At 41.5% G+C, this 72,089-nt stretch overlaps 1 protein-coding gene across 1 annotated transcript; it reads right to left on the bottom strand.

Annotated features, from left to right (window-relative positions):
- Positions 1-14,285: 14,285 nt before the first annotated feature.
- LOC117508903 (alpha-2-macroglobulin-like) lies at positions 14,286-69,729 on the bottom strand. The gene is made up of 35 exons (XM_034168745.1): positions 69,647-69,729; positions 69,255-69,441; positions 68,265-68,424; positions 67,879-67,931; positions 67,404-67,424; positions 66,379-66,544; positions 66,208-66,292; positions 66,068-66,093; positions 64,355-64,417; positions 60,530-60,639; positions 60,269-60,436; positions 58,739-58,972; positions 57,521-57,584; positions 57,202-57,347; positions 56,751-56,900; positions 55,558-55,701; positions 55,347-55,431; positions 53,473-53,635; positions 52,495-52,720; positions 51,820-51,946; positions 51,578-51,699; positions 51,387-51,438; positions 49,721-49,804; positions 45,505-45,681; positions 43,553-43,628; positions 41,438-41,594; positions 40,878-40,952; positions 36,096-36,258; positions 35,818-36,002; positions 20,201-20,413; positions 19,723-19,841; positions 14,899-14,989; positions 14,751-14,849; positions 14,561-14,666; positions 14,286-14,365 (listed from the first exon to the last, which is right to left on the bottom strand). The coding sequence occupies exons 1-35, from the start codon at positions 69,724-69,726 to the stop codon at positions 14,286-14,288; spliced, it is 4,257 nt and encodes a 1,418-aa protein (XP_034024636.1). The 5' UTR covers positions 69,727-69,729.
- Positions 69,730-72,089: the final 2,360 nt, after the last annotated feature.

Below are 72,089 nucleotides of genomic sequence, written 5' to 3'. Positions count from 1 at the left end.
TTTCAAGCTGAAAACCTCCACATTTCAGGCTCTATTGATCCAGGACGTCGTGAGAGAACAGAGAAGTTTCAGAAGAAGTCGGTTTCAGCATTTTATCTGGATATTCCACTGTTAAAGGAGATTTTTTTAATGAAAGACGTGCGGACGGGTCCGCGCGTCGGGACGCAGCCGGCGCGGTGCGGCGGCACAGGAAAAACACCTCCGTGTTGATAACCATTTGTAAAATCCAGGCGGCTTTTGATGGCTTTCAGTGGAGTGAGTATATGAGAAATTGTTTAACAGCTGGACATGTTCCAACTTGTCCTTAAGGCTTCCAACGGAGGTGTTTTTCCTGTGGCGGAGCATCGCAGCGGCTGCGAGCTGACGCTGCAATCCGTCGGCATGTCTTTCATTAAAAAAAATCTTTAACAGTGGAATATCCGGATAAAATGCTGAAACCGACTTCTTCTGAAACTTCTCTGTTCTCTCACGACGTCCTGGATCAATAGAGCCTGAAATGTGGAGGTTTTCAGCTTGAAACAGGCTGACGACGCTGCCTGAGAGCGCTGCACGATGTCTCGCTCCGTGGGAAGTCCTTTAAGCGACAGTATCACCTCAAAATCTCTCATCAGCTGTTAAAATTTTCACCGAAAACCAGCTTAATTTTTCGAACCGTGTCCACTTCGATGTGTCTCACAGGTTTAGAAAAAATTTTGATCAAACAAAGCACCAGTCTCTCAGCAACTTCTCAGACAAAGGAATTCCGACGAGGGGCTGGACGACTCCTCCCACAAGGAGTGCTCACAGGCGAATGACGTCACCGACAGGCGTGGAAAAACTCACGCATGCGCACGAGGATTCAAGCATGTCTGACGTAAAAACATATGAATGAAATCCATATAGTTTTTGAAAAAAATAAAAAGGACCTATACTTTATTGACAGACCTCGTATACGAGGTCTATTAGAAAAGAAACTGACAGTTATATAAAAAAAACTATATGGATTTGAATCACGTGCGATTACACCAGACATGCTTGAACCCTCATGCGCATGCGTGAGTTTTTTTCATTGTGTCGGTGACGTCATTCGCCTGTGGGCAGGCTTTGAGTGAGCACTGGTCCAGCCCTCGGCTGAAATCAATCAATCAATTTTTTTTTTTTTATATAGCGCCAAATCACAACAAACAGTTGCCCCAAGGCGCTTTATATTGTAAGGCAAGGCCATACAACAATTATGTAAAACCCCAACGGTCAAAACGACCCCCTGTGAGCAAGCACTTGGCTACAGTGGGAAGGAAAAACTCCCTTTTAACAGGAAGAAACCTCCAGCAGAACCAGGCTCAGGGAGGGGCAGTCTTCTGCTGGGACTGGTTGGGGCTGAGGGAAAAAAAGGGAAAAAGACATGCTATGGAGGGGAGCAGAGATCGATCACTAATGATTAAATGCAGAGTGGTGCATACAGAGCAAAAAGAGAAACAGTGCATTATGGGAACCCCCCAGCAGTCTACGTCTATAGCAGCATAACTAAGGGATGGTTCAGGGTCACCTGATCCAGCCCTAACTATAAGCTTTAGCAAAAAGGAAAGTTTTAAGCCTAATCTTAAAAGTAGAGAGGGTGTCTGTCTCCCTGATCTGAATTGGGAGCTGGTTCCACAGGAGAGGAGCCTGAAAGCTGAAGGCTCTGCCTCCCATTCTACTTTTACAAACCCTAGGAACTACAAGTAAGCCTGCAGTCTGAGAGCGAAGCGCTCTAATGGGGTGATATGGTACTACGAGGTCCCTAAGATAAGATGGGACCTGATTATTCAAAACCTTATAAGTAAGAAGAAGAATTTTAAATTCTATTCTAGAATTAACAGGAAGCCAATGAAGAGAGGCCAATATGGGTGAGATATGCTCTCTCCTGCTAGTCCCCGTCAGTACTCTAGCTGCAGCATTTTGAATTAACTGAAGGCATTTTAGGGAACTTTTAGGACAACCTGATAATAATGAATTACAATAGTCCAGCCTAGAGGAAATGAATGCATGAATTAGTTTTTCAGCATCACTCTGAGACAAGACCTTTCTGATTTTAGAGATATTGCGTAAATGCAAAAAAGCAGTCCTACATATTTGTTTAATATGCGCTTTGAATGACATATCCTGATCAAAAATGACTCCAAGATTTCTCACAGTATTACTAGAGGTCAGGGTAATGCCATCCAGAGTAAGGATCTGGTTAGACACCATGTTTCTAAGATTTGTGGGGCCAAGTACAATAACTTCAGTTTTATCTGAGTTTAAAAGCAGGAAATTAGAGGTCATCCATGTCTTTATGTCTTTGTCTGAGACGCTGCTGGAGACGGCGCGCGTTGCTTTATCAAAATTTTTTCAGGACCTGTGAGGGATAGCCGAGTGGACACTATTCCAGAAATTCTGCTGGTTTTCGGTTTAAAGTTTAACAGTGATGAGAGGTTGTGGAGTTTCTTTCGCTTTAATACCATAAATTAAAAGATTGCCTGAGGAAATTTCTTGGAGGTTTTTTTTTTTTTTTGTAAGTTTCTTGAAAAAAAGGACCTGAGAGACCACACTTATGTCCTAGACAGATACAACATGAAGGAAAAACACCGATAAAAGAACACACTACTTAAAGAGATTAAGCTGCATGATTTTAATAAATTTATATAAAAACACCTTTACCTTATGTGCTATGCAGTGGCAGCTGGTGAAAAAAGTCTTGGTGGCGCTGCTGTGCCAATAGATTTCCTTGCCTTGTCCAGTACAGGCATTCAATTGAACAGTCGGGAAAATTACTACAATTCCACAATAATGTCATGTCCTTCTCGAAATCAGCAGTTTCACAGGTAAAGTTAACCATTTACAGCTATATTAGGCCTCATTTATACTTTGGAAAGGAACAGTATTAAACACAGTACAACACTCAAGTTCTTAAGCAAAGAACATTTCACCATTTGACACCAATTACACACATAGTACACCAAACTGTACTGCACTGCCATTACCTTCAGTCAAACAGATCCTGGGCTTCACAATAACACCGACCTTAACAGAATAGAAAATATCACCAAATTTAGACTCTTTCAAAATATGGAAAAAATCTTCAATTGACAAAAGAACATTATGTACATATGGCAATGTTCACACCACCTTCCAAAAAAGAGGGATTGAAAGAGAGAGAGAGGTAGTGTGTGTGTGTGTGTGTGTGTGTGTGTGTGTGTGTGTGTGTGTGTGTGTGTGTGTGTGTGTGTGTGTGTGTGTGTGTGTGTGTGTGTGTGTGTGTGTGTGAGTGAGAGAAAATTCAGGTAATATTTTGCCTGAACATTACTGAGTGGAATGGAAGCAAAATAAAGAAGTTAGAATAACTTAAATAATTCGGCTAACTGATAACGCCAAAACCTTTAAATTAAATAAGTTAAAATTAATTAACAGTGCAGAGGACAAACCAATGTTGGAAACCATTCGGAAGATTCATACGGCTTTTGGTGGCTTTTCAGTTGAGTGAGTATCCGAGAAATTGTGTAACAGCTGGGCATGTCACAACATGTCCTGTGAGACTTCCAACACGGAGGTGTTTGTTGTGCGCCATGAGCGGCTCCGTCCCGACGCGCGAATTCCTCAGCACATCTTTCATTACAAAATCTCCTGTAACAGTGGAATGTGCCGCAAAAGTGCTGATGTCCACATTTTCTGCGATTTCTCTGGTAGTCACACGACGTCCCGGATCAACACAGTCTTCACTTTGGAAATGATCTGGTCGTTTCAGCCTGTTGGTGGCCGCTCGGAGCGCGGCGTGCCCTCTGCCGGTGTGGGCCGTCTTGAATCTGGTTGTAATGGTCCTTAATCTGTGTGACGCCGATAGAATCTTCACCGAAAGCCATCTGAATTTTCCGAATGGTTTCCACCTGGCTGTCTCACACAGTTTCTGAAAAAGTTTTCACGGAGCAAAGCAGCAGTCACTCAGCCATTTCCCTGACAATGAAAATCTGACGAGGGGGCTGGACCAGTGCTCACTCAAAGCCTGCTCACAGGCGAATGATGCAACCGACAGGCGTGGAAAAAACTCACGTATGCGCACGAAGGTTCAAGCTTGTCTAATGCAATCACACGTGATTTAAATCCATATGGTTTTTGAAAAAAATAATAAAATATAATATAATACATATTATAATATAATAATAATAATACTTTTCTCACAGACCTCGTGTGTGTGTGTGTGTGTGTCTGTATATATGAGGTCTGTGAGAAGAGTAACGGACCTTATTTTTTTCAAAAACTATATGGATTTGAATCACGTGTGATTACATCAGACATGCTTCAACCCTCGTGGGCATGCGAGAGTTTTTTCACGCCTGTCGGTTACGTCATTCGCCTGTGGGCAGTCTTTGAGTGAGGAGTGGCCCACCCTCTCGTCGATTTTTTTTTTTTTTTTTCTTTTTTTTTCATTGTTTAGGAATGGCTCAGAGACTGCTGCTTTGTTTGATAAAAATTTTTTCAAAACCTGTAAGGCACAACTGAGTGGACACCATTTGATAAATTCAGCTGGTTTTCAGTGAAAATTTTAACGGCTGATGAGAGATTTTGGAGTTTCACTGTCGCCGTAAGGACGGCTCATGGCGCCTGACGGCGATCTGCCCTCCGAGGCGGCGTCGTCTCGCTGTTTCAAGCTGAAAACTTCCTAATTTCAGGCTCTGTGGACCCAAGACGTCGTGAGATAACAGAGAACTTTCAGAAGAATTCGGTATCAGGAGTTTATGCGGACATTCCACTGTTAAAGGAGATTTTGTAATGAAAGAACGTGCGGGCAGATTCGCATGTCGGGCCACATGAAAAACACCTCCGTTCTGTTGGAAACCTTACGGACAAGTTGGAACATGCCCAGCTGTTAAACAATTTCTCAGATACTCACTTGTTGAAAGCCATCAAAGGCCGCCTGAATTTTACAAATGGTTTTCAACATGGAGGTGTTTTTCATGTCGCGGCGCAGACGGATTTGCCACATCGTCACGGATCTGACTCGGCAAATTCGTCCGCGCGTCGGGACGCAGCCGATGCGGTGCGGCGGCACAGGAAAAACACCTCCGTGTTGATAACCATTTGTAAAATCCAGGCGGCTTTTGATGGCTTTCAGTGGAGTGAGTATATGAGAAATTGTTTAACAGCAGGACATGTTCCAACTTGTCCTTAAGGCTTTCAACAGAGGTGTTTTTCCTGTGGCGGACCCGTCCGCACGTCTTTCATTAAAAAAATCTCCTTTAACAGTGGAATATCCGGATAAAATGCTGAAACCGACTTCTTCTGAAACTTCTCTGTTCTCTCACGACGTCCTGGATCAATAGAGCCTGAAATGTGGAGGTTTTCAGCTTGAACAGGCTGACGACGGCAGCTGAGAGCGCTGAGCGACGTCTCGCACCGTGGGAAGTCCTTAAAGCGACAGAATCACCTCAAAATCTCTCATCAGCCGTTAAAATTTTCACTGAAAACCAGCTTAATTTTTCGAACCGTGTCCACTTCGATGTGTCTCACAGGTTTAGAAAAAATTTTGATCAAACAACGCGCCAGTCTCTCAGCAACTTCTCAGACAAAGGAATTCCGACGAGGGGCTGGACGACTCCTCCCACAAGGAGTGCTCACAGGCGAATGACGTCACCGACAGGCGTGGAAAAGCTCACGCATGCGTACGTGGGTTCAAGCATGTCTGACATAAAAACATATGAATGAAATCCATATAGTTTTTGAAAGAAATAAAAAGGACCGTTACTTTATTGACAGCCCTCGTGTGTATATATATATATATATATATATATATATATATATATATACACGTACATTATGGGCATTGTGGATTACGACGTATTACATGCTTTTGGCGAAAAATTGCAGAAGCTTCAGCAATGGTCAATTTTTGTGCTGTCTGTTGTTCAAACAGAGGTGATTAAAAATGAGGCAAGTCGCTCATTTTACAGACTACCAGCAGCTAATGTGCATCAAGGAGTGGAATATTACAAGCTTTCTAAGCAACACAGAGACCTGGTTCAGCAGAACAGGCAGAGCAGATCTGAAGGAAGCTTTAATATGGCCAGATCCAAGCGGACCACCCGTAAACCCACCGGAGGTAAATCTCAGAGGAAGCAGCTGGCTCCCAAAGCCGCCCAGAAGAGCGCTTCAGCTACCGGCGGTGTGAAGAAGCCTCACCGTTACTGGCCTGGCACCGTGGCACTGAGAGAGATCCGCCGCTATCAGAAATCCACCGAGTTGAAAACAATTTGAAGGTTTGTGTTACCAAATATGTGTATTTGTTGAGTTTGTTTGCTAAGATTATTTCAAGTGTATGGTTGTAAGGTGGATGTTAGCTTAAGGCCGAGTCACACGGCACTTAATGAAGGACAACGAAGCCCAAATGACACAAGAAATCTGGACTTTCGTTGGCATCGTTTAACCTTCGTGCCAGCTTCGTTCCCGCAGCTGGCACTTCGTCAGGATTTTTAAACTTGAAAAATTTCAACAAATGCCACCAAAAACCTCAATTTGTCCATATTTCATTTTGCTGTTGTTCTTGACATTTTTTTTTTAATCCTTTGCTTAGTTTCTGTAACATTAGCATTTAGTTTGACTTCATTCAACAAGGTGAAAGTTTTCATACAGTACAGAAGCCGGTTTGTGAGCACCACTGCTGCCGCTGCGTTCAAGTATCGTCAGAAACTACAAGGCAAACAGCCTGTTTGCTTGGAGTTTTTATCTGGGTGAGGGGGTCAGCTTCACTCTGCTTAGGCACCTTATATAGGGAAGAATTAATCTTTTTTTCTTAATACAATTAATTATTTTGCCACAAGCAACTGCTGAATTTGAAACAAAAAAGTGTAATTTCCAACAGTACTTGAACACAGCGGCAGCAGCAGCTCCTGTGTGGGCTTTTTTTTTTTTTTTTTTTTTTTATTATTAAATATAACTATGAGTGTAGGAATGGCAATCTAGCCCTTCTGTACATGTGGTAACAGGTAGATGATTCTGTCAGGTCCACCCCTGTCTGGTCCCATGTCCTCCCCTGCTTTGCTTTTTGTTACAGTCTGTCTGCGTATATTATATTTTGGATTCACCTTTCAGTTTATTTCTGTCCGCTTAGTGTTCACACTACTGCACTCTCTTGCACCAGTTCACCCCGTCTTTGTCTCCTCTCTTCACGCCTCCATTTCTGTCTGCTTTGCTTTTTGTCTCACTGCACCCTCTTGCTCTCATCTTTGGCTCTTTGTTCCCTACACCTGTGCCTTATTTGCTGTGATTGCCACCTGTGTTATTTAAGCCTTGTGTGTTTTGTTTTTCTTGCTAGTTTGTCGTTTCTGTAAACCTCATCCGTCCCTTTTGTCGTAATCCTGATTGCCTTGCAGATTTTTATTTATTTATTTATTTTTTTTACTTTGTGTTTTTGGATCACGGTTTTGTCTCAGCCTTTGAACTCTGTTTTTGACCTCAGCTTGTTTTTGACCACACCTCAGCCTTACCCCTGCCTGGTACCTCTGCCACGCTGACTGCTGCTCTGTGTACCAAACTACTGCCTGCTTATGAGATAAAGCCTTTTTGATTGATCCTACACTTCTGTGTGTGAGTCTGCCTTTGTGTCCCCAACCTCTCTGACCCACATCGCCTTACAGCATGACACAGATTCAGATGATTATATAAGCTGTTCTGGAAGGCAGAATTCACGTGGATCAGCTGCTCAGTGATAGGCTGGTTGCAATAACCGCACATGGGGAGTCGATGCGCGGCGTTCACACGGACTGATCAGTTTACTGCTCTGATATGTTCAGTCATCTTTACACATACGAGGTCTATTAGAAAAGTATCCGACCTTATTATTTTTTTCAAAAACCATATGGATTTGAATCACGTGTGATTACTTCAGACATGCTTGAACCCTCGTGGGCATGCAAGAGTTTTTTCACGCCTGTCGGTTACGTCATTTGCCTGTGGGCAGTCTTTGAGTGAGGAGTCGCCCACCCTCGTCGTTTTTTAATTGTTTAGGAATGGCTCAGACTGCTGCTTTGTTTGATAAAATTTTTTTCAAAAACTGTAAGGCACAACTGAGTGGACACCATTCGATAAATTCAGCTGGTTTTCGGTAAAAATTTTAACAGCTGATGAGAGATTTTGGTCTGGTAGTGTCGCCGTAAGGACGGCCCATGGCGCCTGACGGCGATCTGCGCTTCGAGGCGGCAGCGTCTCGCCGTTTCAAGTTGAAAACTTCCACATTTGATGCTCTGTTGACCCAGTAAGTCATCAGAGAACAGAGAACTTTCAGAAGAAGTCGGCATGAGGAGTTTATTCGGACATTCCATTGTTAACGGACATTTTGTAATGAAAGAACATGCGGGCAGAGTCGCATGTCGGGCCGGACCCGACCGCGGGGGGTCGCGACAGGAAAAACACCTCCGTTGGAAACCTTAACGGGCAAGTTGGAACATGCCCAAGCTGTTAAACAATTTCTCAGTTACTCACTTGTTGAAAGCCATCAAAAGCCGCCTGAATTTTACAAATGGTTTTCAACACGGAGGTGTTTTTCCTGTCGCGGCGCACACAGATTTGCCGAGTCGTCACGGAAACGACTCGGAGAATTTGCGCGCACGTCTTTCATTAAAAAATGTCCGTAAACAGTGGAATGTCCGCATAAAGTCCTCATGCCAGCCTCTTCTGAATCTTCTCTGTTCTCTCACGACGTCCTGGGTGAATTAAGCCTTAAATTAGGATGTTTTCAGGTCGAAACAGGCCGACGACGGCACCTGGAAGCGCTGCACAACGTCCTGCTCCGTGGGAAGTCCTTACACCGACAGAAACACCCCCAAATCTCTCATCAGCCGTTCAACTTTTCACCGAAAACCAGCTTAATTTATCGAATAGTGTCCACTCGGATATTCCTCACAGGTCCAGAAAAAATTTTGATAAAACAACGCGCGCCGTCTCGAGCAGCGTGTGAAACAAAGGAATTCAGCCGAGAGGGCGGGACCACATCTCACTCAAGGCCTACCCACAGGGAAATGACGTCACCGACACGCCTGAAAAAACTCACGCATGCGCACGAGGGTTCAAGCATGATTGGTGTAATCGCACGTCATTCAAATCCATATAGTTAAAAAAAAAAAAAGGGTCGGTTTATTGTCTAATAGACCTCGTATTTATTCCCACCTTTGACAGTTTTCTGTTATAAATCTCTCTCTCTCACTCTCTCATTCATATATATATATTATGGGTTAGTAATGTAATACAGCGATACAGCAATCCACCACGGCATAGCAGCATTTTTTTTTTTTTTTTTTTTTTTTTTTTGAGTAAGACAGCGTGCAGCGTGTCGTCAGAAAGTGAGGATTCTGACGATGGAGATGATGATTCTTTTGTTCTGGATGAGGAACCAGAGTAGGTGGACCCACTGATGTGCGCACAGATCTCCACAGTGGGTCAGATCACACGCTTCTGTTTGCAGTTTCTCCAGGACTCGGGCGCTATGAGCTGCGTCCCAGTGCCGATTCCTGGAACTCAAAGATAGAGACACACACTGCTCCAGCTGTGGCTCCAGGCGCATTTCGTTTAAAGCATCCAGATCATTAGCTTTGGTTTTGTTTTGTTACTCTTTTGTCCTTTATGCAGTCTTGATTCACAGACTATTCTGCGATGAAGCTCATTCATCCACCTTAATGATTTGTGACTTTTTACTTTCGTCATGTGCTGTGTGACTGGGCCATTAGAAAGTTTTGTGTGTCCCCACCTCTTATGATGAAATTAAGGGTTTGCTGCCCTTAAACCTGATAATCCATCAGTAAAGTATCATCCTTCAGCACCAGGTGATGATGGGGGTGGGGGTGGGGTGGGCGGTATGCGACACATTTTTTCCCCCTCATTTCCTGTCTAAACTGAGTGATGGGGTAGAAGGGTGTTTAGTCAGATGGGTGACCAAGAACCCGATGGTCACTCTGTCAGACCTAGAGCATTCCTCTGTGGAGTGAAGAGAACCTTCCAGAAGAACAACCATCTCTCCAGCAGTCCATGAATCAGGCCTGTATGGTAGAATGGCCAGACGGAAGCCACTCCTTAGTAAAAAGCACATGACAGCCCACCTGGAGTTTGCCAAAAGGCACCTGAAGGACTCTCAGACCATGAGAAACTCAATTCTCTGGTCTGATGAGACAAAGATTGAACTCTTTGGCGTGAATGTCAGACGTCATTTTTGGACGAAACCAGGCACCATTCCTACAGTGAAGCGTGGTGACAACATCATGCTGTGGGGATGTTTTTCAGCGGCAGGGACTGGGAGACTAGTCAGGATTGAGGGAAAGATGAATGCAGCAATGTACAGAGACATCCTGGATTAAAACCTGCTCCGGAGTGCCCTTGACCTCAGACTGGGGCGACAGTTTATCTTTCAGCAAGACAGTGACTCTAAGCACACATCCAAGATGTCAAAGGAGTGGCTTCAGGACAACTGAATGTCCTTGAGTGGCCCAGCCAGAGCCCAGACCTGAATCTGATTGATCATCTCTGGAGAGATCTGAAAATGGCTGTGCACCGATGCTCCCCATCCAACCTGATGGAGCTTGAGAGGTGCTGCAAAGAGTTACGGGCAAAACCGCTCAAAGATAGGTGCATCAAGCTTGTGGCATCATATTCAAGAAGACTTGAGGCTGTAATTGCTGCCAAAGGTGCATCAAAGTATTGAGCAAAGTGTGTGAATTCTTAGTTGTTGTTTTTTTTTTTTTTTTTTCTTCAATAAATTTGCAAAAATGAAAACATTTTTTCATGTTGTCATTATGGGGTGTTGTTAGTAAAATTTTGAGGGGAAACAATAATTTACTTCATTTTGGAATAAGGCTGTAAGTAAGTTCCTTCGGCTGCTCCCTTGTTTCACTCGGGTCACTACAGCAAATCCAAGGTGAATCTACATGTTGAATTGGCACAAGTTTTACGCCTTCCTGATATGACACATTACATGGAGAAATGTGGCAGGGGTGGGATTTGAACCAGGAACCTTCTGCATGTGGAAAAAGTGAAGTGTTGTGAATACTTTTCAGATGCAGAGCATACGAGAGAGACAGAAAAATTACCCGATTAAAAAAAAAAATATATATATACTGACAAAATGTCATGAAAATCACCTTTATTTTTAATTATAGTCATTTACCAGTCACCATACTCTGATAAACAATACTGCTTTTTACAGTTTCAACACTAGTCAGATTTTCAAACATCAAAAACTTTACAGACAAGGTGTTGGAATAAAGGGTAGTGATTATTGCAACATATTAAAGTATTGTTAAGCCAACATTTTAAATACGGGGAGCAAATTTTTTCACTAAGATTAAAATTTTGAGACAAATAACGGATAAAACAATAAATGCTGATGACAACATGTGCAGTACATGAGAGAAATTTTACTCCAAAAGAGAGACACAAGTATGTAAAGTCTGTCTGCTGATTGCAGGTCTGTTTAAAGTTGATTGGATATCAGTTGGCTGGTGATTTGGCTTCATTCTTCAATCTGCAAATGAAAGAGAGAGGATTATTTCCACTTCATTGCAGTTTTTTTTCTCCTGCACTACATCACTGCCCATGTTTTGGTGCCCCTCATTTCTGGTCTTATACTTTGTCTTTGACCTTCATTCCTTGACTTCAGTCACATAACCATGTGTACAGGTAACTGGTGCACATGGTGCTTATGTGTGTGTGCCAGAAATAAATGATGCACAGAGGGAAACGCTTCTCAAGATGAAATCAATGACCACAGATTGTAGGAAAAGTGCTTTCCTCTGTGTCTTCTACTGTGCATCATTTATTTTTAGCAGGCATAAGTGTATGCATGCCTACACATAACAGTGCTGATAACTTCCTTTGTTTGATTGACCCATTTGCACTCTGGGTGATTTCTGCATCCAGTTTTCCACAGTTAACTACCATCCTACTTAGGTACTGCAAATTATGTCCACCAAGGATGTACATAATAAAATCATCCTCATTTATTTATTTGTCTGCCTGTTAGCAGGATTTTGCCACAACTACTGCACAGATTTTGATGAAATTTTCGACACAGATAAATATGAGGCCATGGAAGACTCCAATTTTGGAGGTGATCTGGATTCTGGATCAAGATTTCACTTTTTTTATAGGCTTTGATGGATTACATCCAAAAAAAAAAAAAGTACTTCACAGATTCTCACCAAATTTGTACCAAAATAGATATTAGGTCATGGAAGATTACACTGAATTTTGGAGGTGATTCAGATTCTGGATCAAGATTTCACTTTATATAGGCTTTGAAAGATTACATCAAATTTACTTCACAGATTCTCACCAAATATGCACTACAGACAGATACTGTATTAGGGCATTGAAGACTCCACTGAATTTTGGAGGTTATCCATATCAGGACTGGCGGACGTCAGAAATCTGAGATTGCTCTTGTTTTGGCATTAAGTCACAACTATTTTGTCTTTTTTTTTCCTTTAATCTTGATTGCATTGGATTTCATTCTTCTACCTTCATCTCCGTGTCTTCCCTTCTGGTGCTGTGCAACATAATGTCTTGCTCAATGATCCACCGTGCCATACCTAGGTGCATTTTCACACCTGTCTTGTTTGCTCTTGACCTTCTGACTTTTCAGTTTGTTGTGAATCAAAACATCTTGTCTGAAAGCTACCTTGGACCATGATCCAGACCATAGGACATAAATTAAGTCTTAGCAAGAGGTGGGCCCAAACTGAAACCATGGTCTGGTTTGTTTGCAGTGTATAAATGCTTTTGGATAGTTCAGACTTTTGGACCAATTACAGGAAGCTGAAGGAGCTATCATTATCATTAAACACAAGTCAAAGTTTGCAATTGTACAGAAACATATTGCATTCACTGGATTAAAAAAAAGTAGACTGCTGAGCTCGTAATCATGAGATCAAGAACTCATCACGTTTTTACGTGATCTTGATCTCATAAGATTAGGCTTTTTTTTTTTTAAATAGCTTCAGTGCTTCCAGTCCCTCAGTAAAGATAAGTGTCAGAATTTCTGAGTCACAATCGAAAATCCGCCAATTTGTAACTGCCGACACTGGACTGTGATTACACACAGTGTGGATTTTCCCCAAAGGTGTTCCTGGATGAATGAAACTCCTGCAGGGAGGCGGGACACAGGGCATCCAGACTGACATGCCCCCAGCTGGAGGTGAGCCCCTCTTTGTCCCTCAGTGGTCGGTGGGGCTGTGTGAGTGAAAGCTGGAACTCTGGAGGGGGAGCGAGACATGTCTCATTTTGGTGAGACGCTCGGTACCCCTCCCTGGATATTCATCCAGGAGCACCTTAGGGGAAAATCCACACTTTGTGTTTGATTAAAGTGTGTTATCATTGGCTAACCTTAGCCCGCTTCTTTACTGAAGGACTGGAAGTACAAAAGCTATATATATATAACTTAATTAGATACCTTTTCTCATAATTACGAGATTCTGATTTTGATTCTGATCTTTTCTTGTAATTACGATATCAGTGGTCTATTTTTTTATAATCCAGTGAATGTAATACAGTTGCAGCTGCAATTTACTCATAAGATAAACTAAGTCAATTTGAAAAGATGCATAAAAGGTTCCTCCATTCAAACAGAAGTGTCAATTAGAAAACAAGCCAATGTCAGATCATGATGCCTACAGTCCCATTAGTGGCAAGTATGGGACATATGTAGCCAGAATACACTGAACAACAATGTAAATGCAACACTTTTTTTTTGCTCCCTTTTTTCATGAGCTGAACTCAAAGATCTAAAACATTTCCTATATATTCAACAGACCTATTTCTCTCAAACATCGTGTACAAATCTGTCTCAATCTGTGTTACTGATCACTTCTCCTTTGCTGAGATAATCCATCCCACCTCACAGGTGTGGCATATCAAGATGCTGATTAGACACCATGAATATGGCACAGGTGTGCCTTAGGCTGGTCACTATAAATTCAACTTACCCATAATCTTCTCTTCTTCTGCGGCCTCTTGTGGACTAGGTTATGAAGAAATTGCTCTTTTGCTGAATTACTTGCTGTGTTTCTATACAAAAAAAGTCATTCATAAAATACAAATAAATCTACAGTGATTAAATAGTGATTAAAAAGTGTTTGGCACATTTAAAAAATGGTATGTATGCTGCATTTCTGCATCTTTTTTCAGGTAACAATTCAGTGGTTTTAACATGTAATTTTAATTGTAATATTTGGGGAAAAAAAGCATAGAACAGTGCACATCAAGAAAATATACATGTGCTTTGCTTTGTAACTGTCATTTAAATTAATACTGCACTAAATATCATAGTGTTTCTGTGTGTTATTGTTACCTGGCTGACAAGGGTAGGTATATTCTTTGAAATCAAGCTCTTCTTCTGTTAAAGGAAAATTAAGAGAATACAAAAATTTTTGAATCTTGTATCAATGCAATATTCTGTTTGTGGGTCTTATGAAAAGTGAAACAGTCTGTTCATCTGTCACTTCTATCAGTATATAAATTGTGAGGGTTGGGTATTTTTGCTACTTGTATTTGTTCAATTTTAGGTGTTTGTGTACTGTCTGTTTTTTACCTGGGTCGTAGTAGTCGTACAACATGACCACAGCTGGCTTAATACCATCCACTTTGATTGATCGTGTGAGTTGCAAACTGTGCTGGATAGGTTCGTTCCTCTTTAGCTATTAGCAGAAACGGAGAGGACACAGTCAGGAACAAACTGACTAATCACAGTCTGTAATTTGCCCACAGTGAATCCTTCTCACCTCTTTCAAGTACACAACAATGTGATCGCCTTTGGTATCAACTCTCCCCACATACGGAGCATTTTTGAGCTGTGAGAAGATGACACTCAGCTGATTACACTGTCATACGGACATCAGCGTCTGACACAAAAAGATCACCAGAACTAACCTTCTTCATAGATCCGGACTGTAGCAAAAATCCAGACAGTAGTTTGATATCCAGGATTACCATGTTTGAACTGTCGTGACGTGCAGTGTATCTGTAATCGGACCATAAATATACAACGTTACATACTATTACCTCTCTTTCTGCAGCCAACTATTTGTCCCCTTGTTTTTAATTTGGGCTGTTGTGATGGCTGGAAATTTGTGTGAATTTATGAATTCACATTACACTTGGATCAAGTTGCTTAAAATGAGAAACAATCTTTTTGTGTGTAGACCATGAGCAGTATTATTATGGTCTACGTTAAAGGATCTAATCCCAGAGGTTTAACCAAATGTCAATAATATCACGTTGTGCAAAATGTGTATGATTTAAGTAACGTAGTCAACAGTGGCGGTCCTAGAGTGATTTACTCCCCGGGCGAAACCCCCTGCGTGCTCCCCCCCGCGCACACTAACGTGGCCACCACCTCCGCCCCACCACCCATGAAAACACTAACACCCACAATCCCACAAATTAACTCACAACAGCTATTTTCAAGAACAAATTTCCGGTTTTAATGACTACTGCAATAACAAACACAAAGAAATTGGCACAGTCTAATGTGTCATCATCCATGGACTTATCTGCAATGATGATCTCAGAAGTTTGCAGGAGGGCATCATAATTTTTTGCCCCAGTGCTCACTATCTGTGATGTGAAATTCCATCGAGTAGGAGCATTTCTGGGCAACCTTGAGCAGCCTGCAGACTCAAGAAAAGACATTCTCTTTGTGGATTTTGAGAAAAATGTGGCAAACCCAGAGAGTGATGCAAAAAATATTCTGCACTCAGATAAGCATTTAGCCCCCTGAGACAGAACAAGATTCAGTCTGTGTGCATAGCAATACACAAACATTGCACTGGGGGCTATTGCTTTAACTTTGGCCTGTAAACCGTTGAGAGCTGAAGCCATGACAGCAGCCATGGCTTCTTCGTAAGGAAGACTATCAAATGGCTTCGCCAAAATCCGGTCCACAACATTCAAATTGTCTGCCATTATGTGCAGCTTGCTACCTAGCTAGCTCGCTAGCTGGGACTGACGCGAGGCTAGTGTGAAGTTTGTCCGCCTGTGAGAGCTTTGTGACGGTGGAGGAGCTCAGCAGCACCCGCTGCTCGGTAGGGACAGAAACTGCGATAGAAGTCAGAAAGAGTGAAAGAAATCAGTCTCCAAACACAAGCAGCTACAAAAAAAACACACCAGAAATAGAAGTTCGATTTGTCGCTAGTCGTTTTTAACAAAGAAAATCCCACTAAGAGGATTAGGAAAGTCTCCAGTTCAACTCAGAAAAGAATGAAAATTAAAAAATGCTGCCACGGATGTTTACACCAAAAGATCGCTGATTCGCTCATTTCACTGTCAATCAAAAAGGGATTCAGCCTCAGACAGATCATCCAATCATCATGCAGAAGCTGAGCGTCCGGGCTAGCCGAGGCCAGCCCACTGCCCCATAGAGCCCCAGACACGCTGAGCGTCCGATGGGCGGGACAAAGCCCAGCATTTATCCAATGACTCGTCTCGTTTCGCTGCATGCTTTGTGTCACTGTTGAACTCTGTGGACCGTGTGTTTAAAGCACTGTGAAGCGGCGGGAATGAGTGAGGGGAAAGCCGCGTCGTTACCAGTGATAAGAAGCTGATTCTGAACAAAAGTTGAGCACATTGTAACCACGAACCCCCGCCCCCCCACCCCGTTTTTTTTTTTTTTGACCGTCTGTAAGGCAGAATAAATCAATATGTTGATCAATTATTACATCATTTACTATCAGGGACTTAGAAGAGAGAGACCTAATGTTTAATAAACCACATTTAACTGTTTTAGTCTGTGGTGCAGTTGAAGGTGCTATATTATTTTTTCTTTTTGAATTTTTATGCTTAAATAGATTTTTACTGGTTGTTGGTGGTCTGGGAGCAGGCACCCTCTACAGGGATGGGGTATTGGGGGGATGGCAGGGGGAGAGAAGCTGCAGAGAGGTGTGTAAGACTACAACTCTGCTTGCTGGTCCCAACCCGGATAGTCACGATTTGGAGGGTTTAATAAAATTGGCCAGATTTCTAGAAATGAGAGCTGCTCCATCCAAAGTTGGATGGATGCCGTTTCTCCTAACAAGACCAGGTTTTCCCCAGAAGCTTTGCCAATTATCTATGAAGCCCACCTCATTTTTTGGACACCACTCAGACAGCCAGCAATTCAAGGAGAACATGCAGCTAAACATGTCAGTCCCGGTCCGATTGGGGAGGGGCCCAGAGAAAACTACAGAGTCCGACATTGTTTTTGCAAAGTTACACACCGATTCAATGTTAATTTTAGTGACCTCCGATTGGCGTAACCAGGTGTCATTACTGCTGACGTGAATTACAATCTTACCAAATTTACGCTTAGCCTTAGCCAACAGTTTCAAATTTCCTTCAATGCCGCCTGCTCTGGCCCCCGGAAGACAAATGACTATGGTTGCTGGTGTCGCTAACTTCACATTTCTCAAAACAGAGTCGCCAATAACCAGAGTTTGATCCTCGGCGGGTGTGTTGCCGAGTGGGGAAAAACGGTTAGAGATGTGAACGGGTTGGTGGTGTACAGGGGGCTTCTGTTTAGGACTACGCTTCCTCCTGACAGTCACCCAGCCGGCCTGCTTTCCTGGCTGCTCGGGATCTGCTGGGGGACAGCTAACGGCGGCTAAGCTACGTTGGTCCGCACCAACTACAGGGGCCTGGCTAGCTGTAGGATTTTCCAAGGTGCAGAGCCGAATCTCCAATTCACCCAGCCTGGCCTCCAAAGCTACGAAAAAGCTACAGCAGTAATGCTTTAGCAGTAATGGTACTTGTAATAACAAGTACCATTACCTTGTAATAACAAGTACCATTACTGCTAAAGGAGGCTGAGGAATAACTAAACATTTCACACCCAGAGCAGAAAAGTGCGGGAGAGACAGGAGAAGTCGCCATGCTAAACCGGCTAAGAGCTAGTAGCTGCGCTAAGCTAGCGGATTCCTAAAAACACACAAAGTGAATAATGCGTAAATAATTTAGAGGTGATTCAGCAGAGGGAGTGCTTTAGTTAAGGCACTTAGCCCACTGTAACCTTGTTCTTTTCTGTTTAGGTGTTAATGATGGCTTTCGTTTAGCTTTTCTGTATGTAAATCCCATTTCCTTTAGGCGGTTTCTTACAGTTCGGTCACAAACGTTGACTCCAGTTTCCTCCCATTCGTTCCTCATTTGTTTTGTTATGCATTTTCGATTTTTGAGACATATTGCTTTAAGTTTTCTGTCTTGATGCTTTGATGTCTTCCTTGGTCTACCAGTATGTTTGCCTTTAACAACCTTCCCATGTTGTTTGTATTTGGTCCAGAGTTTAGACACAGCTGACTGTGAACAACCAACATCTTCTGCAACATTGCGTGATGATTTACCCTCTTTTAAGGGTTTGATAATCCTCTCCTTTGTTTCAATTGACATCTCTCGTGTTGGAGCCATGATTCATGTCAGTCCACTTGGTGCAACAGCTCTCCAAGGTGTGATCACTCCTTTTTAGATGCAGAGTAACGAGCAGATCTGATTTGATGCAGGTTAGTTTTGGGGATGAAAATTTACAGGGTGATTCCATAATTTATTCCTCAGAATTGAGTGAGTCGATATTTTTTCCCTCTGCTTGGTCTAAAAAAGTAACCGTTACTGACTGCCACAATTTTTTTTCTTGATTTCTTAGTGTTTCTTAAAGCCATAAAGTTGCCATTTGAAATGACTTTAGATTTGTGTCATGTCTGTGATCTGCTTTTTTCTACAAAATTAAACAACTGAATGAACATCCTCCGAGGCCGGTGATTCCATAATTTTTGCCAGGGGTTGTAGTATTGGGCATGATACAAGTAGTGTATAGTTCATATATATCAGTAGTTTTAGTGTCCCATGTGCGACAGCCCAGTTGTCATCCAGTTGGGACATGTCCAGCTCTCCACAAGTTCTCTTATACTCACTCAACTGGTAAGAACTGAAAGCCGAGATAGGCATGTCTAAACTTGTCCTCTAACACTCCGAAACGGAGGTGTTCCTTTGTCTCGCTTCATCAGCAAATCGGTCGTGACGCGCGAAGCCTCCGCGCGGCTTTCCATGACAAAATCTCTTGTTAAAAGTGAAATCTGCCGGAAAATGGCTGATGTCCAGCTCTTGTGATAACCAGAGAAAGAGCACACGACGGACTCGTATCCACAGAGCCATCAGCTTAGAAATGATCCAGTGGTTTGTGCCGTAACGTCGCAGCTCGGAGCGCGGCGCACCGACCGTCCTTAAAGGGGTCCTTAAAGCTGTAGTTAAAGTCCTTATTCTCTGTGAAGCCTGTAAAATTTTCACCAAAAGCCAGATCAATTTTTCGAATGGTTTCCAGGTGCCAGTCTCTAACAGCTTCTGAAAAAATTCTGATGGAAAAAAAGTCCTTTTCATTCCGCCATTTCCAGACAATGAAAATCCGACGAGGGGGCGGGACCACTCCTTCCACAAGGCGTGCTCACAGGCGAATGACATCACTGACAGGCGTGGAAAAACTCACGCATGCGCACGAGGGTTCAAGCATGTCTGACGTAAAAACATATGAATGAAATCCATATAGTTTTTAAAAAAATAAAAAGGACCGTTACTTTATGGACACACCACGTAGTTTTCCACAGTTCATCCAAAGAACAGTGTCTTCTTATTAGTATCTAAATCAATGCATTATATACATCATCAACAGTTTGTCCAAAATTTAAATATTCACCTGTTACTGTTAGAATGTGGAATAAGTTGTTGATTATTACTTACTTGGAAGTAATAGTCAGATTGAGTTGATTATCTGAGTGGTCACAGTTAGCTTCTGCCTGGACAACAACTTGGTAATTCGAATTACGTTTTGGAGTTGGAATATGGTATTTCACCACAATCTGGAAAAGCAGGAGTATAAGAAAGTATGAAATTGATGGTTGGATGACAAAAAGGTACAAAATGTGAAAAGTGATTACTTAACACAGTGGTAATGAATGTCATATCTGCATAGAAACCGTCAGTTCACATTGAGTGAATTTTCACCCGCTCAGGATCAGAACTGTGCCAGCTGTCGTTAAAATCTAACACCTTAGAAATTCCAATTTAGTAGCAAACCCTGTTGTGTGCCAAAGCATCTGTTCAGTAGATGTGCATAATACTGGAGATGTATGTTTGAAATGTAGTCAATATTTGTTTCAGCACACTGAACTATGTTTGTGGCAGTCTCAGTGTATCATAAAAAAAGTAGAGTACTGACCTGGACCGACACCGTTCTCGTGCCTTTCGCAAGCACATGGTATGTTCCTGCTGCGATCTTCACCACCTTCTCCTGGTAAAGCAGGACATTGTGATCGTTCACCTCAAATGTCAGATGACCCCTGGGGTAACTGACGGTCACGGTGCTTGAACCTGTTGCCTTGTAGACCAGGGAGCTGTAGAGTGACAGGGCCTCGAGAGCCACCACAGTGTCCTTCAAAAATAATCAACAAGGACATGTAGAAGAATTTTTAGGTCCATATTTGAACTGTGATGAATTATCAAGTGTCCTGATCCGAACTGTATGTCCTCTGGTTGAACTAGCAGGTGTTCAACCCAAAAAAAGGGCTCTATTAGTCATTTAGTCTGTCAGGGGCTTTCCAAGGCCTTTTAGGTGCTTTCCCGCAGGCCACGTGCGGGGGCCTCAGGCCAGCTGCACGTGTGGCTGAGGCCACGTGCGGAGGGGGCCTCAGGCCAGCTGCACCTGTGGCTGAAGGTCTTTTAAAAAAATCAGTTGTAAATCCTTCATGTTTTAATGGGAGCGTTTGTCACATTGAAATAATGGCCTAACACCTGCTTAGGGTTCACTAGAGGACGCTTCCAATAGAAAACCATGTCTTGGGAATGAAATAAATAAAAAAGTCGAAGGAGGAGCGATGCCCGCGGGTCTCCAATAAATAGACGAGCGCGGTTGTCATATTCAGTCTCTCTAGAGGACTCAGTTTGTCTAAGCTTTGTGTCGAAGGCTTAAATAAACTTAAAAACTCTGTGCATTTTATCTAAAGTGTTGTGTCCTCTTTCTAGCATATCACTTGCAATTAGTTTGTGTTATCTAAAAGACGACATCCTGAGAAGACCAAAAAGACGAGCCGCGACAGAACTTGGCGAGCCAGCTTCAGGAGGGTCCAGGGGCATTCCGGCAGCCTGGGGCAGTCCAGCTCATCCCTCCAGACCGTAAATAACAGTGATCACGACTAAAAGGTAAGCAGAAACCTTTTATAATTTCTGCACGATCTGGAGGAGTGAGTCGGGATTTCCGCCCAAGTTGACAGGTGATATTTTTTAATTGCCTCTTACCCAAAAGAACCTGGACTAAGAAAATTGATAAGAGACTAAAAAAAGATAAGATTGAAAATTATCAGGCCTTGTAGATAAAATGCTCAGAAGGTGTGTGTGTTCCCGGGAAAAAGAATGTCTATGTGAGTGAAAGTTCAGGAATGTTCATGAACTCTGGTGCGGAAAGAGTGCGTGGAGAACTAACCTGGATGCTTGGGGAATAATTGGTGTTGAAATTCGTTACTAACGTGCCGGCTGATAGCATGCGCTGTAGGGGTTAATTTAGGGGAGTATACTGACAAATAGATACAAGGTAATACAAGGTTATTTAAAGAGTTTAACAGAGACTGAAGTGAAATAAGTGAGAAAAAAGAGTTTAACAAGAGAATACGTGCAGAGAAAGCACAAGATAAGCGCCTGAGGGGGCGCAGTAGAAATACCGTACGTGATAAAGAGATTTAAAGAGAAAAGTGCAAAGAAGCACAGCTGACAGTAAGTAAAAGAGCTCAATAAAGGACGTCATTTTTTAAGAAAAGAGAAAAACTATAAAAAAATAATAAAATAAATAGAGAGTTAGTGCAGAATACATGAGAATTAATGAAGCAGAAAATAGTGCAGTAAGGCACCAAATACACGCTTGTGGGGCGTGGGAGAAGAATAAGTAATTAAGTACACAGTAATATGAGTTTTTTTATAAGAAAAGAAAAAGAGAATATTTTCAGTGCAAAGGCACATTAAGCTCACGAGGAGCTCAGTAAGTGAAAAAAAAAAAAAAAAGGCAGAAGAAAGTGCAGAAAGGCACAGGATACGCACGCGAGGCGCGGTAAGGCGTAGAAATAAATGAAATATTGTATGCTCAGAAAGGAGCTTGTGAAAATAATATATTAAGCACAGGATACGCACGCGAGGCGCGGTAAGGCGTAGAAGTAAATGAAATATTGTATGCTCAGAAAGGAGCTGGTGGAAAATAATATATTAAGCACAGGATACGCACGCGAGGCGCGGTAAGGCGTAGAAGTAAATGAAATATTGTACGCTCAAAGAGGGCTTGAAAAAAGTAATATATGAAGTTGCTGACAGCGCCGGAGAAGCTGTCTAACGTGAAGAAGAGATACATGCTTAAACAGAACACACTGGTGTTAAGTGAATAAAAAGGTTGTTTAAAGCCGCGGAGTGAAAAGTGGCAGAAGTCTAGATAGAGATATATAGAAAGTTGTTTTTAATAATTTTTGTGTATAAAGCTTTTGAAGATTGGTGTGTGGGAGAGTGGAGAGTAATCTGTGTAAAGCTGTGAGAACTTGCAGGCTGGCTGACATACAAGATTAATGTGAAAGAGTACGAGGGGGAGGTATTTAGACCCAACAGGAGGACTTGGGAGGTGCATGACAGGCAGAGAGGAAAGTGTGAAACAGAGGCAGTGAAGAAAAAGACAGGAGAAGAGTGCTATGTAAATACAGAGAAGGTAGATATTATTTCAAAGAGAGAAAACTAATAAACAAACATAGCAGAAAAAGACGAGAAGCAGAAAGTTAAAAAAAAATAAAATAAAATAAAAATTAGAAGGGAAATAGAAAGTCGGGAGCAAAGACATTAGGAGGTGTTAGGGTTGTAAGAGGATTAAATAAATAAAGTTGGTTATAAATCAAAAGAGTTAAAGCTTAGATTATAGTGAAAAAGCTGACAGACTGATCAATGCTTGGGACAGTCTTTGATGGGAGACTTAAGTGATGATGAAATAATACTCCCAGAACATTACTTGACTGACGGAGACATCGAAACCCAGGGAATCAGGACACATTTTTGGCTGGAAAGGACCTATTTTGACAGGGTAGGAGCAGAACATTGGCAGGACGAACAAGAGATCAATCAGAAATTATGGCAGATTACTAAGGTAATCAATCTGAAGCAAAAGAAAGAACAATTCCCTCTAATTAATTGGGAGCTGCTGATAAGACGTCTGTGGCATCAGGGTTTAACCCCGTGGCTGGAGCTGCTTTGTGCTGACCCTAATAAAGAACTTAGCATACCATTAAATCATTTAGTAACACTACCAACCGATCCAGGTGAAGAACTGTTTCCTAGGTTGACTCTGACTGTGGTCCCAAGGAAGGTTCGGTGGGAAACAGGTAAATTTTCATATTTAGTTAAAGAAAAAGAAGACGGGCATAGCAGTTGGAAATTTAATCCTTTTAAGGGTTTAAAATACAAAACAGGTGTTACAGCCAGCAAGTTATTGGTCTGGATCAGGACAGCCCCTGAGGGACTACCAGAACACCATAGAAACACCTCACATAGCGTTTGTCAGGGTTACATGGGTAACTCTCAAGGTCAAGGTCGGGAAAGTACCCCGCTAGACTTAGTACTAAGAAAATATCCAGGAAAACGCACTAAGGCCAACCAATGTATGAGAAAGTGGCACAAAAGGTCACATGGGGGCAGGCAATGGCCTTTGGTGGGATCATTTGATCCGGTGATGTGTGAAGCAGTTGCGGTAGAAATACAGAAAAAAGAAATTAAAGATCAGCAGAAGAACGTAAAAAACAACAAAAAACGCACTGAAGAAAAAGAAGTTTTGGCCTTGTTCAAGCAGGAAGCACAGAGGCTACAGCAGAAAAGAGAAAAAATGACAGAGGAAAGATCCAAAGAGACTAAAGCCAGTGCACCGAGCTGGGAAGCAGAGCCACCCCCATATAAACGTCATGATATGGGGAAGACAGCTGGACAATTTGTATTAGGAACTCGTGAAGAGGACCAAGGCATGGATGTGGAGGGCAAATTCACACTGACACTAAAAGCTCGAGAGCCACAAGGAGACAGGTCCTCAGTCTGTCAAATGGATCATACAAGGTCTCCAAGTCCGAAAGTAAGTGGTCGCACACCACGACCAGCAGGGGGGGCCACAAATAACAGTGACACGGAGGCAGACGAGGATAAAGAGAGAGACCTGAAGGCTCCGCCTGCACATCGAGGTCCACTGAAAACCGTCCCCTCCCACCATAAGTCAACCGACTGGACCTTCACAGGCTATAGAGGCTCAGAAGAGTGGCACAAGAGCTTCTGTGACACACTGGATCTGGCCAGAAGAGATAATGAACTAGCTGAGCAACTTAGGCTAGCGAAGGAAAGAATACAAAGACATAGGGACGCAGAGGAAAGAAGAATATTACAACAATCGACGCCCAATCAAGGGAATCACATTATAGAGCCACCCACCCAAAAAATTTCTGGTGAGATCATCATTGAGACTGCAAAAGAGGCCCGACTCAGGCAAAGACAACAATGTGTAGCCAAAGACATAGCGGCTTTAGAACAGAATATAACCGACTGGATGGACTGCCTGGAACCAGTCAGTCGCACTCGATCTGGAAGACAGTATGGAGTCCGCACAGAAGAAGAGGAGGACGAAGACCTCATATGCCCATTGGTGGTTAGAAATGGTCATCATGTGTATACCCCATGGAGCTGGACAGACATGGTGGGGCTGGCCAACAGACTGCCAGACATCACCCAAGGAGCTGGGAGATGGATAACTGCCTTAGAAGAAGGCACTGCAGGGGTAACCTTGTCTTTAGGTGACATAAAAGCCTTGCTAATGCATGTCATGGGAAAACATGACACTGAAGAATTAGCAGGAAAGGTTGGACTAACACAAATGATGGGCACAAATCAACATGATGAAGTCCCCTTTAATCGCTATAGAAACTCCATGTGGGAAGGACTGAGAAGAAAGTACCCTGAGGTCTTGGATCCCTCTAAATTGGATGATGAGGAGTGGACACCTGAAGAGTGCCCAAAGAAGTTCCTGCACCGATTCCAGAAGAGATGGGCGGAGGAAACAGGAAATGCATGGAACCATTCTCCAGCAACTGAAATCCTGTTTAAAATAACTGTAAAAAAGGCTCTACCAGATGAGGTTCAGAAAGCCCTAGATGGAGTTGTGGGACTATCAAAAATGAATTGGGCTTTATACTCTGAGCATATTTGTCACCATCTTGAAATCTACAAGAAAGAAAAACAAAAAGAAGAAGATGCAGCAAATCCCTGACGAAAAAATTGGTGCAGATGCAGTTGGGAGAGCTAACCAAAGTCAAGAAAGAAAAAACAAAGACCCAGGCACCAATGATGACCCCTGTTCCTTCTGAGTCGGCAAGCACAGGCCCTACGGCAAACACTGCTGCCACCTTACAGGCACCTGTGGTAACAGCCACACAGAGCCCCCAAGGAGCAGCAGGGAGCACTGCTGCAGGAGAAGTCTCAGCACCAGTGGAGCATCACTATCACTACCATAGCACTGGCACACCCGGAAATGGACCCACCTACAGTCATGGGTGGAGAGGAGAGTCACGGAACTTTCAAGGTCAAAGAGGAGGGTGGCGAAGAGGATCTCGCTAACCTTCATTTGGAAGCAGATTCCAGAACTCAGCTCCCAGGAACAGTCAAGCGGGACCGCCTATGGGACCAACACCCCCAATAGGGGATCAACCCTCTAATGAGTGTTGGAGCTGTGGACAACCTGGACATCGAATGAGAAATTGTCCGGCCCGACCTTGGGTTGGACCCTCTGCCTATTGGCAATAGGGAGGCCTAGAGAAGACAGAGGGGGAAACGGTGGCATTGGCTATTTCGATGATACCTAAGGAAGAGCCAACCGTCACTGTTAATATACAAAACAGAGATTTCCCTTTCATGGTGGATACAGGGGCAACATACTCTTGCATAGGGAAAATGGGCGCTCATCTCCCCCTCTCTGGGTCTGTAATTAAGACCATCGGCTTCTCTGGGAAAACTCAAATAATACCTTTTACACGCCCACTTCCTGTAACGATTGCAGGAAAAACAATTGAAGCACCCCTGTTATACTCACAAAATACACCTGTGAATTTGCTGGGAAGAGACATTTTATGTAAGCTACAAACCCAGATAGTGTGTACCCATCAAGGACTGCAAATACACTTTCCTGACGAAGCATTCGCCAACATTATGGTGCTTATAGACATGGAAAACAAGGTCCGACCTGTGCAACCCATGGTATACTGGCTGAAGTTACAACCAGAAAATTCAAATCTTCAACTGCAATGGGAAAAATGGAAGCCCTGGGCCGAACAACACTATGAAGCAGTATATACACCTAGTTTACCTTTACATGTCACCCTGATGTTCGATGCCAAACAAGAACAAACTGACTATGCATGCTGCTGGGATGCATTGATGAATCAACGGCTGTTTCACATAACCACCACAGAAATTTATTTAGGCCCCCAAGGGGCCGCAGCTTCTGTCAAGCTAACTTCAGCTGAACAACAATGGTATCAAGTGCCGAATGCCATGCCTCATGTGACCCTTTTAGTCTCAGAAAAGTACGAATCCCATGACCTAGGTCCAATGGTAAAGACAGCCTCAGAAGTTGAAGAATGGCAAAACATGGAAAGTCCACAAGTACATCTGTCAAAAGACCAGCAGTTTATACGAATTAATTTAAAAGTAAATGATGAGGCTATAGCTCAAAAAGTGGAGCTCAATCCTAGACCAGAGGGACAGATGGTGTTATCGGCCCAACAAGAGAAATTGTTAGAGCAAATACCACCAGTGGTGTGGTCCAAAAGCAAAACGGATGTAGGACTAGTAAAAACAGCCTTACCAGTAAAAATAAAGTAAAACCGGGAGCAAAACTGCCTCACCAAAGGCAGTATCCATTAAAACCTCAGGCTATTGAAGGCATAAACCAGTAATTAAGGGACTAATGGCAGCTGGAGTTCTAATAAAAACTGCAAGCCCATGCAATACTCCTATCTATCCTATCCCTAAAAACAATACCAAAGAGTATCGGCTGGTACATGATCTGCGTCCTATCAATGCAATAATAGAAATGGATGCACCTATAGTACCTGATCCGCATACTATACTATCAAGCATCCCTGCTGGAGCAAAATGGTACACAGTAATTGATCTGTGTTCAGCCTATTTCAGTGTGCCTGTGCACCCAGACTCACAACATTTGTTTGCATTCACATTTCTGGGACAACAGCTAACGTATACACGGCTACCTCAGGGACTGAACCTGTCCCCAGCCATCTTTAACAAAGTCCTGGCTGAAGATTTACAACACCTTGACATACCCAGTACATTGGTGCAATATATGGATGATCTCCTTATTGCATCAGAGACTCAAGAACAGTGTGAAAAAGATTCATTAATTGTATTGCATGCATTGGCAGATGGAGGTCATAAAGTAAGTAAGGACAAATTGCAGTTCTGCAAACAACAAGTAGAATACTTGGGAAGACAGTTGTGTGGGACCACGCGATGTATAGCCCCAAGCCAAGTGGAGGCTATAATCAAGGCTCCCAAACCCCAAACAGTGGGACAGATGCTTTCATTCCTTGGGATGGCAGGGTACAGTCGGCCGTGGATTTGTGATTATGCTATAAAAACTGCACCTTTGCGTGCCATGATTAGAGCAGTGGGGCAAACAAGCAATGCAGCTCTCCTCGTCTGGACAGATCAGGCAACGGGAGCTTTTGAGGCCCTAAAAACAGACATGCAATCTGCTCCCGCGTTAGGTAACCCAGATTATGGGAAACCTTTCCATTTGTATGTTACTGAAAAAGCTGGATATGCTTGTGCTGTACTAATGCAGGAAACAAATGAAGGAAAACAACCATTGGCCTATTATAGTACAAAGCTTGACAACATTGAAACAGGATTGCCACCATGCTATCAGGGTCTAGCAGCAGCTGCCTTTGCATTTCAAAAAGCATCATCCATAATCATGGGACATGCAGTAACGTTGTACACGTCGCATCAGTTACATGCCCTGCTAACCAGTCAACGTTTTGTCTTAACACAAGCTAGACGCACTGGATATGAAGTTGTGTTGTCCGCTCCAGAAATAACAATACAACGTTGTCACACGGTGAATCCCGCCACCAAATTGACCACACCGTTAGATGGTACTCCACATAACTGTGTGGCAGAGACAGAGAAATTTTTGAGAGCCAGAGAACATTTGTATAATCACGCCATAGATGCAGATCTAACCCTGTTCGTGGATGGCTCATGCTTTCGGGATGCCGCGGGATTGCATGCGGGTATGGGGATTGTTAAACTAAACACGGATGGCGAGACCTTTGAATTACTGGAGTCCCAAGGAATTGATCAGCCTTGTTCAGCCCAACTGGCAGAAATCAAAGCCTTAACTATGGCTTGCCAGATAGCTAAAGATCGTGTTAATATCTACACAGACTCAGCCTACGCTTATGGCGTATGTCATGTACATGCAAACATTTGGAAACAAAGGGGATTCCTGAGAGCAGATGGCACCCCTGTCACTCATGGAGAAGCGATTTCCCAACTGTTACAAGCTCTCCAATTACCGTCTGAGGTAGCCATCATTAAATGTGCAGGTCATCAAAAGAATAATAACATCATAGCTCAAGGTAACAACCTAGCAGATGACGCAGCGCGCAAAGGAGCACAAGGAGAAAATATGTTTCCCCTGCTAACCATCCAAGATTGTGCCCCACTGGTTTCACTTGACGCACTGATAGTGGCTCAAAGTAGGGCCAGTGGAGAAGAAAACGAATGTGGGTTAAACGAGGCGCTATTGAGACACGCAGTCAGGGGCCAGCGGACAAGCTGTGGCGCAGTAGTCATGGACATTTTGTGTTACCCACCAATTTATTACGACATGCAATCATTTGGGCCCACGGACCCGATCATTGTTCACGAGTCCAAATTATGAACAAACTAAAAGCTGTCTGGTGGTCACCATATATGGCAGCAACAGTGGACCGTTTGTTGAATGAGTGTGAGGTATGTGCACAGTACAATGTCCGGAAATCATTCACAGCCCCTTTAGCCCACATTCCGGTCCCTGATGGGCCATTCAGACATCTTATGATGGATTTCATAGACATGGGAGCTGAAAATCGAGTTAAACGAATGAGATATGTTTTGGTAGTGATATGCAGATTCAGCCGATGGATTGAGGCAGTAGCCTCTGCAAATCAAGACCATAAAACGGTAGCCAAATTCTTGTGCCGAGATGTCTTTCCAAGATTTGGCATTCCAGATACTATCTCATCTGACAACGGTAGGGCTTTTGTAGCCAAGGTTACACAAGAAACATTCAAACAATTGGGTATCAAACAGAAGTTTGGGTGTGTTTATCACCCTCAATCAAATGGGGCAGTGGAACGGGCTAATGGCATTTTAAAGAACAAACTAGCAAAAATCATAGCAGACAGCAATGGCAAACTAACCTGGCTGGATGCGTTGCCGCTTGCTTTATTGTCAATGCGCTCACAAACTAACCGACTAACCCATTTGACACCATTTGAAGCTCTTACAGGTCGGCCGATGCCTATTCCATACCTGAGAGGACCCTACGAAGGACCATCGCTGGAGCAGCTACAAGACGAATGGCATAATTATCTGAGACAGTTAACCCAAATACACAAAACTATCTTTTTGCAGGTCAAAGGTGCTACAGAAGACAGAGAAGCAGAGATTCCACTCGAAAATCAGAGCATCCAGCCTGGTGATCTGGTTTACGTCAAGGTGTTCAAAAAGAAGTGGGACAGGCCCCGCCGAGAAGGTCCTTTTAAAGTTATTCTTGCCTCACGTACAGCAGTCAAAGTAGACGGTAAGGACACTTGGTTTCATTTAAACCACTGCTGTAGGGTTGGTGGCCCAGCGCCCCTGCGGCCTCGGCAAGCTCGTCTTGGCAGAGCCGCCGGGCCAAGGGGGGAAGCAGGAGAAGCCAGAGACCCTACAGCAGCACCGAGGGACGGCCACGCCTCCCTGCAGCCAGAAGAAGCACCGAGGGAAGGCCACGCCTCCCTGCAGCCAGGCGAACACTGGCCAAGGCGCTCACAGAGACTGATTGAACAAAGACGACGCACAGCTTCAGAGAGTAGTGGATCCCTGCCAGATAGAGCAGCGACAGACTCAGATGCAGACTCAGAGACAACTGGAGACGCAGGCCAACAGACAGACAGAAATACAGACCGACAGATAGACAGGCCACAGGAGACATCAGACTCGGACAGCAACTCAGTAGATTTACCGACAGAAGAACCGCAGGAAGTACAACCCAGACAAAGCACAGATACACCACACATCCCTAGTGACAGCTCATCTAGTGACGGCTCACTTAGTAGCACATCTAGTAGCACATCTCAACAGTCATCAGAGCAATGATTAAGGAATTATTCAAGGGATTGACAATACTACTGGTGGTCAGTATGGGAGAAAATAGACATCCAAAACATACAACGGACTGTGCCGTGGCCATGGCCGCAATAGCAGCTAAACAAGGCATTCTAAACACAGGAAAAACATATAATTTGGTATACATTAAATCAAAAGCCTACAAGAACATAGGAATACAGGGAAAGCTGGGGGATTACATATTAGGCGAAGCCATTAGCATCAAATGTGAAGAGGAGGGAACACTCAACATAGAGGTAATTTGTGATAAAAGAGGATGCAGGGAAACCAAGCAAGACGTAACTGTTACAGTACATGAAGCCACAAAATGGGTAAAAATCAAACCAAGGAAAAAGAGGACAATTAGAAGCCTAGAAACAAGCAGTCACTTAGGGAGATGGGATCCCAGTACAGACCTAGCCCGCACACAAGGGTTGAAGACCAATTTATTTTACCAATGGTTGAAATTTTCGGCTAGGCAGATCAGTGAAAAGCCTTGCATAGCCTGTCACTGGAAAGGTGTGATACCTCAGGCTAAACCCCTACCTGATATCAACAACTGTTATAGGAGTCCCCAACATAACTCAGACCAAGCAGAATGCTATACACAATGTGTTATGAAAATGGCAGTAGGTGATGAAAAATATGCTGCCGACAGTAAACTTTGTCCAGTGCCCCTAAGTACAGAAGGAACCGTTCCACCTATGATTAAAATAGAGAAAGGGATGATACATCCATTCTGTATAGCTAAAGGCTTAGTAGCACAATACATAAGCGATTGGCAGGTAGGGACGACCCAGCCAAAACACCACATACAGTGTATGCAAAAGCAGCAAGAATACAAACCGGCTAAAACAGCATGGAACATTACCGTCTGTCACACCCTGCCAGCAGCAGGCATACAGTGTGAACAAATAGTACCGGCCACAGGGGGGTCGGTAATTGGACTGAATCTCACCCATGCTTCATGGGTATCTACTCCAAATTTAGCTAAGGGAACGGTACCCTTAGCTGACATCTTTTGGATATGCGGACAAAGAAGGAAACTCCTGTCATCGCTGTCCCCTAATTGGAAGGGCCTTTGTGCTCCTGTGATGCTCACAGGAGCTATAACAGTAATTGAAATGCCAAATTCAATATAACCCATGCCACAGAAACTTCGTAAGAAAAGAGGAATAATGACGTTTAAAACAGACTACAACATCACAGTAAGAAACGGGATACCAGAAGGGATACCCCGACAGTTAGAAGCCATAGACAGTAGCAGAGTTAAAGCAGATGAAGATGCGGATAAATGGGGATGGGCATTGGCTCTGTTCGGGGTTACTCCAAAAATCCGTTCTAGGTTCCAGGAGGTGCAGTGGATTAATTACTTGTGGTATAATCAGCAAAGATACCTGAACTGGACATTGGCAGCTGTAGGAGCCTTAACCGAACAACTGCACGCCACCTCGCTAATGACAATGCAAAATAGATTAGCTATTGAGATGATGATGGCTGATGAACAAGGAGTTTGTATTATGATCAAAGCCACCGAATGTTGCACAGCTATTCCCATGCGTACAGGGGAAGACGGAAATTTGACAGAGCTCTTAATCACACTTGAGGAGATGCAACAGGAACTGTTAAGTAACTCCATAGGAGGGAGAAATGAAACTGACGATTCTGGATACATTGTAGGGAATGGAATGAATATTGGCCCACTGTTTCACTGTTTGGGACTCTAAGGAGAGGGTGGATATCATGGAAAGACTGGTTATACCAGATAGGTGTAATCTTGGCACTAACAGGGGTGGCGGTCTTGCTGGTAATATGTTGTGGTATTCCCTTGATAAAATTTCTGGTCAATAAATTGATTTCATCCACAGTAGGACAGCTCCCACTGTTAGCCATCCGAGCCCTGGAAGAAAGCACAAACGAAACAGAGAACCAGAATATATGGAAATGGATGAAATACCAATTATCCTCCCCAACAGCCCCCAGCTCCCTAATATTGTGGCGTACACCCCAGATAGGGAGGACTGGGACGGACCGTGCTTGGTGATATTGTAGACGAGGAAGAAGACATGCACGCACATTTACATTCACACACATGCACCCACAAAAATGAGGGATAGGATAGACAATATCTGAAAGAATGACATGGAGCTGTAATAATGAACGTATATGTATATTACTAGGACACAGGAGTATGGCTGAGAGACCAGACTCCCCTGATCAGGGACCTATGCCTGATCTGCCTCTATCAAGTCTGATTGGACTCTCAGAACTGTTTGGAGAAGAGGATATACAGGAGGGATGGTCGAGACATGATTGGTCGCCACAGCCGCCTTCCATCCAGCAGCTAAACCAGTTGGCAACAGAAGGATCTTCATCGTTCCAGCACCTGGCGATGACGGCTTCACAGAATCTGCCTGCAGCAAGAGTCGGCCCGAGGACTCCACCATCACCTGAAAGACCCTTTGGACTCAGGAACAGCCATGGAGACAGTCACATGTGCCAGTGGCAACGATACCCTCCAGGGGAGGCAGCCAAGGTCGGCCATATGCAGCAACCGCCCGAGTGCATCCTAGACCCAATTCACTGCTAGGACCTGTCCCCAGCTTTCCACCCCAAAGGCAGGAGAGATATTCTGATCAGCCCAGTACCTCTGGAGGAGGATCAGCAGGGGTAGACCTTAGCCGAACTCACCCACCAGGACAGAGGGGAGCTTTGTACAGGCTGCTAAATGCCCAGAGTGTCCCACCCACTTGCCTGTGCGACATCAACAATACTCCCCCCACACACGAAATGCCTTCTCCCTTGTACTTCCTGTCCCCTGGACTGCACAACCTTAATCTGGTCATGGTCACCCCACAGGACATGGCAATCTTGGTTCGAGAGCGTCGTCTTCCACAAGAGTCTGTTCCAAAAACCTTGGAGCAGCTCCTGCCCCTCACAAATCACATTCCCCATGAGCTATTTGAGGAAATCATGCCACAACTAAGTCAGACAGCTGCATACCTGTTCAGGATACACCGTGACAATGCCAACATCTCTTGTGCTCAGGAGGGCCTCCATACTCAACTGTGTGGTCTTCAGTCTAGTATGGACATGCTAGCCTGCATGATGGAGCATATGGAAAGGGAACAGCTAGGGCTGGCCACCACCACCCTGAATGTGGGCAAGAATTCTCTGGGGGCCCTGTACAACCTGGCCAAGCAGCACAAGGAGCTGGAAAGATCCATCAGAGAACTGCACGACTGTCTGAAAGCCAGAATTCCTGATCCTTCCCCCACTACCCCTGAAAGGCCAACCTCCCCATGTTCCCCAACTTCTCCCAAAACTTCAGATGCTGAGTAAATGCTGAGGAGCGCGGACTGACGTAATGGCACTGAACACGGACTATGATCTTGGTTCTTGAGTTTGAATTGCGGACTGGTTTCAGAAATCTGAGTGTAACTAAAAACAAAGAAGGATATATGTTAGTAACAAAAGTTGGGTAAATGTCTGTCCTTACCATCATCTGCGTAACACAGATAAAGCTAAATGCATACACATAGATATCACATTGCAAAGTTATAAAAAGGGGACCCTTACACGGCGTGTTTGTAGATTTAGTAGTAAAGATGCACCATAGGGACCCCTTTTTTCTTAAATTATAGCATGCCTCAAGAGACATGCATTGCCTAAATTTGGTGTCTGGCCAAAACGGGCATTAGAAAACAAGCTGAAAAAGAAGAAAAACAAAGTGTAGAATGTTGAGAAATGGCCTATAATGAAAACCATTATATGATTGACTAAGGCAAATGACTTAAGGACGGACATGAAGGGAAACCATTTATTGTGTTTATCATTTAACTAGACATAGCTGCGCTAACCTTAGAATAGTTTCTTGATTGGTTGACTAAATAGTGGTAACGTAGGGGTTATTTGATGCATTTAAATAATAAATGTGTGACGCTTTAACAAAATAATATGTAGAACCAAGTATAATGGGTTGGAGCCTCTGGTTGAGTGAGTCAATAGATGCCAGAAGATGATTGGTTGCACTGATGTCAATGTGAAGCCTTTACTTTGCCATGATTAAGAGGTTGATGTAACTTGTTTTATGTGGCCATTTTAAGTGCCTTGAATTACACCAAAACTCAATGTTTGAATGTCACCTTGTGTTGATATAATCCAGCTAATTGCTCACCTTGTGCCTTAGTATGTAGGTTCACCTGCACTGCAATATATTTACCGTGTGAAGTATCACTGATATTCATATCCGCACCAGAGTTATCAGTAACTCGAGTGATGTGTTTTTCTTTTTTATTGCAATGCACAAATGAGGATGTCTTGTCAGTAAACAACCCAAGAGTATAGTTGATGTAATGGGACTCTTTCGAGTCCCAGAGGAGGGACTGTAGAAGAATTTTTAGGTCCATATTTGAACTGTGATGAACTATCAAGTGTCCTGATCCGAACTGTATGTCCTCTGGTTGAACTAGCAGGTGTTCAACCCAAAAAAAGGGCTCTATTAGTCATTTAGTCTGTCAGGGGCTTTCCAAGGCCTTTTAGGTGCTTTCCCGCAGGCCACGTGCGGGGGCCTCAGGCCAGCTGCACGTGTGGCTGAGGCCACGTGCGGAGGGGGCCTCAGGCCAGCTGCACGTGTGGCTGAGGCCACGTGCGGAGGGGGCCTCAGGCCAGCTGCACCTGTGGCTGAAGGTCTTTTAAAAAAATCAGTTGTAAATCCTTCATGTTTTAATGGGAGCGTTTGTCACATTGAAATAATGGCCTAACACCTGCTTAGGGTTCACTAGAGGACGCTTCCAATAGAAAACCATGTCTTGGGAATGAAATAAATAAAAAAGTCGAAGGAGGAGCGATGCCCACGGGTCTCCAATAAATAGACGAGCGCGGTTGTCATATTCAGTCTCTCTAGAGGACTCAGTTTGTCTAAGCTTTGTGTCGAAGGCTTAAATAAACTTAAAAACTCTGTGCATTTTATCTTGCTTAAGGCTGAATTATTCTAAAGTGTTGTGTCCTCTTTCTAGCATATCACTTGCAATTAGTTTGTGTTATCTAAAAGACGACATCCTGAGAAGACCAAAAAGACGAGCTGCGACAGACAGTAGTAATCCTTTTGCGTGTCAGTGTCCATGCAGTATTTGCCGGAGTATAAGTTGCAGGACCTCCCAAACTCATAAAAAAAAAAAAAAACTTATACTCTGGAAAATATGGTATATGTGCATACTTCTCATTGCCACTGAAACACTGAGGAGAAAAAGCGAATGAAATAAAACATTTGACTGAATTGAATTGTCCTTTTTTTGTCCAGCAGTGAATACTAAATATTTGCCTCCAGACTGTGGCAGTTTTGAGTTATACCTGTGTGGATGAGAAGCCTCCGTAAGGGTTCTGCTGGGTTTTCAGCCATCTGACAATACGGGAAGCATATGTGAGGTCTTCAGGATGACGCAATTTGCTGATTTTGGTCAGGAGTACATAGGCAGCAATTTCAATAGATAGAGAGGTAGATGTGACTTTTCCCGGTGACCAGTAGAGGTAATCTCCTAAAGACACCAAAAACGCACACAGGTAAAATAAAATGAAGATTATCCTATTGTAATAACACAAGACCGATTTATTTTGGAAGGATGACTCACCCTGTGTAATTGCAATACGTTCCAGGTGGTCTATGAGGTGCTCACTGACTTCGTAATCTGCTGCCAAGGTGTAAACATATGCCAACATAGCTATAGTGTAGGTGTTTTCATAATTATGGATGGATTTCTTGAGGCAACACAAGCTTTTCTTCACCACAGAATGCTAAAACATTAAAAAAAAAAAAATTATGGTTTGACAACAGATTTTAATTATTTAAATGTTATTTTATCATAGAAAAGTACTTTAAAGGCATATATAATGTGTGTGTGTGTATAGTAGTGTTCAGAATAATAGTAGTGCAACGTGACTAAAAAGATTAATCCAGGTTTTGAGTATATTTCTTATTATTACATGGGAAACAAGGTACCAGTAGAAGACCAAGCATTCATGATATGCACACTCTTCAGGCTATGAAGTTGGGCTATTAGTAAAAAAAAAAGTAGAAAAGGGGGTGTTCACAATAATAGTAATGTGGCATTCAGTCAGTGAGTTCGTCAATTTTGTGGAACAAACAGGTGTGAATCAGGTGTCCCCTATGTAAGCACCTGTTGAACATCCTTTTCTCTTTGAAAGCCTGAGGAAAATGGGACGTTCAAGACATTGTTCAGAAGAATAGCGTAGTTTGATTAAAAAGCTGATTGGAGAGGGGAAAACTTATATGCAGGTGCAAAAAGTATAGGCTGTTCATCTACAGTGATCTCCAATGCTTTAAAATGGACAAAAAAAACAGACATGTGGAAGAAAACGGAAAACAACCATCAAAATGGATAGAGCAATAACCAGAAGGCAAAGGCTCACCCATTGATCAGCTCCAGGATGATCAAAGACAGTCTGGAGTTACCTGTAAGTGCTGTGACAGTTAGAAGACGCTTGTGTGAAGCTAATTTATTTGCAAGAATCCCCCGCAAAGTCCCTCTGTTAAATAAAAGACGTGCAGAAGAGGTTACAATTTGCCAAAGAACACATCAACTGGCCTAAAGAGAAATGGAGGAATATTTTGTGGACTGATGAGAATAAAACTGTTCTTTAGGGGTCCAAGGGCCGCAGACAGTTTGTGAGATGAACCCCAAACTCTGAATTCAAGCCACAGTTCACAGTGAAGACAGTGAAGCATGGTGGTGCAAACATCATGATATGGGCATGTTTCTCCTACTATGGTGTAGGGCCTGTATATCGCATACCAGGTATCATGGATCAGTTGGGATATGTCAAAATACTTGAGGTCTTGTTGCCTTATGCTGAAGAGGACATGCCCTTGAAATGGGTGTTTCAACAAGACAATGACCCCAAGCACATTAGTAAACAAGCAAAATCTTGGTTCTAAACCAACAAAATTAATGCCTCGCAGATGTGAAGAAATCATGAAAAACTGATTTAGTGATTCACAGGATTGCTAAAAAAGCAGTTTGAACATAATAGTTTTGAGTTTGTAGCGTCAACAGCAGATGCTACTATTATTGTGAACACCCCCTTTTCTACCTTTTTTTTTTTACTAATAGCCCAATTTCATAGCCTTAAGAGTGTGCATATCATGAATGCTTGGTCTTGTTGGATTTGTGAGAATCTACTGAATCTACTGGTACCTTGTTTCCCATGCAACAATAAGAAATATACTCAAAACCTGGATGAATCTTTTTAGTCACATAGCACTACTATTATTCTGAACAGTACAGTATATGTAGTTAGAATAGGTGGTAAAAGGGAGAAATCGATGTATTATATTCTTCCTCTAGTCAGTGTGAAAGTCTGTCCAGGTGATGATGTACAGTGCCTTGCAAAAGTATTCTGCCCCTTGCTATTTCACGTATTTTAATTGGTTTATGTCATTTCAAATACACTCAACAAAAATATAAACGCAACACTTTTGGTTTTGCTCCCATTTTGTATGAGATGAACTCAAAGATCTAAAACTTTTTCCACATACACAATATCACCATTTCCCTCAAATATTGTTCACAAACCAGTCTAAATCTGTGACAGTGAGCACTTCTCCTTTGCTGAGATAATCCATCCCACCTCACAGGTGTGCCATATCAAGATGCTGATTACACACCATGATTAGTGCACAGGTGTGCCTTAGACTGTCCACACTAAAAGGCCACTCTGAAAGGTGCAGTTTTGTTTTATTGGGGGTGGGGATACCAGTCAGTATCTGGTGTGACCACCATTTGCCTCATGCAGTGCAACACATCTCCTTCGCATAGAGTTGATCAGGTTGTCAATTGTGGCCTGTGGAATGTTGGTCCACTCCTCTTCAATGGCTGTGCGAAGTTGCTGGATATTGGCAGGAACTGGTACACGCTGTCGTATACGCCGGTCCAGAGCATCCCAAACATGCTCAATGGGTGACATGTCCGGTGAGTATGCCGGCCATGCAAGAACTGGGACATTTTCAGCTTCCAAGAATTGTGTACAGATCCTTGCAACGTGCATTATCCTGCTGCAACATGAGGTGATGTTCTTGGATGTATGGCACAACAATGGGCCTCAGGATCTCGTCACGGCACGGTATCTCTGTGCATTCAAAATGCCATCAATAAAATGCACCTGTGTTCTTCGTCCATAACAGACGCCTGCCCATACCATAACCCCACCGCCACCATGGGCCACTCGATCCACAACATTGACATCAGAAAACCGCTCACCCACACAACGCCACACACGCTGTCTGCCATCTGCCCTGAACAGTGTGAACTGGGATTCATCCGTGAAGAGAACACCTCTCTAACGTGCCAAACGCCAGCGAATGTGAGCATTTGCCCACTCAAGTCAGTTATGACGACGAACTGGAGTCAGGTCGAGACCCCGATGAGGACGACGAGCATGCAGATAAGCTCATCTGCATGCCCTGAGACGGTTTCTGACAGATGTACCTTCTGGCAAATTGTAGCTGCCTGCAACACGTTTCAAAAAGCTTGGACAGTGGTAAAAATACCACTGTGTTACATCACCTTTCCTTCTAACAACACTCAATAAGCATTTTGAAACTGAGGACACTAATTGTTGAAGCTTTGTTGGTGGAATTCTTTCTCATTCTTGCTTGATGTACGACTTCAGTTGTTCAACAGTCCGGGGTTTTCGTATTTTGCGTTTCATAATGCGTCACACATTTTCAATGGGCGACAGGTCTGGACTGCAGGCAGGCCAGTCTAGTACCTGCAGTCTTTTACTACGAAGCCACACTGTTGAAACTCGTGCAGAATGTGGCTTGGCATTGTCTTGCTGAAATAAGCAGGGACATTGATGAAAAAGGCATTGATTGGATGGCAGCATGTGTTGCTCCAAAACCTGGATGTATCTTTCAGCATTGATGGTGCCATCACAGATGTGCAAGTTGCCCATGGGCACTAACACACCCCCATACCATCACAGATGCTGGCTTTCGAACTTTGCGCTGGTAACAATCTGGATGGCCTTTTTCCTCTTTTGTCCGGAGGACACGACGTCCATGATTTCCAAAAACAATTTGAAATGTGGACTCATCGGACCACAGCACACTTTTCCACTTTGCGTCTGTCCATTTCAAATAAGCTTGGGCCCAGAGAAGGCGCCAGCATTTCTGGATGTTGTTGATGTATGGCTTTCACTTTGCATGGTAGAGTTTTAACTTGCACTTTTAGATGTAGTGACGAACTGTGTTCCTGAGCCCACACGGTAAGATCCTTTACACAATGATATCAGTTTTCAATGCAGTGCCGCCTGAGGGATCGAAGGTCACAGGCATTCAATGTTGGTTTTCGGCCTTGCCGCTTACGTGTAGAAAATTCTCCAGATTCTCTGAATCTTCTGATTATATTGTGGACTGTAGATGATGGAATCCCTAAATTCCTTGCAATTGAATGTTGAGAAACATTGTTCTTAAACTGTTGGACTATTTTTTCACACAGTTGTTCACAAAGTGGTGATCCTTGCCCCATCTTTGCTTGTGAATGGCTGAGCCTTTTGGGGATGGTCCTTTTATACCCAATCATGACACTTACCTGTTTCCAAACAGGTGTTCTTTGAGCATTCATCAACTTTCCTAGTCTTTTGTTGCCCCGTCACAACTTTTTTGAAATGTGTTGCAGGCATCCATTTCAAAATGAGCTAATATTTGCACTAAAACAATAGTTTATCTGTTTGAATATTAAATATCGTCTTTGTGGTGTATTCAATTGAATATCAGTTGAAGAGGATTTGCAAATCATTGTATCCTGTTTTTATTTCTATTTCACACAGCATCCCAACTTCATTGGAATTGAGGTTGTACTAAGGGAGATTATAATCACTTTGATATCTATGATTCAGTTTTCATTGAGCACATACTTGTAGTTCAACAGAAAAGTGAAAAAGGAGTTGAGCAACCAACATGCAATTCGCAATTTCAATTTGAAACTATTCGAGACACTTCTGGTCTGATTTTGGGTTTTTTTTTACTACTTTGAGTTTTGTTGTATATGAGTGAATTTTTGTTGCATGGGTGTCTAATAAATTCAATTGTTACTAGGCAACACCTGCAGACATGCACTAAATAAAGCCGTGTACTCACAATTCAAAAACAAAGATTTACTAAAAGTTTGCACCATTGGACTCATAAATACACCTGTATGCTGACTTACTTAGAATGCATTGAGGATGTACAATGAGGATAGCATCTATCAAATGTGCAAAATAGTGCATATTGCCTTCATGAATGTGCAATTTCTGTCTTTTTTTATGTATCTCATGCAGTGACCATTTCACTCTGTAATTTTGAGACAATTAACATTTAAAAAAAATTGTACTGCAAAGACTGGACTCACATTGACGGACACATCCATCTTCAGTAATCCAGCAGTAATATAAGCGGTGAGAGTAACTTCATCATCCACACCACCCTGTGAAGACAAAGTAACATATATGTATTTTTACTACATTATCAAGCATGGCATTAAATACCATTCCACGGGGAGGTGATGGTCTAGTGGTTAAGCGTTGGGCTTCAGACCAGACGATCTTCGGTTCACATTCCAGCCTGACCGAAAAATTCAGGGCTCTTGGGCAAACTCCTTAATTCCCAGGTTGCTCCCAGTGTGTAGTGAGCGTCTTGCATGGCAGCACCCTGACATCGGTGTGCGTGTGTCTGTGTAAATGGGTGAATGTGAGGCATACTTGTAAAGCGCTTTGAGTATCTGATGCAGATGGAAAAGCGCTATATAAATGCAGTCTATTTACCATAGATTACACAGGCATACTGCTACTCGAGACTGAGTGCTGCAGCAGTACATGCCTTTCTGCAATTTGTTTTGATACATACCTGTGAACATCTGCACTGTAAACTCTCAATCATTAGAAACAAACAAAAACAGACCTCTCAACTTACCTTCATTTTGTTGTTGAACAGCCTTCCCACCATTTTGAAGCATCCATTTTCTTTCTGTTTGCCCTCCAGCCAAATTCTGGCCAATTTAATCACATCTGGGTCAATGAATATGAAGTCTTTTGCGCTGAAGAACGTTTTCAGCACGAAAGCAGTGAGCCTGAGGGTGAAGAAAGCAAAGTTACGTATGCCTACACCAACAAGAGACAGCGGCATATCATCTCACAGTATACAAAATAAACACAACCAAATGTGTCATTAAGTTTTACATAAGGCCTATGTAAATGGATCCTTGTCATTTGATTGGTGGTTTGAATGTCACGTGATATGGATCATTCCCATTTGGCATTTTGTTCTATTTACTGTGCAAATTTTGGTTCCGTACGTTTTGCACCATTGCACACTGCAACCACCTTGACATGTCCATGGCGCTTAGTTTAAAAACGTACATGGCGGGGTTTGTTTTATGAGCTTGTCATTCTTCTAACACAAAAAAAAACAAATCCACTAAGCCAGGCATTTGCAGTATTCGCTGGGACGTTTCTAGCCGAAGTACAACTGTTGGATGAAGAGCATGACAAATTTATCTCACTATATTTCACTGGACTGAGGAAAACAGACAGCATACTGTACACAAACAGTTTGGGATTGGATTGTTTTTGAACTATCTAACTGTTTTTTACAAGTTAACTGAGAACAATTTTAAATGGGATTGGACTGCTATTTAAAGTCTGGAAGATCCTATGAAAGCTGTTTCACCGCTTTTGTTCACTCATTACAGGAAGGACTTAAAACTGTCAGAATGTGGTACCACCCAGAATTATTACTGCATCCCGTATAAATCGCAGGTTGTTTTTTAATTAATTATTTTATTTTACGAGTTTGGGAGGTTCTGCCACCTATACTCAGGTGTGACTTATATACTGAAAGAGAAAATGTAATGCTAAAATTCCATCGGCCGTAAGAGCATGTAATTAATGAAAGAGTATGTAGAAAGAATGTGACCTTTAGTCATATTCAGTCAAGGTTAGCCATGTTTGAACTTGTCTAAGGTCTGTGTGCCAAGAATGCTCCCTATGAATTTGAAGACCCTGGCAATAATAGGACCGGAGTTATGCTGAGCGCAGACAGACAGACGCAAACTCTTCGCCATATTTTGGCCACTGGGTAAAAATCACTAAAGTATTGTTCATAATGATGATAACTCTTTAAATGGGGCTTTCTCTGAAATCAAAGCACTAAACAAAAGAAACAATAATATACGAATAGATGCCAATAATAAAAGTAGACTACTACAATGCACAAAAATCCAAAATTAAAGTTCATTATACAGAAATAAGGTGTGTCATATACTCTTGGGAAATGACTAATATGGGTTTTGTTTTGTTTTTTCTCTTCAAGGGGCATTCTTTGAAAGATGAAACATACTCTGATCCAACTTATACTCTGAAAAATACAATAGTTATTTTCCATTTGTGACTACTTTTATTTTGATCTTGTTTTGTATCTGGTTTCATGGTCCTGTGATATGAGGGTTTCTAGACTATTGCGCCCTTTCAGGAAAGGTGATGGTCTAGTGGTTAAGCGTTGGGCTTGAGACCAGAGGCTCCTTGCTTTAAATTCCAGCCTGACCAGAAAATCACTAAGGGCCCCTGAGCAAGGTCCTTAACCCCTAGTTGCTCCGGGTGTGTAGTGAGCGCCTTGTATGGCAGCACCCTGACATCGGCTTGAATGTGAGGCATTATTGTAAAGCGCTTTGAGCGTCTGACGCAGATGGAAAAGTGCTATATAAATGCAGTCTATTTACCATTTCAGTATAAGCAATAGGCAGCGCTGGACTCAAGACCAGGTCTTTGCTGGTCTGTGGCACAAATGCTCTCTGGCAACATGACTGTCAATTCTGTACCTGACAATAGCTCATCTTTAGACTAGCGTGCCCAAATAAGTGCAAGTGCACAAGATATTGAGAGAATGTAGGTGCTAAGTTTTAAAAATGGCAACTGGATTGCATGGAAGCTTGCAATGATACAAGCAGTACGCTGCGCTTTGCTCCCGGTGAAAGATGAGGTCCCGTATCACTGATGAGCCTATGCAGATGTGACTGAGTAATGTTCTCACCAAGTGTTCCCCTCTCCTGTTCCAAACGCACTGAAAGAACCATCTTGATGCTTGTAGTTCAACTGCCTCTGGTAGCCTGTGCAAAAAAGACACTTCTTACTTATTTAAATCTATTTTTATTCATGAAAAATAACTTGGTTTAAATTAACGGAAATGAGTGTAATACCATAGTAGCCCAGTAATTTGAAGTGTTTTGCACTTTTCCATACAAAAGCAGTCAGGGTTTTCACTGCCTGTAAGGACCACAGTCCCAATCTGATCAGATTTAACATTGCATATTAGTTGACGGGCTATTATAAATGAGCAAGTACAATGTACTTTTAAAATATTAAGCTTTGCAAGGTAGGTGTAATATTACTAATGCTTAAGAACCCAAGTTTATTTTACATCATTAAAATAATTTCTTCAATTATTTATTAATTTGGGGTATTCGGGATCTTCAGCTTGTCAGGTTTTACAGTGTACGAGGTCTATTAGACAATAAACCGACCCTTTTATTTTTTTTTAACTATATGGATTTGAATGACGTGCGATTCCACCAATCATGCTTGAACCCTCGTGCGCATGCGTGCGTTTTTTCACGCGTGTCGGTTACGTCATTTCCCTGTAGGCAGGCCTTGAGTGAGATGTGGTCCCGCCCTCTCGGCTGAATTCCTTTGTTTCACACGCTGCTCCAGACGGCGCGCGTTGCTTTATCAAAATTTTTTCTGGACCTGTGAGGAATATCCGAGTGGATACTATTCGAGAAATTAAGCTGGTTTTCGGTGAAAAGTTTAACGGCTGATGAGAGATTATGGGGTGTTTCTGTCAGTGTAAGGACTTCCCACAGAGCGGGACGTCCTGCAGGCGCCGTCGTCGGCCTGTTTCGAGCTGAAAACATCCTAATTTAAGGCTTAATTCACCCAGGACGTCGTGAGAGAACAGAGAAGATTCAGAAGAGGCCGGCATGAGGACTTTATGCGGACATTCCACTGTTTAAGGACATTTTTTAATGAAAGACGTGCGCGCAAATTCGCCGAGTCGTCACGGAAACGACTCGGCGAATCTGTGTGCGCCGCGACAGGAAAAACACCTCCGTGTTGAAAACCATTTGTAAAATTCAGGCGGCTTTTGATGGCTTTCAACAAGTGAGTAACTGAGAAATTAACAGCTTGGGCATGTTCCAACTTGTCCGTTAAGGTTTCCAACGGAGGTGTTTTTCCTGTCGCGACCCCCCCGGGTCGGGTCCAGCCCGACATGCGACTCTGCCCGCACGTTCTTTCATTACAAAATGTCCGTTAACAATGGAATGTCCGAATAAACTCATGCCGACTTCTTCTGAAAGTTCTCTGTTCTCTGACGACTTCCTGGGTCAACAGAGCCTGAAATGTGGAAGTTTTCAACTTGAAACGGTGAGACGCTGCCACCTCGAAGCGCAGATCGCCGTCAGGCGCCGTGGGCCGTCCTTACGGCGACACTACCAGAACAAAATCTCTCATCAGCCGTTAAAATTTTTATCGAAAACCAGCTGAATTTATCGAATGGTGTCCACTCAGTTGTGCCTTACAGTTTTGAAAAAATTTTTATCAAACAAAGCAGCAGTCTCTGAGCCATTCCTAAACAATGAAACAAACGACGAGAGGGTGGGCGACTCCTCACTCAAAGACTGCCCACAGGCGAATGACGTAACCGACAGGCGTGAAAAAACTCTTGCATGCCCACGAGGGTTCAAGCGTGTCTGATGTAATCACACGTGATTCAAATCCATATGGTTTTTGAAAAAAATAATAAGGTCGGATACTTTTCTAATAGACCTCGTAAATGAGACTATGTTCTGAGATAGAGTTAGCTGTAAAAGATAATAGTCCCAAAGTGAAATTTATCACAGTTTGATAGCAATCCAATGCTTTTGTTACAGCTTAATGTTGCTGGGGTTTCTTGATTTTACTAGAATGAGACTATTGGAGACTCACCCGTTATCAGGAATTTGAGAGCCCTTTCTTTGATGGGTAGAGTTAGCTGATTTGTGGATGTCAGGTATTTAAGGATGAAGACATCGGGGGCCAGCGTCGCAATATTCTGCTCCCCACATCCAGATGGCAGCTGCAGCAGCTTCTCCAAGTTCTTGATGGTCCGGCCCATGATGTCTCCTGCAGAAGACAAACACAGTCAGTGAGACCACACAGTAAATTTTGCTGAGTAAAATATCCTCTTCTGAGATGACATTTGGTCCCAGTCTAAATAGAGTAAAATACACACTATTATAGAGTGAAAGCAGCTCTACCGTTGTCGCAGTCTGAACAGTCCACCCCTAAAAATTGGCCCGCCCTGTCTCCACTGCGCATGCATCATTTACGATCACAGCAGCCCCTGTGAGATGGACTCTCTTCACCCAAAACAATCAAATGGATTAATGGGATTATTAACCATCAGATCACCGCTGGACTGATAGTATTGCACACCGGGCATTTGCCCGCTGGCCTGATGGCCTACTGGCCTGCGTTTTTTTTTTTTTGTAGCAGCTACGACTCGTCCTCACCTCTTAAAGCGCGGTGATAACAGCACACATGTACTGAGCTTTACAAAGACATTTTTATGCTTTTTTTCCTCCTTTATTTAGAGCTGAGCTGAGCCGCTCCGTATCTGCTCGTTAAAACAGCTGATCCACCGCGACGTGTCAACAACTAACACTATTTTCCACTCAAAAATGCACCTAAACTCTCTTTCTGAGGACCACATGATGTATGTGAAAACGCAATAAAACTTTCTGACCTGTAAACCTGGTCATGTTTTCTGCATAAATGTTATCCACTCTTTGTGCTCAAACGCCAAAGCAGGGGCAAATCCAGATGGAATGGGGGCGTGGGGCAAGGATGCCCCCCCCCCTCACAACATCTCCAGATTAAAGGTCCAGTTTTGAAGCCTTTTTTACTACAACTACTAATACTACTTAAAATAATAATAATTTCGACAAGTAAAATGTTTAGAGAAAATTTAAATGTTAGAAAAATATTACAATTTAATAGTTACATTTATTAACAATGTAGGTTCGAAATTACAAGTTTTACTGTTACAGTGCTGTCAACAGTTAAATATGAGGTCAAGAAAGAGGTCTTTATTTTACTTTTTATAAAACAAGTATATATTTTCATTGAAGTCAAGAAAGGATGACTATAAAGTGAGGCGGGGACCACTACGGCCATGACAGTAAGTGAAGGTTAACTTCAGCTATTAATTGATGAACAGCAACCTAACTTGTTCATAAATCAGACATCTGTGTGTGAGAGAGACATTCTGATCTTCTGGTCTGAAGTAAAGTGCTGTCTAACTGGGTCACTCAGATATGAATTAAGGTTGGATAGTATTTTCGTTCGTGCTAACTCTGCCAGTCACGTAACCTAGCCTAGCAATGTAACGTGCAAATGGTGTGCATGGCTAGCTACCATGCTGTCGCCGCCAGGTTGTTTCTTTATTCTATTTGTGTGACGGTTGTGCGTCGGTTATACGAAGTATGCTGATTTGCACAGTCTGCGGTGCGGTGGCATGGTACAACGGCGTCCCTGTCTAAAATGTATTTTCCCAAGTCCTGGCATAATTTCACATACCCAACATTTTACTTTAAATTGAGAATCATTCTCTAAGTTGATTAGCAACACAAACTGGTAATAAAAGAAATCCTTGATGTTACTTGTAGCTTGTAGTGAGGTAGACAACTGTCTCCATCTTGTGGCCTTTTTGTGTATTGCAGTTTCAAAAGTTCAACCTTTGTATCCAGTCATTGGTCCAGTCATCCAGTCATTTCTTGCTTTATATGATGAATTGTATCACACAAGTAATGATATATTATTTATAGTATAGCCTACAGCAGGGGTAGGCAACCTGTTCCAGAAAGAGCCATGAGGGTGCAGGTTTTCTTTGCAGCCGCTGACTCCACCAGGTGATTTTACTGATTAATATCACTTTGAGCAGATGGAATCAGTTAATCAGTGAAATCACCTGGTGGAGTCAGTGGCTGCAAAGAAAACCTGCACCCTCATGGCTCTTTCTGGAACAGGTTGCCTACCTCTGGCCTACAGTATTTCTATAACAAATGTTTTTATATAATTTCTATTTCTAAATTTAAGTAACAAGGCTGAATGAAATAACGGCTTATTATGTCTAAAAACTAATGTGACCTACTGTCAATAGATCGTACTTTTGATAAGCCTCTGATAACTGTATTTCGGGAGAACTTTTCATAATGCTTCTTATAGTGTTAACCCCTTAACGCCCATCGTCGCATATATGCTACAATCTCTGACTCAAATATGCAACTTACCAAATTGACCTGTATGCCTGTTGTCGCAAATTTGCAACATACCATCATTATTATTATAACATTATAACATAGTCATTACCAGAATACCCAATATTACTATCTAGTTTTTGTGCAAAAGTGAAATTAATAATCTCAACATTATTTACCATCTACTTAAAGGCAAAAACACACACAAAACATTTTTTATATACAGCTATATAAATTCGGGCGTTAAGGGGTTAAAATGTATGTGTCTCCTGGTGCACATTGATCGGTTAAGGGACCAAAAAAAAAACTGTCACAGCAGGCTTAATTTTTTTCCCCTTCGATACCTGGTGGTGGCCTGGTCTTGGTTAAAAATGCCCGGCCTGAAAAATTTCCCCAGTCCAGCCCTGCATCAGATGATAAAGGTAAAACCTCCTAAATCATTCTAAAGTCAGTTTTAAGCAAAAACAAATCAGTTTTAAGCAGAAATGAGGAGACAATTGGTGATGCTTTGCTAGCAGCCTGTGTGGCTGCGGCGCTGTGATCGCTTCCACCATCTTTTATGATGAAATGATGCTGAATTTGTGAAAATTATTGTTGTACAAAAGCATCACATATCTGTCGCTGAGATAGATGATGACTGGAGTGTAGTCTTAAGCAGAAACGAGGTGATAAATGGTGAACCGCGGCTGATGACACATGCGCAGTGAAGGCAGGGTGGACCGGTTTTTAGGGAGGGCTGTTCGGTCGGCGGCACCATCTAGTCAATGCAAGTGTTTCTACTCCAATAAGAGTTGATTTTACACTGTGTTGAGTTGATTTAGCCCTGTGGCAGAGTATATTTAACTCTATTTAGACTGGGACCAGCAGAGTAACTTTTACTGAGCAAAACTTACTGTGCAGGCACATAATTTTGATCAAAGAATTTGTCTTGATAAATTGAGTGAAAGTTTGTTCCAAATATTAATTTCCATTTGCATTTTATCCTATCATAATGCCACTAGGGGTGTCGGAAAAAATCGATTCACGTCCGAATCGCGATTCTTATTTACTATGATTCTGAATCGATCCAAAATGTCCAAGAATTGATTTTTTAAAAGCATTTTTTTAAACATTTTCTTGCTTACTCGCTGCGTGTACTGTTTGTCAGGCAACGGCTTCCGTACTACAGCGTCCCCGCGAGGGGTGGTGGTGGGGGGTGGTCCAGCGTGCTTCAAACACTCGTGAGCTGCAGAGTTCAGTGGCTGTAGCTTAGCATGGCGGACGAAAAGCTAATTCAGCCAGCACCGTCTTTGCTGAAGGCAAATGTTTGGGCGCATTTTGGATTTTATTATTTGCTGCGTAAGGAGCTTGACATGACTTACGCAGTGTGCAAAATCTGCAAAATGAAAGTCAAGTACTTCGGAAACACTTCAAATCCGCAAGCCCACATGCGACGCCATCACCCAAAGCTAAAAGAGGGGAACAGCGGTCTCTGCCGACTACTGACCAGCGCTTCGCTAAACTGCCAGCCAACTCTGAACGAGCAAAGCAGATAAGTAAATTTACATCTAGAATCACTTGATTAACCTTGTAAAGCTGCATTTTCTTAAACATAAACATTTTTTAAGTAATATAACTATTTCTCAGAGCTCTTTGAATCGAAAATCGATTCTGAATCGAATCGTCACCCCAAGAATCAGAATCGAATTGAATCGTGAGTTGTTGAACGATTCACATCCCTAAATGCCACTGCTTTTGCATAAGTGCCATTCTGCAATATACTTTGAGAAAAAAATACTACATTTGGGTCTTGCAAATTAGATCAGTTTGTAAGTTGATTCAGTGTTTCCCTTTTTCAGTGTAGGCAGAATTTTCAACCTACTAGAGTTTGCTTTTTCAAAAGTTAAAATGAATTTATTACTTACCCACAACAGATACTATTGTCGTTCCAGATCCTTGGATCATATTGGTTGGGAGGCTTATTTCCAGTTCCTCTGTCACACCCTCAGCTAGGTACAGAGAAAAAAAAAGTTATGCACATCATTATTCCTATCAATATTCAACATTATCATCAATTGATCCTGATTCACAATAACACAGATTCAATTCAGTATATTTATCTTGCGCCAAATCACAAAATAAGTCACTCAAGGCGCTTCACACAGGTCAAGCCTAACCTTAGTAATCCCCCTTAGAAAGGACATCGACACCAATGGTACGGAAAAACTCCCTCTGTCATTTTTGAGGAAGAAACCTCAAGCAGACCAGACTTAGAGGGGTGAACAACTGCTTAGATCGTACTACCCATCCATCCATTTTCTATACCTGCTTACTCCAGTTAAGGTTACGGGGGGCTGGAGTCTACACGGTAAATATTGCTGAGTAAAATTTACTCTGCCTGGATAACATTTGGTCCCAGTCTAAATACAGTAAAATACACTCTACTATAGAGTGAAATTAGCTCGACCATCTTGTCAAATCAAGTGTTTCTACTCCAATAAGAGTTGATTTTACACTGTGATAGAGTATATTTTTAACTCTATTTGCAGTGGGACCAAATGTTATCCCAACTGAGTAAATTTTACTCTGCAAAATTTATTGTGTATCCCAACGGTCATAGGGCGTGATGCGTTGTGCACCCTGGGCGAGACGCCAGTCTGTCGCAGACCCACACATAGACAAAAAACACATTCGCACTCCTACGGCCAGTTTAAAGTTTCCAGTTCACCTAACCTGCATGTCTTTGGATGTGGGGGGGAAGCTGGAGCAGCCGGAGAGAACTCACGCAAACACAGGGAAATCATGCAAACTTTAGGCCATACTAACAATAATAAAAATCAGGTGTTAAAAAAAAAACCAACAACAAAGAACTGTCAAAGTGAAATAAATGTGCTTGTAGAAAGTCCCCAAAATAAAGTCCAGTGGACGTCATAATGACCCACAGTTCATCGTGAGTGGGAATTAAAAAATGTGCCATCTTGGTCCATGCACCAAGATGAACACTGTGTATAGGTTTGATGCCCAAAAAAGGTTTTCATTCCAGAGAGCTTCTAATGAATGTGATGTTCTTCGATTATTACAATAATGTCTAATTTGGTGTTGCACTGAATAAATTAATCCATTGGGAAGAAAAACTGTCTATAACTATAAGTAAACAAGACCTCAAGTCAAATCATCATACAACTCTTCACTCAGGGGGAGGAGGACTAACAGGAAGAAAGAGGACGGGAAGGAGTGGAAGAATAGTACCCTTTTAAGACAGAAGTGAGCAGTATTTGTGGTATTTACATTTTGCAAGTTGATTTTTTTTTTCTTTTTACTTTTACTTTTGATACTCTGTGTGCTTCTTACCCTGTGTGCTGCTACACAATGCTGCTAGAACCTCAATATTCCTGAGGGAGTCTTCCCAAGGAATTAGCAAAGTTCTTTCTAATCTCTTACCTAATATGACAGTATTGTGAAAAGCAGTGACTGCATAAATAGAGAAACTCAAGGATTATTACTTGTCTACTGAAGATAAACAACCATTTCAGATACTGATGCAGTAGTTCCACGACAGATAAATACTGAGGAGGTTTGATCCATACTGACCTTTAGCCAGGAGCAGCCAAGTGAAGGTCTTTATAATCTCACATCCTTCAGGCTGAGATGAAAGGATGTGGGGAAAAAAAAATATCAGTTCAAGTGTCCACAAGAGAACATTTAACCTGACATTGTTTTAAAAAAATTACAACAATAATCAGGTGTTAGACTGGATGATATCTTGTTATTGGGGTGCCTACCTCAACTATGAGACTTCGCGTGATCACATCAATGTGACCTCTCTCTGGTACGGTCACAACCTCATGACCACATTTCAAGGGGGATGACACAGCCTGAGCAGTCACTGATACATTTATAGCTCCTAAAACAAATAAATCAATAAAATTGTGTGTCAGGTCAACTCAGTTTCATTTGCATAGCGGAAAAGTGTATGCAGTACTAGAGTACAGGGTCATGCTTGTAATGTATGCAGTGTACTCACCGACGGAAGTGGCAGTCAAAGACCATCGAACGGTCTTCCGTTCATTGCCACACAGACAGAATGTATATATGTCTCCATGGTTGACATTAAGGGTGTAATCTGTGGAGGCGGCCGGAGTTACAGTGACCTGATGAAAAGAAGCAAAAGTAAAATTTATGAATGAATAATGCAAACAAATGCTTAAATTGCAAACCTAATTCAAAAGGTGTTCTTTGTTTTATTGCTAGTAATCACATATGGCCAGCATAACCATTGAGGAACTTATCAAAATGTCTTTGTGTACTTTAAGACTGATCATCCAATGAAATCTATGTAAGATTATAAAAGCCACATCAGAAAATAAGTCACATCATCTATTAGATATTTTATGTGTACTTCGAATTGTCATCGTACACGTACCCCAAGTCTCATTGACTTGCATGGAAGAGGAAGGCTTATTGACTAGTATCACCCACTGGGGCAATCGAGATGTGTTAGCTTTACGTTTCTAGCTCTGCAGTACCACCCGTTTTGACCTATTGCCTGTGCTAAAAATAGTTAGTGTGAAAAATCACATAATCACCCCAGTTATTTATCTGACAACTTGCCAGTTTTCCACTTTTATCTCCTTGCATGTCAAGGGTGTAACACTATGATGTGTTGATGCTAAACACATCTTGGAGAACGCTCCATTACCATGATGCAGCTGGAGTGGAAGTTGAAGACGGTTGCTTTCAGTTCAAAGGCCTCTCCCCGGATGATGGAGTAGGGCAGAGTGAGATCGATGAAGAATGGCTGGAAGACGAGCAGCTCGTGACGAGGAGCTAAACCGAATCCCTTATTTGACAAACAGAAAGCGTCTGTCCACCAGGTGGTGACGGTGTCTGGGACGGTGTACTGCAGTTCCTTCTTTCCATATGGTCTAAAATTAACAGATACACACAAGTACACAGGGTGAGGGGAAAATACTGTAAGAGATTATAAACAACACATCACTGTGTGGGGGAAAAAAAATGGTATGATCAGCTTTTTTTTACTGACTTTACAAGAGTTATCACGGTAATATTCTGTATGAATGTGAAATTGTCATGTATATTGTGGTCTAATAATTAAAGGATGCCAAAACATGTAAAAAATTAAATTCAATCTGAATTCCCAGTTAGCTGTAAGTATTTTCTTGCTACAACATAGTGCTACTGGTCTCATGGACTTTCTGGTGACAGTGGCAGAGAAAAGAACACTGGATAAACTGCTGGACATTATGGACGATTCCAGTCACTCTCTGCACACCGTCATCAGCAACCAGAGGAGCCTCTTCAGCCACAGACTGCTCCTTCCCAAGTGCAGGACCAACAGACTGAAAAACCCCTTGGTCCCTCAGGCCATCAGACTGTACAACTCCTCACTCAGGGGGAGGAGGAGTAACAGGAAGACAGGGGATGGGAAGGAGAGGAACAGTAGTAGCCAGTAAACCAGCAGCAAGCAGTATTTCTGGTATTTATATTTCTGTATTTGTATTTATAATTTATATTTGCAAATTGTTTTTTACTTTCACTTTTGATACTCTGTGTGCTGCAACAACACCAATGCACACAATCTGGAACTTTTATAGAGGTGGTTTGATGAAGAATGTGAGCCAACACATCTGTAAAGAGTATTGAAATAAGTGCTCACCCAACTTCCTCCAAGTGAAACAGCCAAGTCTCAGGGAAGTATTTGCGAATCGTCACTATTGGTGCAAGCTCAGGACCAGGGGTAGATAAAACTTCATCAACAGGCTCTATTACAGCTAAAGCTGGCTTTCGTACAGCATAGCTGTCAGTCTTACGATAATAAACTGAAAATGAAAAGATATATGAATAGTGACAATATAGCATGCACAGGAGCATGAACACATATAATTTTAAGCACATACAACCCCTGGCAAAAATTATGGAATCACCGGCCTCAGAGGATGTTCATTCAGTTGTTTAATTTTGTAGAAAAAAAGCAGATCACAGACATGACACAAAACTAAAGTCATTTCAAATGGCAACTTTCTGGCTTTAAGAAACACTATAAGAAATCAAGAAAAAAAGATTGTGGCAGTCAGTAATGGTTACTTTTTTAGACCAAGCAGAGGAAAAAAATATGGAATCACTCAATTCTGAGGAAAAAATTATGGAATCACCCTGTAAATTTTCATCCCCCAAATTAACACCTGCATCAAATCAGATCTGCTCATTGACATTGACCCTATGCCATGACATTGACCCTATGTGTCTTTTGCAAGGAAAGTTTTTGCAGTTTTTGCTCTATGGCAAGATGCATTATCATCATTTCATCATCCCCAAACATCCTTTCAATTGTCCAAAATATCAACCTAAACTTGTGCATTTATTGATGATGTAATGACAGCCATCTCCCCAGTGCCTTTACCTGACATGCAGCCCCATATCATCAATGACTGGAAATTTACATGTTCTCTTCAGGCAGTCCTCTTTATAAATCTCATTGGAAAGGCACCAAACAAAAGTTCCAGCATCATCACCTTGCCCAATGCAGATTCGAGATTCATCACTGAATATGACTTTCATCCAGTCATCCACAGTCCACAATTGCTTTTCCTTAGCCCACTGTAACCTTGTTTTTTTCTGTTTAGGTGTTAATGATGCCTTTCGTTTAGCTTTTCTGTATGTAAATCCCATTTCCTTTAGGTGGTTTCTTACAGTTCGGTCACAGACATTGACTCCAGTTTCCTCCCATTCGTTCCTCATTTGTTTTGTTGTACATTTTTCAATTTTTGAGACATATTGCTTTAAGTTTTCTGTCTTGACGCTTTGATGTCTTCCTTGGTCTACCAGTATGTTTGCCTTTAACAACCTTCCCATGTTGTTTGTATTTGGTCCAGAGTTTAGACACAGCTGACTGTGAACAACCAACATCTTTTGCAACATTGCGTGATGATTTACTCTCTTTTAAGAGTTTTATAATCCTCTCCTTTGTTTCAATTCACATCTCTCGTGTTGGAGCCATGATTCATGTCCGTCCACTTGGTGCAACAGCTCTCCAAGGTGTGTTCACTCCTTTTTAGATGCAGACTAACGAGCAGATCTGATTTGATGCAGGTGTTAATTTTGGGGATGAAAATTTACAGGGTGATTCCATAATTTTTTCCTCAAAATTGAGTGATTCCATATTTTTTTCCTTTGCTTGGTCTAAAAAAGTAACCGTTACTGACTGCCACAATCTTTTTTTCTTGATTTCTTATAGTGTTTCTTACAGCCAGAAAGTTGCCATTTGAAATGACTTTAGTTTTGTGTCATGTCTGTGATCTGCTTTTTTTCTACAAAATTAAACAACTGAATGAACATCCTCCGAGGCCGGTGATTCCATAATTTTTGCCAGGGGTTGTACATTTGTAGCGTCATCAACATTTGCTGGCATAATAAGCCAACATTCTCACACAGTGAAGCACTCCTATATTGCTGTCAGTTAATTTTTTAACTGAACAGTTGCACCTTCAATATAATAAAATAATGCATCAAAAGAATAAATATCACACTTACGTCCACTATAGTATTCTTTTCCTTTGTATTTGAGACAATCTGGTGTTCGGATAATCAAACTCGTTGCCATCTTCAGACCCACACTCTAGACAAGCCAAAAAAATCACAAAAATATCACTGCAAAAAGCATTCCATGCACAGTGGCTGCTTTCATATTTCCCAATGTATTTTTCTTAATATTTTAATACTAAAATAGTTTCATAACAATTACCCTCAAAACCATATATGTATCTTTTTCGACGTATCCAGGGAATGGGAAAATGCTTCTCTTTGGTCTCACAGGCACACAGTCTTGTGGATCAAAAATTTCATATGGAAAAGAAGTTGCTTTTTTCAGAGGCAACAAGTCATATATCTGGAAATGCACATAAAATCTGTAAGCTGCAAACATATGGATTTTATAGCGCTAACTAATATCAAACTACCATTGTGAATAAAAATGTCAAACATATTAACCTTTGTCAGATACAGGCAAAAAAAAAAAAATGTATATCACATTTTTCAGAACTACATTAGAAGGTTACTTACTACTGGGTGAAAGAAAGGAAACAAAAAGCACCACAATTTAAAAGATAAAACAACTCATATTGCATAGTTATACTATTGTATATAATTGTTTTACTATCATAGAGCTGCAGAGGCAGAAAAACAGGAATTCATGACACAAGAGAACACAGAACTAAATAATGCAATCCATGAGAGAATAAATCCTAATGTGTTAAATGAAAAAGAACTAGAGTGTAGTCAGGCTCTGGATGAGATGTAACTCTATTTTGTCCTACTGTAGTCAAGCTTTGGTTGATTGTAATTGATTTTTTTTTTTATCTGCTTTGACCGTGAATGTGATTTACTATCAAAAATGCAGCACACAATAATATACTGCTGCATATTTTGACATTTCTTTGAGTACTCTAATTCATTCAGTCCACATTATTGCCAAAAAAAGGCATTTTTTTTTAAAGGGAAAATTACAAAGTTTAATGACAAAATATTTTTTCATGTCAGGATGACTAGCTACAATATTACTTTGTTTATGTTTTGTTATAGTTTATAAATCAGCGCTTTCTTTGACCAATCTCATATGAAACTAAATCATCAAATGCAATTGAAAATGCTCCTTTGTGTCATTTTTAACAATCTACATAACGGAAGCTTTTAAGAAAAAGAAAACTATGATCTTAATTTTTTTTTTTTATTAACTCCTGCTAAACTAAGAGCCTTCCAGTTTAGATGGTCATTCAAACAAAGATGTTTGAAGAGCACAATACTGCCCTCCAATGACTAAAACAAGGAACTAAAATAACTAAAGACATCAAGCAATCAGTTTGGCAGCTCTGCACCATGATAGACAATAATGCATGATTTGGTATGGCAATGTTGTGTCTCATGTCACAATGCAGTTACCACATTTGCGTCCAGGGGCTTCCCCGGTTCCTTGATGTAGACACTTTGGTCCACAGAGGTCAGGCCGCACAGAGAGTACGGCTCAGCCTTCAGCAACAGTCTGACCACCTCTCCAGGAGTGGCTGTTGGAGGCATAAAGTCCAAGAACACCTGACACATGAAGACATCATCTAGACATGAGTGGTAGAACCTGAACCAGTGATCTTCTCAACATGCTCCAAATTTTACTCTACAACATTTTAAACAAACACAGCAGGTTAAACATTCACAAAAATACTTCTTTAAAACTTTGTTTCATTCAGTTATTACCTAGTATGGTGTTAATAGTGACATTAAACAATGTGTGTCCCCCCGAATAAGTTCTTATTGCTGTATTGACCAAATTATGTGATTCTATACCCACAGAACATTTGACACGTTTTGTTTCCACCCATATTCCTCCAACACTGACCTCATGAGCAAAGAATTTCTCAGTGAGGAAGTCAGCTTTGTGGGCGATCACAGTTAGACTAGGGAGGACGACGTATGCCACAACTTGGAACTCTGGAGCAAAAACTGCAGTCACTTTCAGCTTAAAGGTCACCTTACCATCAGTCACTGCAACAGACAGAGAAAGTTTTGATGAAAATGGGATTTTTAGTTCATTTCATAAGAGTAAAATTGAGGGATTGTGAACTTTTAACAGGAAACATTCATTTACTTATTTTCTATGCGTTTATCTATTATTTGTTGCACAGTGTAACACTTTTAATGTCACCTATATTGCCTACCTGGACATTCAAGTATGTCAACATTTTCATATCCCTGCATTACGATCTTTCCTTTGGCTAAGATCTGTAGATTTTGAGAGAAAACAAAAATGATTATAGACCATCATTCCCACCGGTCAGCTCCCCAGTTCATAGATGCTTGGGTTGTTGGGATGTTCCTGAGTCAGGAACATCACAATAGAGTCTAGATCGTCTTGGAGAACAACACCTTTGGAATGTTTCTGTGTAGGCTCTCAGTTGTCCAGGTGGTTTCCATAGTAGACAAGCTTGAATCTTCGACTGGACTGGGTTGCTTGACGCGAGGACGTTTCGCTTCAAATCGCAGAAGCTTCCTCAGCTAAAATTCTTGCTCTGGTAGCTTCTGCGATTTGAAGCGAAACGTCCTCGCATCAAGCAACCCAGTCCAGTCGAAGATTCAAGCTTCTCTACTATCAACACCTTTGGAAACACATCTCACTGCCGACCAGAATCAGATTGTTCATTCCATCTTTTTCACACACAGTGATGTTAGTTGGTATATCCATACTCGCTTACTTCAATTAAGGGTCACAGGTGGGAGAAGGGGGAAAGCCTGGAGCCTATCCAGTCATAGGGCATGAGGCAGGGTACAACATAGGCAGGATGCCTTTCTGTCACAGGGCCTAGCTGGTATCTTCTTTTCTATAAGTTCAGGTTTAGTGATATCAATGGAAGTGAAAATGTTGGAAAAAAGTTTACATCATGTCAGGTCTGGTACCCTTACCAACTGACCAACCAACTTTATTGATTAAGCACTTTAAAACAACAATAACGGACCAAAGTGCTGTACGGAAAATAAAAAAAATCATCATACAAGACATAATTCACAAAAAAATTGTAAACAAACTAAAATAATTAAAAGGCAATTGGACCCTTAATTGGTGTAAGCAGGTATGGATGGATGGATGGATGTCAGGTCTGGCACTGTACACTGGTGCCATGCTGCATCCAACACACTATTCTGCAGTACAACATACTGTATCCTGAAAGGTCACACTCAGCACACAAACAAACAAATATTTACTCTTGTCTCGAGTCTCACAGGGAAGGTAAACAATAACTCAGTGTCCACGAACATAGTTCTGCTCCTTTGTGAATTTTTATGAATTCCTTTAAGAAATCCAATATATCATTTTGCCGTGTGAATGTCTGCAAAAGAAAACATTCAATAAATAGAGAAACAGTTCATCCACTACTCACCAAATATACCACATCTGCACAACCATAGTAGGTTCCCTCGCCAACAAATGTGTAATGGATAGAGATTTCCACTTCTGAATTAGCTCGAATTGGTTTCTCAAAGCTCTTTATCTCCAGGTAGCTGATTGTTTGTTCATGAGGGGAAGCTGTCTTGAGCAAAGATAACTGGTGACTTGCAGTCTGGAAGTAGGGAATTCTGTAGCCGGGGTATCCCAGTGATGGTCTGGTGTTAGCCTGGATATCAGAAACAAACTCCGTAAGTGGGGTTTAATTTGGAAACGCTTGAAATGACGGGAAATGCAATGATGAAATGCGTGCAAAATAATATTATACAGCGACAACAGTATGGTGAAAATCTACATGTGATTTAATTTTACTACACCAGAATTTTAGTTTTTCTCAAAGTATATTTAGAAACCGTTCAACCATTAAATTATACATTTACTCTGAGATAAATGACTACATTTTGGTAAAAATTCAAATAATTTCAGACCTTACAGTACAGATATTTGTCCAGTCCTTCCAATGGGCGACTTAAATAATGTGAATATTGTGTCCATCATAACTGTATATAACACGAGCAGCTGCACCTCTGTGGTGTGCAGTAACGCGCCATTGCACGCATCAGGCTCGGAGCTGAACGGATCTCATGCTGTAATAAATGATCACCTTCTAACTCTGTAGGACATATGACATGGAACTTGTGCCAGGCCGTGGTTACATTAATAAATCTCACCTCCAACAGTGGTCCAGGAGTGTTTCACAGCACAGGGTGGATGTGAAGCCAGGCCAGCAGCCTGCAGTTAAAATCTTGTCACCCAAAATAAACGTAATCCCATGTGATAATCCAACCAACGCAGTGTCCAGAGTTGCATTGTGCTCCTGATGTGAGCAAACAAGACAGAAAGTTCCCTGGAAAGGTTCTGTCTGACGCATGGGACAACATGGCCAACTGCCATCAAACTTTCAGTGAAGCTGTCCAGTAGCACGCCCGCTTAGTGGCCCATGCAGCGTTATGCATACACAGACACACACACACGACTGAGTGATAATTGCAGCCCCACGCATGTGCAAGGAACACAGCGCTTCGGTCCCGTGTTTGCCATCCAGACGTTTGGACATCGGACAGTCTGCAGCACCTTTTATGGCCATCTGACGGCAGTCTGTGTCATCTACCTGTTGTCTACATGCGCTTTGGATGCCATCGTGCAGGTGTGGACGAGGTACTCCGGATGCGTTCCGACAGGGCTGGCCACACCTCGATTATGGCAATATTTGCCGTATCAGACATGGTTCTTCCACATTCTTGCTATGTGTGACTGGCTTTAGCATAAAATCAGAATTTGGGAAAACTGATGTGTTTCGGTTGTAACAAAAGAAACCACTTTTGGTTTGAACAATTTCAAAACATGATTACTCTCCTAACGGTTATGATGTGAACAAATAAAGGATCATATTATATTACACAAATAATGACAAGGATCTAGTGTTATATAAAACAGTATAATTTTAATACGTCATCTTACTTACGTGCAAGCGGATGTCCCTGGTGGAGTTATACGTGTTAAATTGGAACTTGGCAATACCACGGCTGTCTGTTGTGAGGTTACTGTAGAGATTTGCTGACCACCTCTCACCCTCAAACAGGTAGACTTTCTTGTAAGCTGCAGGCTTTTGGTTGTAGTAAACTGCTTTAATCTGATGGGCATAAAGTCACCTGTGAGTTAATGAAAATGTACATTGTTTCGTTGGCAGTAGGCTGCCCACAGAAAACCAAGACTTTGTGCTTACTTTTCCTTCGATAATTGATCCCTTCTCATAATACGTCTTTACATCAATAAATTCTAGGCGGCCCTCCTCATAGGAAAGTACAATTCTCTGCTTTTGCACATGTGAAATGCCTGGAAGAAAAAAAGATCTCCTTACCACAACACGCATGAAACACTGTTTCAATACATTGCTTTATCATTTTAAAGCATTATGAGACTGAAACTATATCAGATATTAAAACTTGCCTGTTCCCTTTTCCTCCACCTCAGCGGTGACCAGCAGTGCATCTTGTAAATACTTCTGTGTGTATATAAAATTGGCCATAGCAAAATGAAAAGTGGCACAGCCATTTGCGGTTATCTGTAAAAGAAAACAAACTCAGGTTCACAGAAACAAAAATGTATCTTCAGCTAATATTGTGTCCACAGTCAAAAGTGTGAAGCACTGTGGCGATTTACTTGCTTGCTTGTTCTACATTAAACACTTCCATCAGCAGCTGTGTGACTGACTGAATTTATTTCTTGCATCACCATTCTGGCTGCAGTATGGGGCGGTGACAAACAAAGAATTACAAAAAAATCCACAAACTATCTGCTTAGTATTAGTAATGAGCTGGGCCACTATGTGGTACCATGGTGTCAACGCATGATGCTCAAAGTACTTGACCACTTTCATACATGGGGAAAATCTCTTTAGCACCAGGTCATCTTTGGGAGTATGTGCTGATGCCACACATCCACCACACTACAGTACCACCTTGTGTCCTTGATGGCAACCACCCAGACAATCAACTGGTCCATCCCCATCTCTTGAAAGTAACCATTTACAGGGGGGTAAAAAGTATTTAGTCAGCCCCTGATTGTGCAAGTTCTCCTACTTAGAAAGATGAAAGAGGTCTGTAATTTTCATCATAGGTACACTTGAGAGACAAAATGAGAAAAAGAAAAAAAAAAAACAGAAAATCACATTGTAGGATTTTTAAATAATTTATTTGTAAATTATGGTGGAAAATAAGTAGTTGGTCACCCACAAATAAGTAAGATTTCTGGCTCTCATAGACCTGTAACTTGCTCTTTAAGAAGCTTTTCTGGCCTCCACCTGTTACCTGTATTAATGGCACCTATCCACAGCCTCGAACAAACTCAACCATGGCCAAGACCAAAGAGCTGTCAAAGGACATCAGGAGGAAAATTGTAGATGTGCACCAGGCTGGGAAGAGTGAATCTACAATAGTCAAGCAAGATGGTGTGAATAAATCAACTGTGGGAGCAATTGTAAGAAAATGGAAGACATACAAGACCACTGATAATCTCCCTTGATCTCGGGCTCCATACAAGATCTCATCCCATGGGGTCAAAATGACCATGAGAACAGTGAACAAAACTCCCAGAACTACACAGAGGGACCTAATGAATGACCTGCAGAGAGCTGGGACCAAAGTAACAAAGGCTACACACTACACAGAGAGGGACTCAAATCCTGCAGTTCCAGGCATGTCCCCCTGCTTAAGCCAGTACATGTCCAGGCTCTTCTGAAGTTTGCCAGAGAGCATATGGATGGTCCAGAAGAGGATTGGGAGAATATCATGTGGTCAGATGAAACCAAAATAGAACATTTTTGGTAAAAACTCAACTTGTGTTTGGAGGAAGAAGAATGCTGAGTTGCATTCCGAGAACACCATATCTACTGTGAATCATGGGGGTGGAAACATCATGCTTTGGGGCTGTTTTTCTGCAAAGGGGTCAGGGCGACTGATCCGTGTAAGGGAAGAATGAACATCACCATGTATCAGCTTATACCATGTATAAGCCAAAACCTCCTTCCATCAGTGAGAGCATTGAAGATGCAACGTGGCTGGGTCTTCCAGCGTGATAATGATCCCAAACACACTGCTCAGGCAACGAAGGAGTGGCTCTGTAAAAAGCATTTCAAGGTCCTGGAGTGGCCAAGCCAGTCTCCAGACCTCAACTCCACAAAAAATTTGTTGAAGGAGCTGAAAGTCCGCGTTGCCCAGCGACAGCCCCAAAACATCACTGCTCTAGAGGAGATCTGCATGGAGGAATGGGCCAAAATACCAGCTACAGTGTGTGTAAACCTGGTCAAGACTTACAGGAAATGATTGACCTCTGTCATTGCCAGCAAAGATTGTTACAAAGTATTGAGTTGAACTTTTGTTATTGACCAAATACTTATTTTCCACCATAATTTACAAACAAATTCTTTAAAAATTGTACAATGTGATTTCCTGGATTTTTTTTTTTTTTTTCTCAATTTGTCTGTTGAAAATTACAGACCTCTCTCATCTTTCTAAGTAGGAGAACTTGCACAATCAGGGACTGACTACATACTTTTTTGCCCCACTATATATATATATATATATATATATATATATACACACACACGAGGGTAGGCTGAAAGGTTCTAAGGCTCACTATGATGCAGTTAATGCATTATCTGTATCATAAACTGTATGATGCAGTTAATGCATTAACTGTATCATAGTGAGCCTTAGAACTTTTCAGCCTACCCTCGTGTATATATATATACGAGGTCTATTAGAAAAGAAACCGACAGTTTTATTTTTTTTAAAAAACTATATGGATTTGAATCACGTGTGATTACATCAGCCAAGCTTGAACCCTCGTGCGCATGCGTGAGTTTTTTCACACCTGTCCGTGACGTCATTCGCCTGTGAGCATGCCTTGTGGAAGGAGTGGTCCAGTCCTCTCGTCGGATTTTCATTGTCTGAGAAGTTGCTGAGAGACTGGTGCTGTGCTTGATCACAATTTTATCCAAAACTGTGAGGCACATCAGAGTGGACATCATTCGAGAAATTCAGCTGGTTTTCGGTGTAAATTTTAATGGCTGATGAGAGATTTTGGATTGTTTCTATCACTGTAAGGACTTCCCACGGAGCGGGACGTCGCGCAGCGCTCCGAGGTGACATCGTCATCCTGTTTCAAGCTGAAAACCTCCAAATTTAAGCCTCTGTTGACCCAGGACGTCGTGAGAGAACTGAGAACATTCAGAAGAGGTCGGAATCAGCAGTTTATCCGGACATTCCACTGTTAAAGGAGATTTTTTTAATGAAAGACGTGCAGATGGATTGGTGCGTCGGCTCGCAGCCGGCGCCGCGTGCCCGCCACAGGAATAACACCTCCGTGTTAATAACCATTTGTAAAATCCAGGCGGCTTTTGGTGGCTTTCAGTTGAGTGAGTATCTGAGAAATTGTTTAACAGCAGGGCATGTTCCAACTTGTCCTTAAGGCTTCCAACGGAGCTGTTTTTCCTGTGGCGGCGCGCAGCGCCAGCTGCGAGCCAACGCACCAATCCGTCTGCACGTCTTTCATTAAAAAAATCTCCTTTAACAGTGGAATGTCCGGATAAACTGCTGATTCCGACCTCTTCTGAAAGTTCTCTGTTCTCTCACGACGTCCTGGGTCAACAGAGGCTTAAATTTGGAGGTTTTCAGCTTGAAACAGGATAACGACTTCGCCTCGGAGCGCTGCGCGACATCCCACTCCGTGGGAAGTCCTTACAGCGATAGAAACAATCCAAAATCTCTCATCAGCCGTTAAAATTTACACCGAAAACCAGCTGAATTTCTCGAATGATGTCCACTCGGATGTGCCTCACAGTTTTTGAAAAAATTTTGATCAAGCACAGCGCCAGTCTCTCAGCAACTTCTCAGACAAAGGAATTCCGACGAGGGGGCTGGACCACTCCTTCCACAAGGTGTGCTCACAGGCGATTTGAAACCTCAATAGGGCGAATTGACTGCTGGTTACGCAAACAACTGTTAACAGCTACGATGTCTCGTCCTAAGTAATTATGTGAGTAGCTTACCTCCTGTTGCCCTGGTTGAGTCTTCCCCTCTTTCCATTTTTCGTCTTGTGTCTGCAAGGTAATCTGTAGGCATGTCAGAGGCAAAATAAAGAAAAATGCTTAAAATGGTTGGGGAGTCAAGAGGGCCCTAGTTGGGGGGGTTGAAGGGCGATGCTAATTCTCCTCTGAACCATTTTCTGCAGTGAATTTGTAAGGGGAGATAGGGAGGGTGGAGGCAACTGTTTATCCAACTCTTTACAAACTGGACAAAATCTGTCTTCATATGCCAGCAACTTCTGTTCCACGTGAGAGATTCTTCTCCAAAACAGGAGAGAAGATGAACAGACTCAAGCCTAAGACCGCTGAAATGATCAAGTCCCCAAATCCCCTTCATTTTGTACAACTATGGTCATAACAGTCCCTAGCTGCACAAACATTTCTCAATGTATATCTCTATTACATACAGTATTTTATGATGGCACAATCACACTATAAGAGAAAAACATTATTAATGTTTTTAAATGGAAATATAGTCAAGAATTTGAAGATGCACATAGAACCTTAATTACTTAACATACATAACAGTGCCTGTTTAATTGTTCCACGTGAGTGCTATGTTAAACATTGACCATCAGATGTTGCCATATTTAATTGTATCAAATGCTTCGAAACACTGAACCATTTCAACACAATTGCTTCATATTGAGTCAGTGGTTCAAAACGCTTCACTTTCTCTGTCACTAATCAGCAATAAAATACATCAGTGGCCACTAATTTTTGGCGCATGTGCACGGATAGACTTACAATCACGAATACTTGCTAACCAGGACATTAAACAACATGCAAAATGTCCTTTTAAATTACCTGCACGTCAAACAATGTTTGAAACTATTTGAAGTTTGTAGCCTACTGTCTCAACACACAATTAGACTGATTAGGCTACGTCTGTAGTGACAAGGGACACAATTTTGTTAGACAATTAATTAATAGATTTGTTAGGCAATTTATCAGATAACTCTGAACTTTTCAGGCACAGCTAATGTATCAGGTGCAAGGTTTTCAGCGAATCAGAAAATACTGCTCTGAGACCGTCAGCAGATGTTAACAGCTGTGCGGGTGTGTGCCTTAAACTCCTCTCCTTTCATTAAAAAACAATGCACTCTGGTCTGGTCTAATTTTGTCATCAACAGAAAATTAACGGGAGAATTTTTTATTTTGGTGTGACATTACTTGCTTGTACGTGAGATTGATGCTGAAAGTGTGAGTGTCACACCAGATGCTTGAGAATTGGCAACCTCTCCTATTGACATCGCCAAACACCTCAAGACTTGGGCTGATAACACTACTTCATATGCCCCTGTGACTTATTCAAGACTGTGCAAAGCCCTTGAAGATTTTATAAATGATTTAAATGAGAAATGTTTTAAAATTCTAATAGGTACAAGTTGGACTTTAGCTAAGAAGGACACACAAACATTTAAAGAGTGGAAAGAAGCCAGGATCTTTGGTTAAAACACATACCCACAGTTGTTTGAATATTAAGCATAGAATGTTCACTAAATATGGACTTTAGTGGAATGCAGAGATGCTATGACAAATGAAGCCATACCTTCTTTGTCTGTGTCTCACAATGTGGAACTATTTCAGGGACACCTTGTGGATGCTCAGGGCTTACTATCAAAGGAACTATAACATTACGTTGGAGAATTTGGCACAACTCAACTTCAACAGTACCTGGAACAGGCTGGCCGTATGTATATCTAATTGGATAAAAGCAAAACATTATGTGGTTGAAAATAAGTCATGTCCTCATGAACTCAAAGAAAAATTGATCAGGATGATGTATATCTTTGTAAAAGATCCCAGATACTTACGTCGCACAAACTTCGATTTTGATTTTCTCTTGCGTTACACACACTTCATCAGATGTATTTATTTTGACGTCAAATTTAGGCAGCACTGGGGACAAAACATGGCTGTTACCTTTGATGTTTTTTTTTTATCTTTTATCATATCACTATTTATATGATGGCAGTATGTCTTACCGTATTTCTCCACCTTAAAAGTATGATATATTTTTTGCTCTTCAATTATCACAATAACATTGTAAATTCCTTCCTGGGCCTCAGAGTTCAGTTTGTAAGACAGCTGCAGTACTTTTCTACTGCAGGTCTGGTTTTGCCACTGTCCAATACAGTTGCTTTTCGGATCCTGTTAAGTACAGTAAAGAACATGTACATATGACAAACCATGAGAATGCGTGAATTTCACACAGAAACACCCTTTTCAGTATTTCTGGGTCTCAATGCTCCTCCTGTGAGGAAACAGTGTGAACCATACTGCTTGATTAGTTTTTCTCCTTTGACAGTAATGCAGATTAAACTGGATCATGCTGTTGCCAAAAATCTATGTTGAAAAGTAGTATAAAAAAATCTTTTCACACTAATCTGGCCTTTAATCCCCTATTGCTCCCGGTGTGTAGTGAGCGCCTTGTATGGCAGCACCCTGACATCGGGATAAATGTGAGGCATAATTGTAAAGCGCTTTGAGCGTCTGATGCAGATGGAAAAGCGCTATATAAATGCAGTCCATTTACTAATCTCTCTCTCTCTCTCTCTCGAGAGAGAGAGAGAGAGAGAGAGAGAGAGAGAGAGAGAAACAGTCACTATTTGAGTGCAGCATGACTGACTTATGTGTGCTCTGTATGTTAGCACAGACTATATGTAAACCATTATCTTTTAAATAAATGACATTTTTTTACGAATATTTGTTTTTATTTCTTATCCACAGTAATTGCATTTACAGCAACATTTACTGCTTTCTTAAATCATATATCATGTTCAAAAGTAAAACGTAATATATCTGAAGCTCTTAAGTTGAGAAGTTCTTGTCCAAAATTTGTTTTTGAAAATTTGCAATTTTGATATAAACACTTTATATCACACAGAAAGTCTGACTTATGACTGGAAGATTGTACGATAAATTAAAAAGACATACACATAAAGAAAGTGGTTCTGTGGACATTAAACAGATTATGGTATTCTTACATAAACTGTTAATGGCAGCTTACCTCTATTTCGATGAATGAGTACTGCAAGAGATGGGGAGGGGGGGAAATCAAGTTATTTGTGGCTCCCTTATTAGTGCAGTGTAATGATTTCAAGATAAAATAGTAACTTGACCAGAACTACATGTGTGTGTATATATAAGATAAATTAGGCGAATATCAACTTTAGTAAATTAAAATCTGTGAACCCTTAATTTATCACCTACAGGTTAAAGAGCTCTGATTACATTGTTGATTCAGAGCTTCAAAACTATTGACATACAAATTGATTAATAACAGCCAGTGTTAAAGAGCACAAATGTATCAAGTTCACTTCATTATGTCTTCTGATGCTATTTTGCTTGAGGCCCCTAAAGCAGATCCGCTTCTGTAAAGTTGTATGCCACAAGCTGGGACATCTTTAACTGTTGTTTAGGAAAGGAAATGTCTCTGGTATGTAAATGAGGTTTAAAAGAATGGAAACAGTTCAAACACTCACCACTTGACTGACGGATCTCAAGTTGGTGTCCAGTGTCATGATTCTGAATTGCACTGCAATTAAATTAAATAAAAGCAAAGCTCAAAAATGTTATAATTAAATTGCAAGATTTGACAAGTAATACTTTTAGCCTTGAATTTGCTCATTTGAAAACACTGATTTGTCTAGTCAATACACACTGAAATCATGCAACACACAAGACTGCTGTGCAGTCAATAATTCTAATTGAACAGTAGTAAATAGTAGTTGTATTGTTCACCACAGGTCCGTTATTCATCCTTTATTACAGATATAATCGTCACAAGGGTTTCAAGTTTGTCTCAGGATGCCCTGGATTAAAAGGTGTATAAAGGATGTACAGTGCAATATATAAAATCTCAAATTACCTTCTTGTCCAGGGCTATAGATGGGTCTGTCTGTCTGAATAAAGGTGAATGGTTTGTAGCGTTTGAATATGATTTTCCTGACTTGTCTGGGGGGAAATGCTGCTCCTCCTCGTATCTCCACCTCAAAATTATATATCTCCTGTTTTGACACCATCGGAGCCTGGAAAAGAAAAAAGTAGAGGTCAACAATAAAAAACTGCAAAACCAGAAACAAACTTCAGATCGTATGTATTCACTCATATTAAACACTAATAATGAATACAATATATGACTAAATAAACCCATTTTAAAATAAGAAAATAATAAAGAGATTTGAGTGTTGTTAAATGTGTGTTTCTTGTGATGTTTTTATATTAATAATGTCATTGTTTTTTTTTGGTGTGTTTTTTTTTTTTTTCTTCAAATTGAAACAAAGTTAGATTACCCATTTTCTGCTGAGTGATATGATGCTCGGCTTTTGGCAAACATGATGTCATTATGAAATAACTTTACATACCATTAACATGATATGTTAAATTATTTGTTCATTTGCATTCTTTTTTTGTTTGGTTGGCTTTTTTCTTTTTACATAGGTCATTTGGAGGTCTTTTGATAATTTACATTTCTGTCCTATTGATCTTCCGGCTGCTCCCAGTTTCTTAGGGGCAGCACATCAAATCCAATACAGAGATCTGCATTGTTGTTGTTGTTGTTGTTTTTAAATGCCGATTGGCCTTCCTGATGCAACTCTACATTACACAGAGAATAGGCACAGGTGGTCTCAAAAGGAGAAACTTCTGTGTTGAAAACAGATACACTAACCCGTTGGCCCACCGTTCTGCCTTAGCATGTTTACTCAGTGTGAATCATTTTATTGCAGTATATATGGCTCATATAACATGCAACAAAGTTTTATTCTTTGCTGAAAGTAACTTGAAAATGTCTAAACATGTTTATGAAATAAACAGTAAAACAACTGATAAATCATTAAATCCTGTTTAAAGACTTCACCTGGAAGGTATGGCATTCATGGAACCCTTCGCGTGACCATTTGTCGTAGATGATGTTGGACGCCTCCACTGTGTTCTTATTCAGAGTGATGATCATTCTTGTAGTTTCATTGAGCCACAGGAGACTTGCACAGAATCTGGCCTCAGATCCTGCTTCTATGACTGCAGGAACGGCTACCATGTAGTGCCTAAAACCACACAAACAGGCACACATACAGAACATACCTCACTGGTTCTGAAACTAGGGGAAAAAAAACAATATATACCAAAAAACCTTTTCATCTTTTACATCAATAGTTTTTTATTTTATTTTTTTTTTTTTGGCATTGTATAACTCAATGACTTGAAAACACACAGAGCATTTGAATCTTTTGACGGCACAGTTCAACTTACGTCCTCGCCCCCACTTGACCCACACAGAGCCAGCTCAGGCAGACGAACAGCATCCATGTCGGAATCCCAAGGAGACCCATGGTTGACTGAGTTGTGCTCGGGAGCCGACAGTTCTTAAATAGGCAAGATAACCACTCCCCTTCTCTCTTCTAGGTATCCTGCCAGTCAAACATTTGTAGATGTCACGTGACCAATGACATGTGACTTAATTCACAGTCAGTGGCACGGTTAAGGGTAGTGGGGTGGTGGTCGGGGGGGGGGGGGTACGGACCTGTGACCAGCAGGACTGACTAAACAGTAGAAACACTGGGGGTTAGGTAATTACAAAAAATGATTCTCTGTAAAATGTATTTCCTTGCTTCATATTTATAAATGATTCAGTGTAAATGATCCAGCTTCATATTTGTACAAAATGGTTCCACACCTTGAAGCAGGTGAACAGGTTTTTCTGAACACAGTCACTTAGTAGATATTCTCGCCTGAATACAGTGCTTCAATTGCTCCACTTCCTGTAAAATCTTGTCGCCCCAAGTTGCAAACACATTAATTTAACAAACACCTGCACTATCTTAAACATAAAGTCAGGAGTGTAAATGGCGTATGTTTTAATTTAGATGTTTTTCATCTTGTTTGGCATGATGTCAGATTGGAGTGTAAAGAGCTAATTAGCAAAAATAAATAAATAATTAAAAATAAAAAAAAATAAGCATACTCCGGAATTTCTGTTTGACACCGTGGCCAAACATATTCAAGTGCAACAGTCATGATTTACAGCCCAAAATTCCTTGGCCTACTTTGAAAACAAAAATAGAAGATATAAGGTCAAAAAATTAACCCAGCAAACTTTCAGACTGACTGATGTTATAATTAAAGGCAGCAATAATACTGATAAAAAGCTGACATTTACCTGTTTTGACTCTATTTCTCCAGGTATGGTATAGTAAATAGTGGATAATGCTAAAAATACTATTACTTTGATCCATTTGTAGCTATTGTTGCCATTAATATCCTATTGATTGAAAACATTTAAAAATCCAATTATTTAAAAAACATCTGAGCATATTGTATCATGTTCTGGAGTGAAGTTGGGAACAGTTAGGTCATCTGGACCTCAGGTGACTGAGCCAGAATCAGATGATCATGTTTAACTTTTACAGTGGAAAAAGTGAGCAGAAAAAAATTGTTTAATTTTAACACTCCTCTGCTCAGATTTTTGGACACTTCAGAACAGGGACAGAATGAAATCATACAGAGACGCTGGTAAGCCAAAAGTAAATTCCTGATGCCTAATATCATTTATAGTCTGTAACTTAAAATGATGCCTTTATGATGAGGCTGTTATATCACAAACTGTATCTTATGACATCAAATGTTGTTCACTTTCCCATCACTTTTTGACCTTTGCCAAGTGCAAAGTCAAAGTATGAAATGAAATCACACTGCCAGTCAGCTACATTATGCAACACTGTACTTTACTCGCTGCTCAGTTTCACTAAACAAACCACTTTAACCCAGCTGTTTGGGTCAAGTCAAGTGTGATAATGTTTTCATTTTGTTGCTTGTTTGTTTAATTTTCCAATAATCGTGACTGTGCAGTGTTAAACTCTTCAAAGATTGTTGCTTGGTTTTGAAAGTAATGTGGTCCAGTAATAAGTGCTGATTCCAAATCAACAATGCAATTATTTCAAACTTTTATCTCAGCAACGCTCAATGAGCAATTACCATTTTTTAAATTGCACTGGAGTATACGGTATCCCATTAATTTGGGATTTTTGTGCATTGTTGTAGTGTACTTTTTTATTATTGGCATTTATTCTTTTATTACTAGCATTTATTTTGTTTAGTGTTTTGATTGCCGTGAAAGGCCTATATAAATAGTTACTGTCATAGTAACTGTAATTATTATTATGAATAACAAACAGAATTTTTCAGCATATAAGTTGCACCTGAGTATAAGTTGCAGGGCCTCCCAAAACAGTAAAAAAACAAAAACAAAAAAACAAAACGCGACTTATATTCTGGAACATACAGTACTTATTTTGTCTGTTTTCATTCTGCACTGCCCTCATAAGTTCTTTGACTGAAAAACAAGAGGTTTTTGTTTTTGTTTTTTTTTATGAAGGACTGCATATCCTGTCTTAGCCTTGAATATTTAAGTTCACATTCATTTTGCCATTTATATACATGATATACCAGACACAAATTGACATTGAGCTTGAGGGACACAGCTAAAACTAGAGGATTCATGGAGCACCATGAATACAGTTCTACTCCAGAGAGATTTATCATACAGTAACACACCATTTGTGGTTTTTAGTAATTTAGGACAGATTAAGTAATCTGAAACAAAGTCCAAATATATTTTCTTTCCAAAGTGTTGGCTGGAAGGCGTCCATTCCAGACAACTAACAATGAAGATTCCAAACATTTTGTTGTTGTTTTC

This window comes from Thalassophryne amazonica, chromosome 4 (genome assembly GCF_902500255.1).
Source record: "Thalassophryne amazonica chromosome 4, fThaAma1.1, whole genome shotgun sequence".
Taxonomy (NCBI): Eukaryota; Metazoa; Chordata; class Actinopteri; order Batrachoidiformes; family Batrachoididae; genus Thalassophryne; species Thalassophryne amazonica.
The sequence above is the reverse complement of the archived record's forward strand: the minus strand, read 5'-3'. Positions and strand labels throughout refer to the sequence as shown.

Excerpts from the sequence above, each read along its gene's own strand:
- LOC117508903 (XM_034168745.1), bottom strand. The coding sequence starts at position 69,726 with ATGGGTCTCCTTGGGATTCCGACATGGATGCTGTTCGTCTGCCTGAGC. Across the intron at positions 57,348-57,520 it reads TGACATACTTGAATGTCCAG|TGACTGATGGTAAGGTGACC; the intron begins GTAGGCAATATA and ends TGTCTGTTGCAG. Across the intron at positions 53,636-55,346 it reads AAAAGAATACTATAGTGGAC|TTTATTATCGTAAGACTGAC; the intron begins GTAAGTGTGATA and ends TTTCATTTTCAG.